General features: G+C 36.5%; 2 protein-coding genes across 4 annotated transcripts in view; one reads left to right on the top strand and one right to left on the bottom strand.

Moving 5' to 3' along the window:
• The first annotated feature begins 4,158 nt into the window (after positions 1 to 4,158).
• LOC106880266 (run domain Beclin-1-interacting and cysteine-rich domain-containing protein) lies at positions 4,159 to 47,552 on the top strand. Of its 3 annotated transcripts, XM_089366498.1 has the most exons (23): positions 4,159 to 4,565; positions 14,108 to 14,252; positions 18,097 to 18,319; positions 24,469 to 24,575; positions 26,168 to 26,339; positions 27,074 to 27,679; positions 27,809 to 27,933; positions 29,321 to 29,494; positions 30,305 to 30,347; positions 31,184 to 31,234; positions 31,664 to 31,738; positions 32,544 to 32,580; positions 33,280 to 33,427; positions 33,865 to 33,930; positions 34,540 to 34,613; positions 36,258 to 36,322; positions 37,013 to 37,316; positions 37,916 to 37,994; positions 38,520 to 38,594; positions 39,260 to 39,353; positions 41,905 to 41,977; positions 43,239 to 43,298; positions 46,988 to 47,552. In XM_089366498.1, exons 1-22 carry the CDS (start codon positions 4,543 to 4,545, stop codon positions 43,261 to 43,263), a joined length of 2,784 nt encoding a protein of 927 aa, XP_089222624.1. In that variant the 5' UTR covers positions 4,159 to 4,542; the 3' UTR covers positions 43,264 to 43,298; positions 46,988 to 47,552. The 3 variants fall into 3 exon arrangements, with proteins under 3 accessions (XP_089222624.1, XP_014785621.1, XP_014785619.1); XM_014930135.3 differs by lacking the exon at positions 43,239 to 43,298; XM_014930133.3 differs by lacking the exons at positions 4,159 to 4,565; positions 43,239 to 43,298 and adding an exon at positions 11,027 to 11,174.
• A 10,644-nt stretch (positions 47,553 to 58,196) lies between these two features.
• LOC106880265 (uncharacterized) overlaps positions 58,197 to 72,089 on the bottom strand; it is a 24,307-nt gene continuing 10,414 nt past the window's right edge. The window contains exons 10-25 of the mRNA XM_089366497.1: positions 71,956 to 72,068; positions 70,873 to 71,049; positions 70,119 to 70,253; positions 69,636 to 69,785; positions 68,629 to 68,831; positions 67,865 to 68,003; positions 67,078 to 67,145; positions 66,633 to 66,714; positions 65,461 to 65,592; positions 64,615 to 64,679; positions 62,847 to 63,009; positions 62,597 to 62,691; positions 61,880 to 61,972; positions 61,017 to 61,082; positions 59,796 to 59,966; positions 58,197 to 59,445 (exon numbers count right to left, since the gene is read on the bottom strand). Coding sequence (XP_089222623.1) covers positions 58,347 to 59,445; positions 59,796 to 59,966; positions 61,017 to 61,082; positions 61,880 to 61,972; positions 62,597 to 62,691; positions 62,847 to 63,009; positions 64,615 to 64,679; positions 65,461 to 65,592; positions 66,633 to 66,714; positions 67,078 to 67,145; positions 67,865 to 68,003; positions 68,629 to 68,831; positions 69,636 to 69,785; positions 70,119 to 70,253; positions 70,873 to 71,049; positions 71,956 to 72,068 — 2,951 coding nt within the window. The 3' untranslated portion in view covers positions 58,197 to 58,346. The remainder of the gene's footprint in view (positions 59,446 to 59,795; positions 59,967 to 61,016; positions 61,083 to 61,879; positions 61,973 to 62,596; positions 62,692 to 62,846; positions 63,010 to 64,614; positions 64,680 to 65,460; positions 65,593 to 66,632; positions 66,715 to 67,077; positions 67,146 to 67,864; positions 68,004 to 68,628; positions 68,832 to 69,635; positions 69,786 to 70,118; positions 70,254 to 70,872; positions 71,050 to 71,955; positions 72,069 to 72,089) is intronic.

A 72,089-nucleotide genomic window follows, 5' to 3' on the forward strand; every position in this document is an offset into this window, starting at 1 on the left:
CCCCCTCTCTCTCTCTCTCTCTCTCTCTCTCTCCCCCCCCCCTCTCTCTCTCTGTCATCATCAGTATTTGGAAACATCTTGATAGATGTTTACCGCAACTGGCAGCAGATCGGAAGAATGCCGTGAGCTGGGGAGTTGTAACGCTGCTAAAAAAAGGAAGACGACAAATGGAACTTGGTAAGTAATTTCCGGTTCGTAGCTGAGCTAAACACAGATTTTGGTCGAGGTGTTAGCGGAAAGGTGGCCTAGTCAGGGAAGCGCAAATAGGCGTAACCTCGAATAGGTCTATCGACATCAACCTCTATCCTATGCGAAGAGTTAGAAACAAAGATGGCTTCGATGGTGCTCTGATTAATTTGGATCAGTCGGAAACTTTGAAGCCATCGTTACTTGGAAGCCGTCAGTCGGGTCTGAATCCTCTTTCCGAGGCTGGATCGCTGCAATGCACAGTGGCACCTGATTGGTGGTGAAAGTAATCAGCTCTCGCTCGGAACCATTTCGCATCGCACGCTTGGTCCGCCAGGGCTGCGCGCTCTCACCTCTTCTATATATGCTGGCTCTTGAGCCACTGTTCTGAAAGTTGGAACAGTTGAGAGGCATCCATTTTGAATTAGAAGCCAGGATAACCGTGTCAGCGTGGAAACGGTAAGCATTATTGGAAAGGAATTCGAGTCGGTGGCAGGGACCAAGACCAACACCAACACATGGTGGGTTGACTGCTGGACACATGAGCACTTGGAGAGGCAGGTCCATGTCGTCGGTCAGTGTAGTGCGACGCTGGATCGATGAACCGGTTAAAATACTTCGGGGTCTACTTCGGTCTTGACCTTCATGTGGACCGGGAGCTGGGAACGAGGTGACGAACAGGGTATCCTGTTGTGTCCAGAAATGGGCTGAGAGGAAGTTGTTGAGAATTGGAGTCGATAGAATTGACTTTCTCACTCCGAAAAATTACTGACCGTGTATCACAATTTTGAAAGAATTACACACGCGGTGAGCGGGGAAGATCGTTGGCACGCCGGACAAAATGCTGCTAAGCATTTCGTCCGTCTTTACGCTCCTAGTTCAAATTCCACCGAGATCGACTTTGACTTTCGTCCTTTCGGGGGTCAATGAAATAAATGAACACCGGGGTCGATGTAATCGACACAGCGCCTCCCCGCAAAATTTCAGGCCTTGTGCCTATAGTAGAAATGATTATAATTCGAGCTGACAGAATCGTTAGCACGCCGGACGAAATGCTTAGCGGTATTTCGTCCGTCAGTACGTTCTGAGTTCAAATTCCGCCGGGTTGACTTTGCCTTTCATCCTTTCGGGTCGATGAAATAAATACCAGTGAAACACTGGAGTCGATGTAATCGACTATCCTCCTCCCCGCAAATTTCAGGCCTTGAGTCTAGAGTAGAAAAGAATTATTATTGTTGTTATTTATACAAACAGTGGAATATATATCAAGGGAGACTACTTTTAATTATCTCTCCTCAATTAATATGAACTTTAGTCAGTTGTATTGCATAGAAACGCGTAATTATTGGGGGTTAATTATTGTTACAATTACATGGACAAGATGTGCTGGTTTATAGAAATAGAGGGGACAATGAGGGATGCGGCATTGATGGTTATCTTGTGACACAAAGGGAGTGAATGATTATGAGTGAAACGGAAAAAGCATTTCATGAGTTCGTCTTTCAGGGAAATCAACTTTTGTACCGTTTCTTTTTATTTCGTGAGTGGGAAAGGAAGTGGTGTAGGGCAGTAAGAATGAGCCCTGTTGGGGTGGGGGTGGGGGTTCTGTGACTAGTGGAAGGGATCGGGGAGGTCAACTTCAAACCGGGGACCTGGTTTAATGGAGACTCGTACTCTTTTGGTACCCGGGTGGTATGTATGTATGTATGCATGTATGTATGTATTAATGTATGTATGTATGTATGTATGTATCCATCCTCATCGTCGTCGTCGTCGTCAGATAAAAGTCAAAGTAAATATAAGATGAATATAAGATGAAATAAATATAAAATAAATATAAGATGAAAGTCAAAGCTGACCTCACTGGGATTTGAGCTCGAAACAGAGAAACGAACCAATGACTTTGCCATTTCACCATTTTGTATAAACAACATGAAATGATTTTTTTTTAATGCTTTTTGATAAAGAAAACCTGCAGCATCATTTTTATGTCCCTTAATCTATTGCTTCTCCCAGAATTGTCTACTGTGGCCCCTGTTTGGTCTCGTCTGTCATCTATAGCCAAATCAACTCTGCTACCCAACTATGTTTCGTCCATCTGGAATCCTTTGTAAATGAGTAAATTATCACCTAGATTATGTCTACTTATTCACGATGACTCAATCACGACATGGGTTCAGTTCACACCAGCCTGTCCTCATCGCATAAGTATTTCAAATGAGTTCTTTGACGTCCATTGTGTTTAAATATAATGAGACTTATTTAACTATTGTATTTGTCAGGCAGTTGACGTCTCTGAGGATTTTCTCTCCAGTAATTCAGTTTCTAAAATATGCTTTATTTTCCACACCAACAAATATACAATATTGTATATCTAACTAGATGTTCTCTCATCACGAGGTTCGGTGAATTGAAATTGGCTGAGGAAGTTTAATATTGTCAAAGCATATTCAAAGTTGTCTCCCCTACTCACTGAAAACAAATAGGCAAACTGATGTCTCTTCCTCACCGCATAACTGTTAATGCTCGTTGCATTAACTAACACCATCACCACACATGACTCTTATTTAGAACTGCTATCCAGAGCCAGCAACGCAATTGATAGAGTCTAAATAGAAGAGTGACTTCATGGTACCTTATCTGTCGCCATAAGTCTTTTAAATGAACACTCGTTACTTATTCTGTGCTACTACTGCTGTCTATTGCGTGGTCAGGGTCTGAGCCAACGAGAGCTACGGGCACTGGTCTCAGACACTGAATTATAATGTCATGCCCGGAATTTGAGCCTCACATCTTTATGTTGGTTAGTAGTCTCCCTTCCTTCACACAAGAAAAACGAAAGGAGAAGGAAGAGGAGAAGAAAAAGATAGATAGATAGATAGATAGATAGATAGATAGATAGATAGATAGATATATAGATATATAGATAGATAGATAGATAATGATGATGTAGAGGAAGTAAAAAGATGATGCGAAAGGACAATGATGATGATGATGAAAAGTGAAAGAAGAAAGAAAGAAAGAGTGACTGAAAGAAAAAAGAATAGTGAATACGAAAGAGGAGAACGAAAAGAAAGAGGAAGAAAATCGTGACATGAAAAAAATTAAAAAAGAGTCGTTTGTTATTTTGTAAAATGAGGAAGTGTTTCAAAAAAGTCCTCGATAAAAAAATGAAAGACTAAAATAATAATAAAAAGAGAGCTAAAGGGAAATAACTCAAATGAACCAATGGCTTGAACTAAGATAAATTAGTGTATTTTATAAAAAGATTAATTATGGTAAATAATGTTGTGGATTGAATGAAATAGGCTTTAATCTCGAGTGGAGATATTTCTTGAAATTCCCTGAAACCCTTTCATGGAAGAACCCTTTCTATTAAAGGCACAAGGCCTGAAATTGGGGGGGGGGGGTCTGGGTAGTCGATTACAGTGATCTCAGTGCGTAACTGGTCCTTATTTCTTCGATCCCGAAAAGATAAACGGCAAAGTCGACCTCTGCGGAATTTGAACTCAGAACGTAAAGAAGGACGAAATGCCGCTAAGCATTTCGTCCGGTGTGCTAACCATTCTGCCACCTGGCCGCCTTGTCCAACTCGCTAGTGCCAAGATAAAATGGTCGTTGGTGTTTGACCGGAGGTTGACCCGTCATCGAGTAGGCCTGTCAAGTCATGATTATCTCGTCTTTATCCACCATAGTCAATCTCGGATTTCATAATCTTATATATATTTATTTCAAGGCGGCGTAATGTGATTCTCCCTCGGTGCGTCATGGCACACTAGGTCACGCGATCTCGTTATTTGCGTCACGAAAATTATAAATTTGTATTTTTAAAATGTGACAAAACCAACTCAAATTCAAAATTTAGTCCTCCTTAATTATTTATTGAATAAAGAAATAGTAATTTTCTGTAATTTAATTAATATTGTATTTTGGGATTAACATATATAAATACTTTTTCAATACATTTTTTAGGCATAAAGTACTCCAGAATACCCTGTATTTATCTCTCGTTTATCATGGAAGAAAAGTTTGTGAAACATTTCTGGAGGATGCGTTTGATAGGATACGCAGCTGCTATTTCTAGCAGGTCGAGTGACCGCGCAAAGGCACCTTGGCTTGGCAAACTCGAGGGGAGGATATGTTAGTTTCAATTTGATTGCTATGGTAACAGTGAATGACATTTACCAAAGTGGAGAAAGATAGAGAGAGAGGAGGAACGAGAGAGAGGTTGGGAAAAAGGCAGAGAAATGGTGGTGGAAGGGGTGCAGTTCCAATAAAGGAGAGAAACACCTCCTCTGTTGTCACGACTCGATTCACAGTTATCTCCCTTCCTACAGGAAGCCTAAACAACCCAAAATGGAGGAAGATGTGTCCCAGTGGTGAGTAATATTTTATATTTCTTCCGTATAACCACTTAGAACCAGAATTCTTGCCATTTCGAGCCTTCTTTCACTACTTCTACTCTACCCTGGTCGCTCACCCTCTATTTAAGCCCCCATATTGCCTATAACGACCACGTCAGCTGTTCCGAACCGTTTCCTCTCTCAAAGACACATCACATGTTTCTCTCGGATTTCTACCGTAATTAAGTCATGTTTAATTCCATAATAGACACCTTGCAGACCATCATTACCCTCAGAATTATCCTTCAGGAGAAGGAAATGTATTTCTTTTCTTAAGATAATATATTAATCTATTTCTTCTCTTTATTTCTTTTATACATTTTAAACTTCTTTGACATTTTCCACCGTTCCCCCCCTCTCAATGTTTCTTTCTCTTTCCTTTTTTTCTCTCGGAGACACTAATATATGTATGTGTATATACATGTATAATGCTGGGAATTACCTATCTTAAGGTGTTTTAACCCCTCTTTTACCAAGCATCTGTATGTCACCATCGACAATAAGTATATAAAAAAAACAACATTCTGACTAATTCTACGATCTAATGTCATTGAACGGGTATAAATATCGATACATGAAATCCAATGATTAGTCACAGACTTGAAATCATTTATGACATAACATTATTGTTGTCCCATGTCATTCGTTGATGTTACTTTTTAATATAAGTATTACGTTGTTATCAGCTCTGAAACTGAGTCAGATCTACTCCAAATAGTTACAACTGGATTTCCCGGGCGGCTTCTTTTCCTTCCTACCACTTAATGAATTGAAAGCTTCAGTCATACGTAAACTGCAAAATTCCCCACACCCAACCCGAAATTTAAATGAACACTCCATAAAGCGTGACGAATGTAGGAACTGTTGTGAGTTAAGCCTGTAGTCGTAGTTTTGTGTAACTCCACACCGGTTATCAACCACTTGCGTGTTGAGTGAATGTAAACTAGGCTTCGTTGGTTGCACACTTTAACAATGAACGTTTCTGAATATAATGTACTTTATTGTAGTATAGTTTTGTCACGATCTTTCGTCGTTTGGTGATAAGACAGCGAAGAAGGCCCCACGATATCTTTCGACTACTAGAAAAAAACAAAACAAAAAAGGAAAAAGCTAAATATTTCTCAAATTCCACCCTATTTAACATTTGACAGTATTGTCGTGTCTGCAATGTTTTCGGTCATAAGTTTTCTCGAACGGGGTAGACGTGTAACCGTTTAACTTCTTATTACAAAAGTGATGTTCCTGAAAGAGAGAGAGCACCATGAATGTTACAGCATCCCTTCTGCCCCCTCCCCCCATCTTATAATTTTGTTGTTTTGTGAATGTCTTAAACGAAAAATAACTCACATTCGCACTAAATTGACGTCTATGTTTAAAAGTTTAAATGTTCACAAGCTGACATTTCATTTTCTCAAACTCCGTCTCCTCCCTTGTATAAACACTTCTTTATTATTTTTGTAATAATTAAGTCTTTAATTAAAGAAAAACCTGCTGGAGATGGATTTTAAAAAACTCATAACTTAATATTTGGCAATTAATCTTGTAAAAAAAACTACTTAAAATGATGACTTTATATTTCTTCATCTTTAAATTGTTTTCATTTAATTTTCTCTCTATTTTTAACTAAATAGAAAATAAATCTCTGTTGGAGTTAGTAGTTGAATCCCTAGTCTTCCCTGGTTGAGTAGACCTTAGATCAAAAGCGTTCCAGCCATGACCACCCTGTATTTTTGTTTATCAGAGACTACATTATTCTATGAGTCCCTTTTTGTAAAGACATTTGAGTGTATTTGAGCTGATTTTGTTGCTATCTATAAACTCTCTTTCACCTGGAGAGTTCATGTATCTGGTGTGTATATAAATTGTTATATTTGACAGTGTTATTCTACACCCTCTGAGGTATATGTTCAGCCTTTATTTACACAGAGAAATATTCCTTTTATTGTAATCCTCTGCATTATTTAATGCTGACCTTTTGGGTTTTTTCTCAAAGAAAACAGAATTCTCTTTTTGGTCCCAGATATTTCCAGAATTATTTTTTCAAAAATTGTTCTGGTTTAGCAAATGTTCACAACTGCAGTCCTGTTTAACCCATTTCAGCTTGTGAAAACTCACTTTAGACTGACTACAATGAAATACAGGGATTGATTCTGTCTGGAAGTGACACTCATTAAAAAAAAAAAAAAAAAAAAAATTCCTGGTATATAAAATGTTAGTGGTGATATTTTAGAAGCGTTTGTTAGATCAGCATTTCTCACAGACGGTGGGGGAAAGCAGGAATAGACAAATTGCCGTACTTAACGAAATTAAGATGGTTTTAAACTTTATAAATATACCGAATATCATGGAGGAGATGAAGCATTAATGAGAAACAAACTCTAATTTGGCATTAATAGAGGGGGTGGGGTAAGATGGGTTTGTGTGTGTGTGTCTGTGTTTGTCCCCCCCCCCCCCGCCATCGCTTGACAACTGATGTTGGTGTGTTTACATCCCTGTCACTTAGCAGTCCGACAAAACAAGGCCGATAGAATAAGTCCTGGGGTTGATTTGTTTGACTAAAGTTAGTGCTCCAGCATGGCCGCAGTCAAATAACAGAAACAAGTGAAAGAATAAAAGAAAATGTGTGTGTGTGTGTGTGTGCACATGCATGTATGTATTACATTATTCATGCACACATGCATGTATATACAATGAAAGTTTAACACAAAGAGAGTGGCCAGCCTTCTGCTATGCAAGTATGTGTGTATGTAGATGCCATTTTGTGCTGCCATCTCAATTGTTCAGCTCCTCAACAAGTGTGTTGTGTATTTGGATATTTCATTTAATTATTTGCCACTCAGTTCTCTCTGTTTGCAACTGTAATAGGACCTGTAGGCATGCTACTTGCTGTGGACTGTTATTTAATACATGGGAATATTTGTCTTTGCCATTATCATCATCATTGTTTAACTTCCGCCTTCCATGCTGGCATGGGTGGGAAAGTTTCACAAGAGCCGGCCAGGCAGAAGCCTGAGCCAGACTTCTGTGACTGTTTTGGCAGGATTTTTACAGCTGGATGCCCTTCCTAACGCCAACCACTCAGCAGAGTGGACTCAGTGCTTTTTATGTGTTACAGGCGAGGTCAGTTTTGGCAAGGTTTTTACAGCTGGATGCTCTTCCAAACACCAACCACTTTACAGTGTGGACTGGGTGCTTTTAATTGGTACCTGTACTGATAGGGTCACCAAGTACTTGCTGGACAAAAGAAAAAAAAAACTTTCAAGAGAGGAGGGGGCATTGGAGGAGGTGATCTTGTGTTGGATGATGAAAAGTTATAGTGAGAGAGAGAGACCGAAACAGGTGTCTTGCTGTAGAGGAAGTACAAGGTTACCTGGCTGGAGAGAGAGAGAGAGAGAAAGAGATCAGGAATGAAGACCGAAACAGGTGCACTACCACAAAGGAAATACATGGTTACGCAACCTGAAGAAAGTGCAGGAGAAGGTGAGAGAGAGAGAGTGGGTATCAGCTAAAATGTGCTTCAGTTCAACGTTCAGCAAAGGTGTTTTGAAAAGCTTCAATAAAAACATAATATTTTGGTCGATTGGTGTGTGGGGTGGAGAGTGTTGCCTAGAGCTTGTTTAGACTTTCATTGACTTTGTTGGTCAGCGAGTATGGTTTTTGTGTTGGTGTTGTGAGGTTGTGGGCAGAACAGTGTTGTGGAGGGAAACAGTTTTGCCAAGAAAGGGTCAGGAAGTTGCAGAGCAAGGCGGTAGTTAAGATGTAGAGGTGGTGCCATTCAGATTCAGATTAGCAGAGGAAAAGTGAAAGATCTCAGTAGGAGCAGAGAGCGAACCCAGTCCTATATTGGTTTCACATTTTGGCACAAGGCCAGCAGTTTGGGGGTAGGGTCAAATTACATTGACCAGAGTGTTCAACTGCTACTTATTTTATTGACCCTAAAAAGATGAAAGCAGTCGACCATGGCGGAATTTGAAGGCGGACAAAAACACACAATCCAATATTGGATCAGTGTGTGAAGGACAACTTTTTCCTGTGTGTTGGGTGGCATTGGCACCCTTAATGGAGAATTAGTTGTGATTTCAAATCATGCAGCAGCTGTTGTTAGCGTTAGTGTGGGTGGCCACATCTGGCTATAAGGAACTAGTCGGTCACCTCGTTTTCATGTCCAGCTGTGCCCCTCTGCCTACCTCCTGCCATACTTTCATATCTCATTAACTAGGCTGAGTGATGGTTGTTATTACATCTTAGTCTCTAAATTTAGTCTTTTCATTCATCATCACCTACAACAGACACATGTGCATAAACATCATCATCATCATAGCAGCAGTACTTGTTTTCTAAATTTAATGTGAGTGTTGTACAGTGTCTCACTTCAGCTTTCTAATCCCTCCATCCTGTCCCACCACACCTCAACCGTTTCTCTCTCAAGTCCAATACTTTGTCATTTCACCTCTCATCTCTGACCTTTCTTGCTGTGTTTCTTGCCATCTAAACACTCAACGATGTCAATGTTTCTTTACGCCAAACACATCCTCTGTCCAGCAATCATTGCTAAAGATGTTTCCTAAAACAACATCTCCAAAAACTGCACCAGTCACTCTCAAATGATTTCCATCGTTGCCCTGACGTGATGTCATTTAAACCCTCATTAATTCAACCACTAAACTGTTATTGTAGTTCACAGCTTTCCTGTCGTTGCCCTATTCTCTTATTTTGGTGTCACTATTATAATTTCTAGTCTTGTTGCTGTGTGCTATTGAACTAAACTGATATTGCTGTCATTGTTAAAATGCCAGCCAAACTTAGCCTTCCCTCCGTGTCACCCACATCCAAATTAGTAACTGTACGCACCACTAATTGTTAGTTTCTATTAACAGCAATAATAAAGAGGAAATTTAGTCTATCGACATTGTAAACCAGTCTGCTTCAGTTACAATTTCTGCCTTGGACTAACTCCACTGTTTTTTGATGAAAAGGAATTTATTTCATTTTGCCCGACACAAGTGTGACTCGCATTTCGTATTAATGGGAGTAACTTATGTTTCGTATTAACTGCCTCAGACGTGGTTCAATTTGACCGGCATCACTATTGTTTATCAGCCTTATTTTAGCTAATCATGTGGCCACTTGACAATTCCTTCTCAGAATTTCAGGAATTTATCTTCTTCTCTGTAAGTATTTCAGTTATCACCAGTTATCATTATGTCTGGTTTTGTTCCTTGTCTGTATCGGAACGGTCAGGAATGATCAGTCCAGCTTAACCTCGCATCTAAATCAACCATTTCCTCCATGTCTTGTCCCCTTTGCTTTGTCCCCCCCCCCCCAGTATCAACTTGTTTCCTAAATTCACACACATGCATCTCTCTCTCTCTCTCTCCTCATATATATATATAAAACAATTTCTTTATTGCTAAACATCGAGGGGACAAACACGGAAAGAATGAAAAGCAAAGTCGACCTTGACAGAATTTGAACTCAGAACGTAACGGCAGACAAAATACCAGAAGGCATTTTGCCCAGCTTGCTAATGATTCTGCTAGCTTGCTGCCCTATATATATGTGTGTGTGTGTATATATATATATATATATATATATATATATATATATATATATATATATATATATATATATATATATATATATATATATATATATATATATATCTCACAGTTACATAGGTGTGGGTGTGTGGTAAGAAGCTTGCTTCCCAACCACATGTTTCTGTGTTCAGTTCCACTGCGTGGCATCTTGGGCAAGTGTCTTCTATTATAGCGTCAGGCCATCAAAAGACTTGTGAGTGGGTTTAATAGATGAAACTGAAAGAAGCCTGTCGTGTGTGTGTGTGTATACAGGTTGGCCCAAAAGTAGGTTTACAGTTATTCAACTATCTCTTTTGCACCTTATGTCCCAGGTGTTAGAAACTTCTCTATTCAGTCAGTCAGATCATATCAAAATGTTTGATTCAGAGCAGAGTGCAATGACTTTAGCCTGGTCCGAGTTAATGCCCACACACCATATCAGTCAGCCAACTCTCATCATCATCACCACCACCATCGCAGTGTTGTTTAGTTCCTGCAGCCATTTCTTTGACACGATTCTGATGCTTTAACCAAGTTCCTTTTAAAGCAAACAAAATGTCTCTCTCTTCCTGCAGGCAGTTTGCTCAACAATTGAATGAAATTTTTTGATAGGAAATCTCGAAAGATAAAGTAAATCTCCGGCAAAGCACAGTTGTAAATTCTGTTTGTGGTTGTGGGTAAAGATATATCATCACCAGAGATAAGGATTACCAGCAAATAACGAATCAAAACTCGTGAGATAGTGAATAGTGGAGGGCAGAATAAATATTGTATTATCACTTTCTTTCGTTGTGAACAGGGCAAGGTTCTTCATTTGATTGTGTAATGTCGGTTGACAAAGTTCTGTCTGTGATATCCACAAATATCCTGCATCTCAGGATTAGAAAAAATCTTGCTTGTAAATGTAAGCGTTGATTATGTCAGGAGATTATGCCAAAATAAGAGTATTTGCTACTCGTAATGCCTACCGCCAAAAACTTAGGAGTCAATCAGACAGTTTTTATTGGTATGTACCCTCTCTGTCTCTCTTTGTAAACTCAATAATTCTTACCTATACCCTCTTATCTTCTTATCAGCATGTACTCTTTGTGAACTTGGTAATTCTTATAAATGTCTTTGTTTTATTTTCTAAATATTCTACCATTTGGCCTCTTGGCAGTTTTATTCCTTCAACATTTACGACAGAAAACCAAACAAAACAAAACAATTGTGGGTGTTGATTCGTTGTGTATCTTTCACAGCTAATAATGTTTTGGTTGTTGTTGTTGTTGTTTAACACCAGGTCAGTTCTAACAGAGCAGATAGACTTTGAGAAAGATTTGCTGCTATTTCCAGCAAGTTGAAAGATCATCTCTAGAGACTTCTTCATGTATTTATTATGTTAATTAAGTAAGCTTTGTTAATTAACTTGTTTTCTTAATTATCCTGTACTAATTTTTTAAAGCTTACCACTAATGGTCTCTCTCAGCAAACTTCCTTACATCAATGAGTTAGGAAGAAAAAACATAAAAATGACCATCCCCAAATAAAACCTTGTTTATTTAGACATTTTGCTATCTTCTAGAATATTCCTTTTGATATTAGTTTTTGTCTCATTAAAACAACTGGGACTCGTTTGCGATCAGCTGTGTACTGTCATAGCCTTGAACCTTCTTTTTCTTTGTACCTGCGATCGACAGCAGCAGCAGTCATTGATAAAGCAATTTAATTAAATGCCAATCTCGGTTGTAAAATGTTTTTTAGAGACTGACTTATTCCATCGTTTATTTACCATTTGTTGATGTTCTTCCATATCAAGGCAGTTGATAACCTCCTATAGGTCGCTACATCATTTTGTACTCCTGTATGTGTGGAGGTGGCGGGGGGGGGGCACGACAGTGGGTAACCGGTACTTATTTTATTGACCTTGAAAGGGTGAAACACAAACTTAACCTCGGTGGAATTTGAACTCAGACCATAAAGACAGACAAAATGGCACAAATCATTTTGTCCCATGCGCCTATAATGGTGGCTGCACGGTTAAGAAGTTTGCCTTGTGGTGATGAGACCCTACACTTGATCCCACTACCTGTCATCTTGGGCAAGTGTCTTTCACTACAGATTGAGGTCAACTCATCCCTTATGAGTGAAACCAGAGTGATGGAAACTGTGTGGAATCTTGCTGGGTAGAATGTCTCTGTAATTCAACTGTCACATATTGTATCATGCTGATTCTGTTTGAGAATTACATTGAAGGTATTCATGCTGATGGAATACTCAACCATCTATATTATATGATAATTCACTGGTTACTCCAGTTGATTTGAACAACAGATCACTCATGTGTCATGACTGACAGATGTTATACCTTCATCATATTGGTGTTACAGTATTTCTCTCTTTAAAAACCAATTTCGGAAGTCTGCCACTTGGAAGTCCTTCCAATATATTTTGGCAAAGTTTCAATGTTTCTTCACTTTTGACATCTACCATTACAGATTAGTAATTACTTACATGTGTGTAGTCTACTGAAGTACATTATTAGTAGGTACCAATATTTGTATCTCTCATACCTTAGTATATATCACTATTCTCTCTTTTCCTCTCTCTCTCTCCCTCTCCTAAATCTCCTTCATAACAAACCCCTGCTTTATCTGGATTTATTTTACTCTCCAAACCTTTCTCATTTTCTTCATTATTGAGACTGACACACCTCTGTACCCCTTCATCTCTGCTTCACCCCTTCTATTAGAATTTATTCTCTATTTTTTTTTTTTTTTGCTCCAATGACCCCTTCCTATTAACCAAAACCCTCCTCACCTTGTTACCCCTGCCCGCCCTCGTCTCTTTACTCCCTGCCAGAACAATAATTCTGAAAAACTTTTTCTTTCACTCTGTATGTTGGTATTTGGGTAGGTTTGTCTCGCATATACACACACACACACACACTTGCATATGTGCACATGCATGCACACAGACTCGCACACACACATACATGCATAGTTTCTTCTCTCTCTCTATATATAAGTATATACATACATACATACACCCACCCACCCACTTCACTCTCCCTCCTACTCACACCCTTTCCATTTGGCTACCTCCTCCCTACTTAATGGCTATATTTCCGGTATGATCTCATATCCTTTAGAAACACACATGCTCTCCAAAGCTCAAAGATCAGTTCTAAAACGTTCATACTCTTCTCCTCTTGACACCACAACAATTGTTGGAAATCGGATGAAATAACAACTGGTCACTCAAACCCTTTCACCCACCACTTCATAGCCTGCCCCCCCCCCCACCCACCTCACCCCATCACTTCCCAATATTCCATGCATCTCAAGGCAGAAATGCTCAGCGGTGTTTCGTCTGTCTTTACATTCTGAGTTTAAATTCCACCAAGGTCAACTTTGTCTTTCATCCTTTTGGGGGTCGATAAATTAAGTACCAGTTGCATACTGAGGTCAATCTAATCGACTGGGCCTGCCCCCTGCCCTCCCTCAAAATTCCGGGCCTTGTGCCCAAAGTAGAAAGGATTATTCCATGCATCTCATTAACCTCAATTATCACACAGTCATATATCTCGGTTACACCATTCTAATGTGTCACCATCACACCTGCTCGCACTTGCAGGTTCTTTCCTATTCAACATCCTGAACCCCACCACTCTCACCCACTTTCTTTCCTATCTTTTTTTTTTCTGCTGCTGACATTGGTCAGTAACCAGATCATTCTCACCAGCCTGGGAGGGTTTGTGAGATGAATTATTTCTTCTCTCCTGATTAGCTTATAAAAGAATACCCTTTGTACATGTAACTATGAAGGCCTTCTCCACCGTTCAGTAGGTCACCTCCAATACTCTACATGTAACTAGAAGGCCCTCCAGTGTTAATCCCTCTCCTATTGTAGAAGGTTCAGTATAACATCAGTTAAATATTTTGCTATTTTGGGTTTCAGGAATCAACACCATGAGTTACTGATGGGTTTAAAGTCTACAGTGGAAGGTTTACTGGCAACCCCAACCAGTAATGTTTGGAGTACATATGGTGGTTTATCCAGAGTCTGTTACCATGTGGAGAAAATACTCAAGTTTCATCTTCTTGTAAGTATTATTTTAATATATTGTCAGTAGCATACCGCTCTTGTTTATCGTTGTGGCTTTCTGGCCTTAGATCCCTTACCTGATCCGAATTAATAATGGAAGGATCAAGGAAATCCATGACTCACAATTCCAGGTGGTCATTAGAACAATAAAGTTGCCTTTTCTTATCTAAAAAAATGATACATTTAATGTCAATCACAATGGTATTAAGAACCTCTTTTTTTTAATGTATGAAACTTTGATATCAACCAATCATGACAGCACCTCCATCGTTTGTAAAGAGAATATTGTGTGAAGGCACATGGCTCAGTGGTTAGAGCGTTGGGCTCACAATCATGAGGTAATGAGTTCAATTCTCAACTGGGTTGTGTGTTGTGTTCTTGGGCAAGGTATTTTATTTCACTTTGTTCCATTTCACACAGCTGTAGAATTGAGTTGCAATGTCACTGGGGCCAAGCTGCATCGGCCCCTTTGCCTTTCCCTTAGATAACAACATTCGAGCGTGGTCGTTGCCAGTGCTGCCGGACTGGCCCTTGAGCCGGTGGCATGTAAAAGCACTCACTACACTCTCAGAGTGGTTGGCATTAGGAAGGGCATCCAGCTGTAGAAACCTTGCTAGATCAGATTGGAGCCTGGTGCAGCCTTCTAGCTTTTTACATCATTTGCCGTTTTATCGATCCTACTTTTGATGGACATTTTTATTCCTCTCAATTAACAAACCCCCACCCACCATGGCTATCACCAATGACCTACTCACAGCATATTATGGTTTCGTATTTTTGGCAACCAATGCTGATGTATTGTATAATAGCATTAGACCATTGAAAGCAGATTGGTTCATGTTGGCAAACATCAACACAAATGGGTTTCTTTTCCCAAACTCTTTTATTTGTGGTTCATGAAATATTCAAATGGCTTTTTTTTTTTTTTCTTTTGGTTACTATTGAAGTTTGGTTAAAGAGTCACACAGTCTAGTATTCATGGTGATATTTTATAATATCCACCAATATCCACTTCAATGATATTCGTCAGAAGATAAGGATCAGTTAAATTGAAGGAATTCTGATGACAAACTTCTTGAAACTTTGTGGGAAATATTTCAGTAGTCACCAATTGTACATTTATACAGATGCCTTGTATCACACTTGTGTATGTTACAACTTAAATTCAAGCAGACACGTCTAAGGAATGAAAAAAAAAAATGTACCATTGTGTACACAGTAGTAAACCACTTGTTTCTCATACCAGTAACATAACCCATTCTCATTAGTTGACCCTGCTGTGACAAGGACGACTACGACCTTCTGCTGTATTGCCCTAACTTGTGATGAATTTTAGTGAATCAGTCTAACATTGGTAACATCTTATTTGTGTCAAATTGTGCAACCACCAATTGCTCCAGCAAAGCTTGATACCCTTTCAGCTCAATGCAAAAACAAGAATGTGTGTGTGTGTGGAGGGGGGGAGACTGGCGAATGTTCATTGCAGCCAATCAAATGCCCACTGGCCATTGCTTGCACTCAGATCAGTGACCACTGGTCTATAGTGGACTGTCTATGCTGTGGCTGATTGCTTCCCAGGCGTAATGAGGCTGTCACTGTCTTTAATGTGCTCTGGAGTCATGTCTTTCGACCAATGTTACTGACGCTTCCATTCATACCACTCGTGGACAAACTGTGGTCTGTGGAACTTTCTAAATGACATTTCTAATGAAAATTACTTCAAGTTTTTTTTTTGTTTTTTTTTGGAAAGGTGACCTTCTTGGTGTTGAGCCATGTTTTATGATCCACTTTTTGTGTGTCGCTTCTCATAAAAGTTATTTGACCAATGCTAGATATAGGAACCAAACCAACCTCAAATCACAACATGCCAGTTTTTAAAAAAAGAACACAATTTAATCAGTGGTAAATTATACCTAAAACTAAACAAGAGAGTCATGGTTGGACTGATCATAAACCTGCTCATCGAGTGATTTACCACACTTGCTTTGCTTCCTAAGTCTATGGTGGATTGTAGTGGATAATATTTTTAGAGACCCAACATGGCCTGCTTATTCTTCCTGAACTGTTGTTTTTCCTCCTCTCTCTCACAACAGAGTGACTTAGCAGTTTTAAAGCCAAGCACCCATCTTTGTTGTTCTGTTGTTATTAGTGTTGTTGTTATTGTCACTGTCGTCATGGCTGTTGCTATCTGTCAATTAGTGTTTTACACAGATAATGCTGTCTAAATTAACCTTTATACTTTAATTAAATCTAATAATAATGTGATTCTTGTTATTTCGCTGAAATATCTTCTCGTTAGTAGACACTAAGTGTAATGTTTTATTACATACCTCATTATCACCACCTGTAATAGACATACTACTACTTCTACAATGACTACTACCGTAACATGACTATAGTATTACCTCTGTTAGTCTACTATACTACTGTATAGTATTACTATTATGATAGAGACTGCATTCATGAAATAAATACAAGAATCAGCAAAGCCAGGCAATCGTTCGATATGTTAAACTCAATATGGAGATTGTCAATACTCAGCAAGAGTACCAAAATACGATTTTACCAAAGCAACATACTTAAGATCTGCCTCTATGGATCCGAATGTCGGAAAAGAACCAAAAGTATTGAAAAGAAATTGGAGGTGTTTCAAAATGTTTAGGAAAAATTTTGAATGTCTCCTGGCTGAGTATTGTCTCGACCAGCCAATAAGAGAAACTATTGAAGCAAGGAAATGGAAATGGCTGGGTTGAGTTTGGTGCTATAAACCAAACTCAGTTGTCAGGATCGCTTTGCAATGGGTTTTCCCAAGGTAACGGAAGACGTGGCCGACGAAAGGAAATGTGGCGGAGAACAATAACAAAAGATCTTAAAAGCAGAGGGTTAACAATGGAAGAAGTTGTCAAGGATGCTTTCAGTGTTTGTAGGTGGGATGGTCTTGCTGTCACCTCAAGTACCACAAGGCACAATGAGAACTGAATGAATGAATTTATAGTAGGATGTAGTATATTTACCATATATAGTACTGCTGCCATACTACCACATTATGTTAACCTTTTAGCATTTGAACTGGCCATATCAGGCCCAAATATTCTCTCCGTTTTATGTGCAAACTGACCAAATCAGGCCTCTCACACCTACCTTACAATGCCATTCTAAAAGAAATGATAACATAACTGAAATCTCAAAGCTATGGGATGATGCCTGATTAGTTTGAGAGATTGTGAATAAACAAGCATCCTATTTGAGACAATAATCTGGATGCTAAGGGGCCAATGCTATAATCTGAATGCTAAAGGGTCACACACCTGTAGTTGGAGAAAAGGAAAAGATGCCCCTGCCCCAAAAGTCAGAGTATCCATGGTTTTTATGGGGGTTTTTCCATGAGTAGCCCTCAACCGTCTCCTCCCTATTGAAGATAACTCTTTGTTGAACTTTTTTTTCATGATGTTAGTCTTGTTTACATTCTCCTCACAACACACACATTCTTTGTTTTTTCCTGTACTCTCCATAATGCTTTTCTTAATGTAAACCCTTGTGGTTGATGAAATAATTATTATTAATCGTTAGCACACCAGACGAAATGCTTAGCGGTATTTTGCCTGTAATTATGTTCTGAGTTCAAATTCCGCCAAGATTGACTTTGGGTTGATAAATTAAGTACCACTCAAGTACTGGGATCGATGTGATTGACTAGCTCCCCTCCCCTCAAAAGCATTCCAGGCTTTGTGCCTATAGTAGAAAGGATTATTATTATTATTATTATTATTATTATTATTATTATTATTTTGACCCTTTTGTCAAAATTTGAAACCCTTATTATTATTGTTATTTCTCCCCAGGATGAATTAGAAGATGCTGACTTCTGGCCATTTATAAAACAGGTGAAATGGCTTGACCCTGTCTTAGGTCCATTCATTGAAGGCATCCAGCGTATGTCCCCTAATCCTGAAGGTCTTTCTAAGGGCCACATATGGTTATGTCAGAGTCTACACCAACACATTACCTCCAGCCAACTGAAGACATTGCTAAGCAACTCGGAAAACCTATCACAGTTTTATTATTGTAAGTATTTCATAACGACTTTTTTTCTATTTTTATTTATTTATTTTTTTTATTTTGCAATAACTGTTTGTGAAATATTTTTTTGTTGTACAACTATGACAATAAGTACTTCACAAACTACTTAAGTACTTAGTGATGTGAAACAATTATGGTATTTATTTACTAGGAAATCCTTTAAAAGAAATTTGATATTTTATTATTATGACATAAAGAGTATTTCACAATAAATATTCTTGTTTTTCATAATAACAGTAAAGGGATTTTCCAAAAGTTATTTTGGTGCTTTACCAAGAAATAATTCTGATGATAATTATTTAATTGTTTTATTTTGTTAACAATCGCTTTTGTCCTCGTCATTATAATTATCTTTGTTTTCACCATTATCATCAAAGTTGTCGTTGTCGTCATCAGTGTCATCATCAAACATTGCTGTCATCATCGACATATTAGTCGTTTCCCATTCGTCTTACTGGGTTTAATTTTCTGTTAAATTCTAAACCTGTTATTACTCTCTATAAATTCCAAAGCCTGCAGATGTCCATGTCTACCTTAGCACTAATTCAGTTTGTCAACAAGGAGTTCCTTTACCACCAAAAGAAAATAAGTCTTAATGATCTTTTTCAGCTCATTGTATATAGGTGATTTAACCACAGGTCATCTTGGATCAGGCAGTCTTATGTTTCAAAGAGATTCCAACCATGACCATCCTGTCTTTGACATCTATCTAGAACTACATTATCCAGTGTGTCCTTCCTATTTTAAGGTGGTAGAATGAGATTTGAGAAACATTTGGTTGTTATTTCTAACATGTTGCATCTTTTATCTGTTGTCTTTTACGTGTTTCAGTCGTTATTGTGACCATGCTGGAGCACTGCCTTCGAGAATTTTTGTCAAATGAATCAATCCCAGTAATTATTTAATTTTTTTAAACCTGGTACTTATTGTATTGGTTTCTTTTGCCAAACTGCTAAGTTATGGGATGTAAATGTACCAACACCAGTTATCAAGTGGTGGCCGAGGACAAACAATGATGCTATAGTAGAAAACACTTGCCCAAAGTGCCACGTAGTGAGACTGAACCCAGGACCATGTGGTTGGGAAGCAAGCTTCTTACCACACAGCCACACCTGTGGGTGACCATATTGAGGCTTCTTTGTTGGATTGTCAAAGCTGTGGATAGGTCCCATGGTCAGGTAAAATCCATCGTTACTCTATAATCCTCAATTAATAGTTTGTAATATCTATTTTTAGCAATAAACCATTACCATAAATGGTTAATAAAATATTTATAGACACAGGAGTGGCTGTGTGGTAAGTAGCTTGCTTACCAACCACATGGTTTCGGGTTCAGTCCCACTGCGTGGCACCTTGGGCAAGTGTCTTCCACTATAGCCTCGGGCTGACCAAAGCCTTGTGAGTGGATTTGGTAGATGGAAACTGAAAGAAGCCCGTCGTATATATGTATGTATGAATATGTTTGTGTCTGTGTTTGTCCCCCCACTGTCGCTTGACAACCGATGCTGGTGTGTTTACGTCCCCGTAACTTAGCGGTTCAGCAAAAACAGACCGATAGAATAAGTACTAGGCTTACAAAGAATAAGTCCTGGGGTCGATTTTCTCGACTAAAGGTGGTGCTCCAGCATGGCCGCAGTCAAATGACTGAAACAAATAAAAGAATAAAAGAGAATGGCTTAATTACACCTAACTGATTCTAAACTTTATATTTTATATCAGCTCATGAGCTGATCCGCAGAGAAGGGATTTCCATTTAGGCAGGAAGAGGGTCTGCGGACTCAGATGGCTGATCATACTCGCTCTCAATGTGTGTGGCTGATTGAAGTGAAATAAACAATAGACTGGACACACTCTTGTTCTGGATTGTTTTTATGTATAGATTAACTAAGCTAAAATACCATAAGTTTGTAGTACATGTGTGTAACTTTTTAATGTGTTGCATGAATATTATTTCACCTGTCCCCCCTCCCCTCAAAGTAGAATGAGTTCAATAACATTATCAATAAATCGTATTCTCGATCATGTCCATCTGTTGTCTTCTCTGACGTCCACAATCACCACATCTGATCTCTTCACTTCTTGTCATGCCTTCAGGTTTTATCTCCCACACTATCCCCCCCCCCCCACCCACTGTGGCCAGTCACTGCCCCCCCCCCCCACCAGTACTCGGTCTGTATTTGCTCAGTTGTGCTCATTCAGCTTAACATTGTTCAGTCATTTTACATATTAAACAATAATTTCCTCTCAGACCAAGGAGACAGATGCCTTCAGTTTTCTGTCTACCAAATCCACTCACAAGTCTTTGGTTTGCCCAAGGTGCCATGCAGTGGGACTGAACCCAGAACCATGTGGTTGGTAAGCAAACTACTTACCACACAGCCACTCCTGTGTCTATTATGAGTATAAAGTATCTCATGTCAAACCAATAAAGACCCCCTTCTTCCTGCAACGAGCTTCTTCAAATTCTTGCATTTAACTCTTCAAAAAATAGTCACGACCAAATAATTTGATTTCTCTAATTTGCGATCAAATTCTAAGAAGAATTTGTCGATTTTTGGGAAGTTTACCTGTTATTAGAGTCGGTTCCTACTTGAGGGTGGGTCTGGGTTAGTTAACAGTGGATTACAATGTCACAAGTTCAAACCTTGTCTTTACCATCAGCCAGACCTGTTCCTAGGCCTGAGCTGACCATAAATATCGTCCTTCATGTTTCCTGGTCAACAGTTAGATGCCAGGCTGGATTGGGTCACTGGAAGCAAACGTATGGCCACAGATGAACTCTGTGTGTGTGGGTGACTTTGTGACGAGTGCATATGTGTGTGTGCGTGTGCAGCTAACATTTGTGCATGAATATAAGTGCGCATATATAGATTTGTGTGTGTATGTGCTGCTGGTATTTATATATATATCAGTGTAGACATGTGCTGCGTACATATTTGTATACATGTATTGATATGTATGTACACGACTGAGAACATGCGTGCACATATCTTAGTATATGTGTGTGCATGAATGTATGGTCTCTATTTCTATATGTATCTGTATGTATCTATGTATGTGTGTGTGTGTATATATCTATACTATATATAAAACAGAGGTGTGTGTGTAATCGCTTTTCACGTGAAAACGGCTTCACTATTTACTTCCATACTTGTATATATATATATATATATAGTGTGTATATTTCTGTGTACCTTTCTATGCTTGTAGGTATGTGTGTATATTTATATCTACCTATGCATGTATGTGTGTGTGTGTGTGTGTGTGTGTGTGTATTAACATTTTAATCAATATCCACAAGGTGGCTGCTGTTTGACTGTATGAACAAATGTTAGAGAAAGACGGTGGAATATTACCTGAATTGAGGTGGTGGCAGTGGTGGTGACGGTGTTGGTGGTGGTGATTGTTGCGTCATATCGGTAGCAGTGGTGGTAATAGTAGCAGTGACTGGTGATACTGTTGGCTGTTATGATCATGATGGTGTTAATGATGGTGGTGGTGGTGGTGGTATTGGTGATAATCTGATCATTAGACAGGCACAGATAAATAAATAAATAAATAGTCTCTACCCCATTCAATGTTGGCAGTTTTTCAGCCGTGTTCCTGGTTTCTCTCTGGTGTTGGTCACCTTTTAGTTGTCGAAATGGTATGGTTTCATGCTAACACACACACACACACACACACACACACACACACACACACACACACACACACACACACACACTCACCAACGCTCATACAAAATATTCTTCCTTTTTCTTCTGCTCTTCCTGCTTACTTTTTTTTTTTTTTTTTCGTCTTTTTCTGCTTTTTCCACACATAAAACTGTTGTTTTATGCCTATTTACAACCTGCTACTTTTCATTGAACTAGCTTCAAGTCTACTCACCAACCACTGTGTTCTGTGTGTGAGTGAGATGATCTATTTATAATCTTCACTGTTTATAAACTTGGGTTATCTGTCATTTAAATGTACAAAGCTTTAGTGTCCAGTTACCTCTTCCTTTTCATTAACCGTTGTCTGCACATGGCCAGACAGTGTAGTTTTAATTGATGTTGATACTTTCTGAGCTGGAGAAGGGGCCAGTTCTTGTGACCTTAGTAGAACTTCTGTGACCTGTGACCTTGATAGTGTTAATATTTTATTTCACCCTTTTAGCATTCAAATTCCTCTGTCAAATGTAATGTTTATTCATTCACAATGTTTTGAATTAATCATGCATTATCTCATAGCTTTGATGATTTCGATGATGTGATTATTTAATTTTAGAATGACATTGTAGGGTAGGTGCGAGAGGCCAGATCTGGCCAATTGTTTAACCCTTTCAATACCAACCTTTCTCTAACTCTGTCCTTAGTCCTGATACAAATGTTATGTTTTCAAGTGATCTAAATTAAAATCTTCCATCAGAATTTCATATTAACCCTTTCATTACTGTATTTATTTTGACATGTTCTGTGTTTCTTTCCATTAATTTTAGATATAACAAAGAATTTAGTAAAATAACTTAAGTTATCATTAAGCTAGTGCTAGGAACATAAATTGTGACTAAGATTTGGTGGAAGATTTTAATTCGAAACCTATGAAAGCAAGACATTTGTACTACAGAGCCAGTTTCAGCCAGGTTGGTAACGAAAGGGTTAGTCTCTGTTCCAGACACCAGCTGAATAATGACCGTTATTTTAATAAAGTCTTCATTATTTTTGAGATTAATTGAAACCAAGTCAATGTATTCCAGCAGAAATATGGTAAAAGAGGAGTTAAATATAGAGTAAATGTCTCATTTAAACACTACAGTGTAGCTCACAGCATGGCCATGATTTGAACTTGCAACCACAGATTTGATTTGTAGCTTGAGAGCTTGAGAGCAGTGGGGTAGGCGGGTAGGAGTTACACAACACCCATGTCCATGGGTTTTTTTAAGGTTCTTATATTGTTAAGGAATCATATATTGTTAGCACGTGTGTGTGTGTGGCTTAGAGGAGTTAGTACATTGTGAAATTAGGAGAGGTGGGCATCTATTTGGCAGCAACTGTACAAGAACGGCAACCATTGTAGTAGCAGTCGGCTCTGTAGAGGAGGGACACAGTTCAAGATGTGATCCTATCATGAGGCTCTCTCTTATGTTATTTAATAATACAGGTTTTAAAATTGGTTTTCTGATACTTAATTTTCTTTTGACTTGGTTTAAAAATTACATTTTTTAATTTTTTAGTGTTTATTTAATTTCCTTTTCTTAGCATTCATAAAGCCACTTATGCAACTGGCACACACACACACATTGACAATGCATTGACATACACACACACTGACCTAAGCAATGTCCATATAATAGCTAAATTATGTGGTTGAGTAACAATGTGGCAGCTGTTTGTGTTGACGTTCTTATACATCCAATAACGTCTACAACAACAACTTATATTGAATATATATCAATCCACTGTTCTGAGACAAAAAAAAAAAAACTGTCAGCTTTTATTGTGACCAGCAATAATGTCAGCTGAGAGACAATACTAGTAATTATAGTGGTACGGAGCATCTATTGAAGTTTGTAGTGCGAGTATTCGAAGAGGTCAGTAAACATGACCATAGATAGATCAGCCTCAATTAAGCTGAGAGAGACTTTAATTAATTAAATTTATACCTGTACTGTAGCTTAATGATAACTAAGTTATTTTACTAAATTCTTTGTTATATTTAAAATTAATTGAAAGAAACACATAACCTCTCAAAATAAATACAGTAACGAAAGGGTTAACCCCAGATCAATTCTGATCAAGCAGACACATGTTCAAAGATATTCCAACAATCATGACCTTGTCTTTAATTTTTTTTTTTTTTTAGACTTTGTATATCTATGACAATATTATCCAATGTGTCCTTCATTTTCTTAAGACAAATAATATAATTGAAAGGAGATTTGGTTCATATTTCTAGCAAATTAGTCATATATTGCATCTTTTGTAGCTCATTATTGGAGCATATTGAATGAGGAGAAAACCTTGTCCACAATTGTATAGTCAACATTACAGTGATGATGATGATGACATTTTGACTATCCATATCATAAATCTTGTCATTAAATCATGGTTCCATTGATTGTTGTTTGATGTAATGTGTTGGTCTCATTTCAGCTGATGCCTTTCTTTGTAACCCAAAATACGTCCAAGCTCTTCTGATCTGTCTGAATGCCATCGAACATAACAAGGTGACACTACTGGCAGACATTGATCCTGCTCTTGTAAGTCATTTTCATTCTTCCTTAGGGGCCTTTTTTTCCTTCCATTCACCCACTTTAAACAACAGATTTGTCAACTGCAAACACTAAAATCTTTAAGGAAAATTTCAGAATTATTTAAAATAATTAAAAATATTTTTAATGTAAATGTTATGAAGAAACAACAAAAATATCAAAGGTTGGTGTGTTTTGGTGACTTTATTCAATGTGTAGGGGCCAGGGGTTGGTGTGTGTTGGGGACTTTATCCAGTGTGTAGGGACCAGAGGTTGAAGTGTTGCTCATTGACTGCTCCCATTCTTATCCCCAATCCTATGTCAATATATAAATTTTATAATCAGTTAGGTGTAATTAAACCATTAAACATTTTATCAACCATCTATGGTAATAGTTTATTGCTAAAAATAGGTATTAAAATCTATTAATATGATTAGTGGGTGAATGAGGAATGTCCCTATATTATTTTAACAAGCGAATACACATCTGAGTAAAATAAATGAATTGATCAGTAATACCAGGAAAGCGGGGTTGTTATTCCCAGTTTCCGTTTACCATTACACTGTTCCATGTCCTATCTCATTTCCTATTCAGTTCCTGTTTTATGCCCATCCCATCGTTTATTGTAATAGTTTATTGCTAAAAATAGGTATTACAAACTATTAATTCGATTAGTGGGTGAATGAGGAATGTCCCTCTATTATTTTAGCGAATGAATATGCATCTGAGTTAAATAGATAGATTTACAAATACATTGACAGATGGTCCACCTATTGTAGCTGGTGTTGTGTTGTAGCTTATTGTAGCATGGCCATATCTCATGTTGTGCGATAAAAATGATTAAGATGTTATGGTAATTTGGATTTCATTCATCAAACTAATCTCCTGGTGATCCAACTTCCAGATCATTGGTCATTACATTGTTCCATGTCCTGTTCATGAATCCTGCGGTTGACCTTGTCTTTAATGTGACCCTAGTGTGAAGTATGGGTGCTACATGCAGAATTGTTTTTCTTTTGGAAAACTGAGTTGTTCTCACAAAGATCACACGCTGTTTACACGAAGGATTGCAGGGTTGAGCCTCACAGAAGCCTTCCTTAATTCATATCAGTAGATGTGTTATTGATTAGTTTAACATGTATGCAAAATTTCATCGAGATTGGTTCACTGGTGTAGGCAGCAAGATCGTAACAGACAGACAGGCAGGCAGAAATTGCCTTTTATGTATAAGATGTATGTGTTTGTGTGTGTTTATGTTTGTCCCCCACCCCACCATCACTTGACAACCAAGGTCAGTGTGTTTATGTCCCCGTGACTTAGCAGTTCAGCAAAAGACATCAATAGAATAAGTGCTAAGCTTACAAAGAATAAATGCTGGGGTCAATTTCTTTGACTGAAAAGCTTTTAATGGCAGTGCTCCAGCATGGCAGTAGCCAAATGACTGAAGCAAGTAAAAAACAAAAAAAATTTTTTTTTTTCATTTTTCTTTTTTGATATCCAACAATTCTTTTGTTTGGATAATTTTTAAAAATATTAAATTTGTGATTCACTTATTAAACTTTCATTTACCATTCCATTGGTTTTGGTTTCAATACTTCAGCTGACACTGAGAAGTAAAGCCCCTGAACACAAGATCTGTGCTAGCTATCCCGTCCTAGGGAACCAGTTTTCAACTATGGAGAGAACGAAAGTCGAAAAGTCCCCACCTTATGCCTCCCCGAAAAGGGCTCGAGCAATGCTGAGTGTTTCACATGAGCAAGCCATACCCATACGTAAGTAATGAATCAAAATGATACATTGAAATACTTGAATTTGTAGCTCCATCAAACCCCAAATGTTAATACAGCACACAGTAGATGTAATAGAAGGAGGGAATTATATTTTTATGCTGATTCCTTCCTTAAAAAATTGAATTTTATTCTAATTTGATAATTCTTGGACCGATTCGGTAATAACGGAATTTTTTAGAAATTTCTGTCAGCTTGCTTCGAGACTTGTGCTTATAGTGATGAATTATCTGTGGTTATTAACGATTAAAAGTCTATTCTCAGCATATTTGGCATAGGAATTTTTTTTTCTTTTGTCCTTATTTATAAAGTTATATTACAATGTAGATCAATAGATAATGTTATTCTATTACTATAATATATTATGATATATATTATTATAAACTGCTGCTTAATTTTGTTGCTGTTGAGAATTAATTAAAACACAAACAGTTAACTCATTAAAAACATAACCATGGTGAGGAAAGTTTAGAATAGAAGATTCATTTAACATGTTGCTGGCTTCTAATTCTACAAAAGCTTTCATTGTAATCCTGGACAAGACACACCTCTGTGATTAGCCTTCACTAAAGGTACATCACTGTAAAAACAACCTCTTTAACTCAACACAAGTTAAAATAGAAAACCTTTTGTTCTTTGTCTTCTGATATGTAAACCTGTTTTAGCCTTCAACCATTGTAAGTTTCTTACCAAATGTTTCACCCGTTTGATTGTTTCAGCAAGCAACGAAGGAATCAAAGACAAAGCCAAAGACACCATGCGGTTCGTCCTGGACAGGTCTGGGACAGTCTCGCCTTCAGAATCGCCGCCACAGAGTTTTAGTTTCTATGACAGTATCAACTCTGATCCTCTGTTAAACTTTGAATTTGCTGGCGCCAACAGAAAAGGAGACAGTAACGTTCAGCTGAATCTGCCAACTAAAGACATCTGTGATGGGACCTCAAAAGACAGTTTTGATCCTGCTGCACTGACTGCTGACAAAAATAAAGGTTTATTCAAGTCTGTGTCACTAGATGAACGCTCTTGTGGCCCAAACCCTGTTGAATCTACAAGAAAGAATGAGATTCCTCACCAAAATGTAAATAATAAACTCGAGACCCAACTGGGAATGTCACAAGTTGTCTCATCAACTAATCCCCAGTCTCAATATCCTGAAAACAGCACCAACAGAAAAAACCCTCCACATAAGATCAGTCATAAACGATGCCAGTCAGATGTACCATTTATTAGGAAAGAACTCAATGAGTTGCAGAAGGAAAATCCTTTTAGCAAGAGACCCAGTGTTCATTCTGTTAATTATGACACTAGATTGCTGAAAAAATCTGGTAAGGAATCCCTAATATCACTGTTTACTTCTCTATAGATTCTTCTATGGTAGACTCCAAGAGATGGTCATTGCCTGTCATTGACAATGTTTGTTGTTGCTGTTTCAAAGACTCTCTCTTCCATTTCAGCCACTTTCAACAGTCAACAGTCCATTTGTTGTCCAGATGGTAACTTGGTCCACCCTGTGCCTGGTCAGTCTCTCATCAGTTTTCTCACTTCTCAAGACTTCAACACCTGTGCCAACTTAGACAGGGTACGTTACTCCATCTCACACACTCTCTCTCTCTCCCCTATATTCATTCCCTCCATTTCACTCTCTCACACTGACACACTCCCTCTTTTCTTCACATACACACATTTGCTTCTCTCTCTTTTTCTCTCATTAACTCTTCTCTCTCTCTCTCTCTCTCTCTCTCCTCACTCAACAACCTCTCTTCTGTTTCTCTCTCTATACCATTGTTTCCATTTAATAGTTTCCAACAGACTTATTCCACTGTCACTTAAAGGACTTCTCCACTCAAGCCTTTGAGTACAACTTAGTCTTTTCACATTCACCCTTTGAGTGCAACTCACCACATCTTCCTTGAGGATTTCTCTGAATCAACTCAACCTGCCAAGTATTCAATCAAACTAATGTCTCTCTCCCTCTCTCTCTCTCACACACACACTCACACTCACACTCATATACATTTATTGACATAATAAATTATCCTTGGGAGTCTCTCTGCACAAAGTGTAGTGAAACCCCGCCTAAGATATATGTTTAATCAGTTATATTAAAAGGCAAAAATGTGTTAATTCATGTCAAGAAGATCCAAACAGCTTAAAATAGAATAGGGATGTGAAATACCGAGTGAGGAGTGAATCCCACTTCTGATGGGTTTGTAAAAAAAGCTGGTAGCAGTTATGTCCCTTTACATTCTTAATATGGAATCTTGTAGAGGTCAAACCTTTTTTTGTTTTTTTGTTTTTAAATCTTTTTTTTGTGGGTATCAATAAATTAAAGAAGCAACCCACTAGTCATCAGTTTAGTCGACTGGTTCTTCATATATGGCTTGTGGGCCTTCATTTGGGTAATATTTACCATTCTTTTAACTTTGGTTTTGTTGGAACTCCTACAGCCTTGCTTGCATAGCAGGCTTGCTGACTGCAGCCTTGGTAGTACCACCATGCTATTTGTTCTCTTTAACTTTCCTCATGATTCTGGCCTTGCCAAAGAAGCAAACTTTTTTGCAACATCTCAATTGGACACTCTATTCCGATTTCTTTTATATTCCTCTTAACACCTGCTGCTGCTGATGATGATGGTGGTGGTGATGGTGATGGTGATGGTTATTATTATTATTATTTAGGCTGAGAGCTGGCAGAATCGTGAACACGCAGGGTGAAATGCTTAGCAATATTTCGTCCATCTTCACATTCTGAGTTCAAATTCTGCCAAGGTCGACTTTGCCTTTGCTCCTTTCAGGGTCAAAAAAATTAGTACCGGTTACTAATGGAATCAACTAGCCCCCTCCCCCTAAAATTTCAGGCCTTGTGCCTATAGTAGAAAGGATTATTATTATTATTATTATTATTATTATTATTATTATTGAATTCCTTACAGTTCTGTTGTGAAAGGTCATCGTCTTGTTTTGCAGGAAAATGCTCATTTTAGCATTTCTGAAATCTTGATTTCTGCCATTGAACAAATGAAATGGAAGCATGTGATATCTCCACGGCGTATCTCGGATAACGAGGAAGGTGATTCCGATGAAGAAATACAACACCTCAAGCAGAGAATTCGAATACGGCGCCATGAAAGAATGAGAGAGGTAAGTGGTGGCGGCAGTGGTCTTCAGTTTTTTATTTGTTTTACTGTGGTAACGTGTGTGGGGATGGTGGTGGTGGTGAGGTGGTGGGGAAGAAGTCTACACACCAGCTTCTTATCTCACATTTGTTTTGTTCTGTGAAGTTTAAAGCCCTACCAACTGCTTCATTCAGCTTTCTCTCTCTCTCTTTCTTTTACTGAGCTATTTGTGTGTGTGTGTGTGTGTGTGTGTGTGTGTGTGTGTGTGTGTGTGTGTGTGTGTGTGTGTGTGTGTGTGTGTGTGCATATATTTTCCAGTTTGAACAGACACTTGTCTTTCATTAAGACATGAGATCTTCTTGTTCTCCTTCTCCAGAGATTCTCTCCATTATTATTGCAAACACCGCACTGAAACAAAAATGTAGATCCAGTTTAAGCTATATTTATTGTATAAAGGAACATGTGAAACTGTTGGCTATATCTGCACTGATTTGAACTTAGTAGTGTGGCACAACATACCGGTAACTTTGTTTTTTTACCTCCTGTCCAGAAATAGTCTGTAGGTCTTGCTATAGCTTAGCACCAGTAATACTGTTTGTGTCTTTAATTATGTGAACTATTTGCCGTGGTCTCTGTTTATTTATACAAGGATCATTTCCATCTCATCTGTAATGGTTTACATTAGCAAAGTAATCCAGCTGTGCCCATCTCTATGTAAATATTTAAATTTGTTGCTCCATTAAACCCATCCAGAGAAACAGCTGCAAGCAGAACATTTAGAAAGTAAATTCTTCTTTGATTTCCTGTCATTATCCAAATATTGATTTATTCACAGAAAGCCCGGGAGAGGCCAGCATTCAGTGATGGACGAACGGACAGTAAGTTTTCTTTTATACATTATTTGTTTTGTTTTTTTTTTAACATTTTGGTCATCGTCGTCGTCGTCGTCGTCATCATTAAGGCAACGAGCTGGCAGAATTATTAACATGTTGGACAAAATGCTTAGCAGCATCTTTTTATCCTCTTTATGTTCTGAGTTCAAATCCTGCTAAGGTTGACTTTGTCTTTCATCCTTTTGGGGATCAATGAAGTAAGTACCAGTTATGTACTGGGGTTAGTGTAATCAACTAGCCCCCTCCCCAAAATTTCAGGCCTTGTGCCTGTTGTAGAAAGGTTTATTATTATTATTATTATTATTATTATTATTATTATTATTATTAAGGCAGTGAGCTGGCAGAATCGTTAGCATGCTGGACAAACTGCTTAGCATTTTACCTGTCACTATGTTCTGAGTTCAATTTCCACCGAGGTCAGCTTTGCCTTTCATCCTTTCAGGGTCGATGAATTAAGTACCAGTGAAACACTGGGTCGATGTAATTGACTCATCCCTTTCTCCTATATTTCAAGCCTTGTGCCTATTGTAGAAAGGATTATTAGCAACATCAATAAAAATGGCAAGGCAGTGAGCAAGCAGAATCATTAGTGCGGCAGACAAAATGCTTCGTGGCATTTCTTCTGACTCTTATGTTCTGGGTTCAAATCTCATCAAGGTTAATTTTGTCTTGGGGGTAGGCGGTGGGGGTCTATAAAATAAAGTACCAGTCAAATACTGGGATCAAAGTAATTGACTTAACTCATCTCTTCAATTGCTGGCCTTGTGTCAAAATTAGAATTATCAATAAAAGTTTGTTGTTTGATTCTTTTTTCTTTTCAGATAGTTCAGATTCCAGTGATGGCATTGATGATCAAGAAATAGAACTTTCGTGTAAGTTATCTTTCTATTTCAATTAAGAGGAAAACCAATTATCATCTTGGAAACTCTCGGGCGAATTTGGTTTAAAATGGTTAAAATAACACCATTCCTGTTGACAACTTTTTTCATGCACTTTCACTATTTTTTTATATTGTTTGTTCAATCACTCCCAAAATTTACCGTTCCATCCTAACTTTTTCATCTCTTCCAATCACTTTTCCATCACTTTCTAAACATTTCCTTTGTTATTCTCCTGTTATTACATAGTTTTGGTAACTTTCAGGTCTTTCCATATTTCCTATTCCGTGTCCAATATTTTACATGTCCTGATGTAGTTTTTTTGTTGATGGTTCTGCTCTTAATAATTTAAACTTGTTTATAGTCCATCTCGAAATGTTGTGATTTACCAACTGTATTTCACTGTTTATTGTTTCTTTTCAGTTACCGACAGATCTGATAACTGTTCTCTGTTAAAAAACAGTGGTTTGTCTTTATCAATGGCCTCGTTGTATTCAGGTAACAACAACTCTACTTCACTTTTAAATCATTGTTCAATCATTACCCACCATCACTTTGTCGCTGTTACTCATTTAGTCACTCATCACCATCTCTCACCACCACTCATCACTACCATCTTTAATAGTTAACCAATATCAAAATAATTCAATTATTTATTTATTTTAGATCCTGTATTTTTTTTATAATGGGATGTAATGTTGAAGGTTTGGGTAGTAGTATGACAGTGTACTTGATAGTGGTGTGGTAATAGTCTAGTGAAGTGCTTCTCAAACTATCTGATGTGGCATACCAGTAGTTTTTTTTTTCTCAATGTGCCAGGGACCAGTAATATTTCTTAGTAATATTAATTTATACCAGAAACAATATCTATAATGAATATAATAAAAGCTGATAATTATTTTTTATCTCATATTTATTTTATAAACAAATAATACAATATTACATAAGCATTTTATAGGCATTTATAACGTTTCTTTCTTTTCTGGAAACTCGCTGCGTACTGGCAGCTGATGGCTCCTGGACCGGCACTGGTCCGTGGACTACCACTTTGAGTAACACTGGTCTAGTGTACTTGGTGATAGTATGATCATGGTAGCCTGCACTACTGTCTGAGTGGTAATATTTAGTAGCAGTAGCAATGTTTGTGTTGTAGTATGTAGTGGTTTTAGAATGTGTTGTCATAAGATTTGTACGTAGTAGTAGTGGATTTGAATTAAATAACCAATTATTCTTTCATTCCTCGTTAGCCTCGATATAATTCCTCACTGATTACTGTAATTAATAAATTATTCCCATGTTTCAGATGCTGATTTGTTCCAAAGACACACAGAAAAATCTAGGTGAGATAATTCACTTTTGATTTTCTCTTTGATTCTATCACACACACACACACAATTTATTTCCATATACATTATATTCATTGGACAATAAACTTTGATTGTGAAGACCTGTTGAGGCAAGTGAAATCAAAATCGCTGACATGGCCGATGACAGTACTGCCTGATCAGCACTCGTGCCAGTAGAACGTTAGAAGCACCATCGGAGCGTGATTGTTGCCGGCGTCACCTTACTGGCACATGTGCTGGTGGCGCGTGAAAAACAACATTCAAGCACGGTCGATGCCAGTGCCGCTGGACTGGCTCCCGTGCAGGTAGCACGTAAAAGCACCCACTACACTCTCGGAGTGGTTGGCGTTGTGTTTTTTTTTTTTTGGAAAAGGTGTCTTATCCGATATAGTATATTAGTGCTACTCTTTCATACTGGACTGGTCAGCAGCAGCAATAGTAAGAAGAAAACTGTTAAACTTGCACCTGCAATTCATTTGTTGATGTGTAAATTTACATAACTATTCTACCCATTCTTCCATGTGAAAATAGATATAAAATCTGCAACAAAGAAATAATCCAACTTTAGCATCAGAATTTCTTGATAACTTTTTTTTTTTCTATACATATATTATAAATTTCCAAGAAATTACCTTTCTTTTTATCCATTTCAATTTTTTACTTGAATATTATTGTTGTTCTTCTTTTTTCTAGCTTTAGTTCAACAATGGACAGTAGTAATAGTCCACAAGTATCTGCAGAGTCTGTGGCCATCTCTCTACTTAAGAAGTTCTCTGAGAAGCAACTTCCTAAAGCATCTGATTTGCAGTGGATGGTCTCAGAAAAAGACGCTCCACAAGCTGTAAGTTGTTTAAAATATTTTCTACAAATTTCAGACCCAGAAGATAATGGTTTAAAGATGTGCATTTGCAACACTGCACCAGGTTCTTAACACTCTGTAGACCAATCTGTTTGATTGTTAATAGGTACAATGGTAAGGTACAGCTTATGATTGTAAACAGCAGGAGCATTCTTGGGTAGTCAAATGCTTCATTATTTAATGTGTTTAACTGAAATCCTCCCATGCGTATGCAAAAGCTACTACAGCATGTCTATATTGAGGGTCTCCCTCTCTAAAATCCATTAGGCTAAGCCATTGCTGGATATCTGAAAATAGGCAAACTTTGAAAGATTTATGCATTTAATGAATATTTAAATTTAAATTTCAACTTTCTTCTTCCAATACATTTTATGTCCTTTCTTGTTCTTTGGAATCAACCTTATTCTCTTCTCTTGCAGTTACTTCCATTACCAAATTCCTATCCTGTCTCTCCAGATGATGAATACACAGATCTACGCAACAGGGTAAGTTCAGTGTTTAACCCTGACCCTAATCCTACTCAAAACCCAGAGCAATTCACTGGAACTCGCTACAGGATATTGGTCTCACTGACCAGCACAAACACACTAGATCAGCAAATAAAAAATACTGGAATAGATTTACCATTTTTAAAACTCCTGCAAACTGGCAGAATTGTCAACACACTGGGCTTAATGCTTAGCGGCATTTTGTCTGTTTTTATGTTGTGAGTTCAAATTCCACCAAGGTCATCTTTGCCTTTCATCCCTTTGGGGTTGTTGAAATAAGTACCAGTTAAGCACTGGGGTCGATGTAATGGACTTACCCCCTCCCCCAAAATTGCTGGCCCTGTGCCAAAATTTGAAACCACTGTTGCAGCAAAATCAAAGAGTCAGATACAACATGATGGCCTTGTGGTTCAGAATATTCACAGTGAATTTAGATTTATTCTTGGGAAGAAGAAATTTAGTTAAATCTATGGAAGTTGGCCTTGAAAGACGGTCCATATCAAAGCTGTCAAACCTCTGATTATGATTAAAATAAGTCATTAATGCTGTTTACGTGTAGGAAATAACTGTATATTAATCACTCTTCTAATTTGGTTTCTATTTCAGACAAGGTTACGAGGCAATTTAGAATGGGCGCCACCACGTTTCCAGATTATTTTTAGCATCCACACTGTAACAAAGTAAGTAATTCTTTTGTCACTTATTCCACAACATATTTTCTTTGTAATCTTTGCTTTTATCTTCTGATGGATTACACAAAGCAACAAACTGTGAGGAGAAGCAGTGATTTCTCAGCTTCTAATAAATGAACTCTACTTCTTCTGTTGAGTACACTTTCTGCTGTTTGTACTTCCAAAGACATACAGAGTAGCATAGGGTAGTTTTTCCACCTGACCAGCTCCTGTGAACTGCCCTACCCATGCATGCATGGGAGATGGACACATGATGATGGCGGTGGGTGTATGTATGTATATACATGCACATACATGAAGGGCCTTAGAGTCAACCTAGCTAAAACCAAAATCCTAATAAGTAGGAAGGTAGATAAAACACAAACCCCTTCAGGTAGATGGCCCTGCTCAGTATGTAGAAAAGGAGTAGGTAGTAACTCTATAAGATGTACCCGGTGCAAGCTATGGACACATAAGAGGTGCAGCAACATCAAAGGCAGGTTAACTAGTAAGTTAGTTTTTGTTTGTGGCAGATGTTCAGGTGCAATAAAGACTGCAAACAAACAGGAAACAACTTCTATCTCATTCCAGGGTGAAAACTAGAGGTAGTCGATAGCTTCCGCTATCTGGGCGACCAAGTTAGTAGTGGGGGTGGGTGCGCTGAAAGTGTAGCTGCTAGAATAAGAATAGCCTGGGCAAAGTTTAGAGAGCTCTTACCCCTGCTGGCGACAAAGGGACTCTCACTCAGAGTAAAAGGCAGACTGTATGACGCATGCGTACGAACAACCATGCTACATGGCAGTGAAACATGGGCTGTAACTGCTGAGGACATACGTAAGCTCGCAAGGAATGAAGCCAGTATGCTCCGTTGGATGTGTAATGTCAATGTGAATACCCGTCAGAGTGTAAGTATCTTGAGAGAAAAGCTGAACATTAGAAGCATCAGTTGTGGCGTGCAAGAGAGACGATTGCGCTGGTATGGACATGTGGTGAGAATGGAGGAGGATAGCTGCGTGAAAAAGTGCCACACCCTAACAGTTGAGGGAACCCGTGGAAGAGGTAGGCCCAGGAAGACCTGGGCTGAGGTGGTGAGGCAAGACCTTCGTACATTGGGCCTCACCGAGGCGATGACTACGGACCGAGACCTTTGGAAATGGGCTGTGCGTGAGAAGACCCGGCAAGCCAAGTAAGATCGTTGCCAGTGCCCCTGGACTGGTTCTTGTGCGGGTGGCACATGAGATGCACCATTTTGAGCGTGGCCGTTGCCAGTACCGCCTGACTGGCTCCTGTAGGATTTTCGAGCGAGATCGTTGCCAGTGCCCCTGGACTGGCTTGTGCGGGTGGCACATAAAAGACACCATTTCGAGCGTGGCCGTTTTCGTGCGGGTGACACGTAAAAGCACCCACTACACTCTCTGAGTGGTTGGCGTTAGGAAGGGCATCCAGCTGTAGAAACTCTGCCAAATCAGACTGGAGCCTGGTGTTGCCATCCGGTTTCACCAGTCCTCAGTCAAATCGTCCAACCCATGCTAGCATGGAAAGCGGACGTTAAACGATGATGATGATACATACATACATGCTCACATATTCTTTTATTTAACCTGCCAAAAGTCTTTGTCTTTCTAATGCCAATGTATACTTGTCATATTACAGAAGAAATGTGGTCATTCCCAAACAGAACTATCGATGTGCAGGCTGTGGAACTCGTGTGGAACCTGGTAAGACTTTCACTAAAATTCTTCTCTCTTCTACTGTGCTGCCACCTGACGGCTGGTAACATTATTCAGTCCATGGTCAACTTAAAGGGTAATGGGTAAAGACTCCCTTTGGTCATGAATGACCTTGGGATTGCACCTAGAAAGTTACCCTCCCAGACACAAGTCTGGGCAAGGTTGTTTATGGAAGACCATCGGTCACCCATGCAGACCAGCCTCTCCTCTCCACGCTACTGATGTTATCCAAGGGTAGGGCAAAGGGGCCGATACAACTTGGCAATAAAGAAATAAATATATTACAGGTATTGCCAATATAATGTAACAATAGCAAATGAAGAAAACAGACAAGTTGAAGATTTTATGAATAAAAGATATTTTCAAAATTTGTGAACAAAGAAATGGCCAGAAAATATTCTCCAAAATGTCTTTTATAGACTTCTTATTTTTGCTACATCCATCCAATATTTACAAACGCATCTTTAGGAAAGAACAACTCTTGATCTGATTCATTGGTACACCAGGATGTATTTAGCAACACAAATATTTACACATCAAATATTTGGACTAAATTCTCCTAATTAGAATATCTAATCTTGCTTCATTGTCAATGCATTCCTATCTTCACTGATACAATCTCAGATATTCCATTATATTAACATCAGTCACTCATTAATGTCACTTGTGTCATTCCAGCCTACATGAAGCGGTTTCGTTATTGTGAATATCTGGGCAAGTATTTCTGCCAATGTTGTCATACCAATGCCACTGCTTATATTCCAGCCAGGATTCTACAGAAATGGGATTTCACTAAGTACTATGTCTCCAAATATTCTTCTGATCTTTTAACCAAAATTTTCCATGAACCCTTTTTCAATATTGAAGACATAAACCCAGCCTTATATCGCAGAGTGAAGGTTCTAGATAATATTAAACAATATCGCCAACAATTGATACATCTAGCGACACTCATGAAAATCTGCCGACATGCAAGTATAAGGTGAGTGTTATCTCTTTAGTCTCTGAATTCATCTGGAATTTAGTCAGAAAGGAAATATCGGTAAGCACCATACAATCATGGCAATAAAAGGTCAGGGAGTTAAATATATTGCTTGGTTTTATTTCCCTATTGTGGATATTTCACTGAAATTATATAGTTAATTGATCTGGAACAGCATGAACATCACAACTCATCTACCTCTTGCTTAAAATCAATAGTACAAATGACCCATTGATGGATACTGCTGAGTTTGAACAATTTAAAGATTTACAAACCTTTTGATTTTTGACTGTTCCACCTCTAAATCTGATTTAATTAACAGAACATGACATCATTGCTTCCTGAAGCTAAAGTTAATTATATTGTCTTAAGGTTTAATTAGGGTTGTGTTTGTAAGTCATTAACATATTTACATGACAATAAAATTATGAAAAAATAAAAAAAAGAAACAATAAAGACATGAAATAAAACAAACAAAACTTCATTTATCTTTCTCCTTTCCATCATCAACACAGCAAAGGGTTTAATTAGGGTGATAATTAATAAAACTCGTTAGCTACATCTGCATGACATAATAAAATTATATTTCTATTTTTCAGTATTTACCCAGCAATAGAGAATTTGTCTGGTCATTTATTTCGAGAAGTTCATACATATTCCATTGCTGACTTGCTTTTGGTAAGAATACCATTCCTTCTACTTTAACCAATTCTTTATGCGAGCGAAAACACTAAACATATTAAATTGACCATTTTAGAAACTGAACCCAAAACCATGTGTTTGGGAAGCAAGCTTCTTACCACACAGCCACGCTTGTGCCTAAACATCATTGATGTTAAATTCAAATTACAATGAAAGTGAACAAAGTTTGAATGTCATGGCTGGCCGCCAACACATTTCTCTGCAAAATGTGGCTAGTTTCTCCTGTTCGTGCTGCATTATGAGCATTGTCCTGTGTTTGAGAATGAAATTATTTCCTTGTTATTGATATTGATTTGGTATGTGAGTGTTGTTGTCTTAAACACATCTTTGTCATTGGATCAAACACAAATGCGTAAAGTGCTGCAAGGGGTTCGTCGAGGGTTTATAGTGCCATCGATTAGACAACTGTCCCTTGATAACCATGAAGGTTTCTGTAAATCTGCTGCTATCACTGTTTGAACTCTAAGCCCTCATACCACTGGTTACTCTGTTTGGTTTCAGGTGAAAAATGGTGAGTTATTAGCAATGCTGAAGAAATTTGTGACAAATGGCATCAACCATGTTAAAGAGTGTGAGGTAAGTTATTTCCTGAAAGCCTATCATTGATGTTGAATTGAGTCTGATTAATCTTAATAGAGAACAATCTTATACACACACACACACACACACACACACATGAAAAGTCATTTTCTGTTTACCAAATCCCCTCACAAGGCTTTGGTCAGCCTGAGGCTATAGTAGAGGACATGTGCCCAAGGTACCACGCAATGGGACTGAACCCCAGAACCATGTGGTTGAGAAGCAAACTTCTTACGCTGTGTTTTAATGATGTTGACTGCTCCAGTTTATAGTAAGGTTGGGGTCTCAATGCAGTGTTGTTTAACCCTTTAGCATTTAAACTGGCCTAAATATTCTGCTTTGCATTCAAACCAGCCAGATCCTGTCTCTCGCACCTACCCTATAATGTCGTGCCAAAAATATGTAATCACACAATCGAAGTCTTGAAACTACAAGATAATGCATGGTTGATTGAAAACAAAGTGACTGAATAAGTATTACATTTGACATAGCAATCCGAATGGCAAAAGGTTCCGGGAAACTGATTACTAATGATGTGTTAGTGACGAGTTTGGGGTCATATAATGCTTGATTGAGCACATCCTCTGTGACTTTTGTCTCTCAGTGGTACAGTCGTTTTTTTATTTCTAATTAGAATGTAATTTTCAATTTCTAATTAACAGCATTGCCATTGCTTTGGGTTCATCTGTGAACTGTGCAACAATGATCATGACATTATCTTCCCGTTCCAGTTAAATAAAGTCATCAATTGTCCTCGTAAGTACCCGCTTTTCATGAATGGATTCTGCATCAGGTTGGGAATTGTGTTCTGTTGCTATGGTTACTGATATCATGTGATTGCAACGCTTCTGTTTCTCGAAGTCATGTGACTGTAATAGTGGACTGCTAAAGTACACCAGTGACACCATTGAATAACTGGATGTGATCTGCTGGAGTTTCTCAGTTGTCGTCCGACCCACTTTAAAACCTGTTCGGTTGATGGAGATTCTTTTTGCTTGTTTGTTTCACCAACCGAAGACATCTTTAAAATTGAACCAATGAGAAACTCTTCATTGGGGCTTGACCTGCTAGAAATAGCAGCCAGATCTCTCTTTAATCGTAACGTATTGCTATAGAGAAGATATTGGATAATATAGGTTGTGATTGACTGACTGAAAAGGTGAGATGGTCAAAGTCAGAATGGTTTTGATTCATAGGTTTGTTGGAATTGTCTCAATGAAGTTGTTCACATTTAATTAAACTCCATACAAGGATCTTTACTGTCCCCTCATCAAACCTCATTCTGTTACCATATAAAGATGCTGCCCTTTTTTGAACCAGTTTTAGTAAAACTCATCAGCTGTTGCCCTAAATAAATCCCTCTCCATTAATTAAGCAATTTCTCTCCTTGTTTGAATTAAATGATTCTTTACATTAATTATAATTTCTTTATTTTTAAACGAAAGCCTCATCAATCAGGTTGGTTCAACTCTCTTCTTTTTCCTGTCCTCTGCCTCTCTAACATCTTATCTGCATACAGACATATAGAAACACACACACGGGTTCCCATTTTCTGCCTTTCAACATTTGGGGCTTTTGATTTGTGGGTTAAATAATCATATTTTTGGGTTATCCCTAAATTAGTTGACAAATTTTGACTTTGTTCTTCTTTTTTTTTGGTAACCTACAGGAAACTATGTCCCTTTGCCAGTTGAGTCCCCAAATTTAAGTCAATCTTTGAGAGTCATAACAGATTACTCAGTGACACCATCTGTATGAAAGACAACAGTTTAGTTAGTGGTAACATATTTAATAAAGTTGATATCAAAAATCTAATTGGACATAACGACTAATATTATTTTAACTGGCAAGTATGGGAGACAACCCAAGCATGTTTCAGTGTTATGTTATTAGACCTCCTCAGCAAAGAATTACTGTTCTTATCAAAAAGCAATTTTAAGGTATTTTCGGAGAATTAAAACAATGATAAGTTAATTACCAATTAAATTAAGTTAATTTTTAATTAACATAATTCAACTCTAAATTAAATTATTTATGATTGTAAAGTTGCACCTTACAATGCTAACAAACCGAATTCTCCCGCCCCCTTCTCCTTATTGACCTGGGAATAATATAATGGAGTATCTGCTATTGATCAATTAATATTTGGTTTATTAACTTCGTTTCGTTTAGTAGTTAATTATGAATAAATTTAATGGGAAAATAGATTGCAACAGTGACAGGGTTGTTAAAGGAACGTTGATTCCGTCTACCAGCAGAAAAAGAGGACAAGGTTCCCCCTATGTTACCAGGATCAGATTTTTTGAGGGAAATATTACTGTTGTGATTATTATTATTATTACTACTACTACTAATATTGTTGCTGTTAAGGCAGTCAGCTGGCAGAATCATTAGCATGCTGGGCGAAATGCTTAGCGGTATTTCGTCTGCCGTTATGTTCCGAGTTCAAATTCTGCCGAGGCTGACTTTGCCCTCATCTTTTCGGGGGTTGATAAATTAAGTACCAGTGAAACACTGAGGTCAATGTAATTGACTAGTCCCCCCCCCCAACTCCAAATTTGAGGCCTTGTGCCTCCAGTAGAAAGGATTATTGTTATTATATTTATTATTATTATTATTACTACTACTATTATTGTTGTTGTTAAAGTGGAGAGCTGGTGGAATCATTAAAATGCGGGGCAAAATGTTTAGCAACATTTTGTCTGTCTTTATGTTCTGAGTTCAAATTCCGCTGAGATCAATTTTGCCTTTTATCCTTGCAGGGTTGATAAAATAAGCACCAGTAGAAATTGCTGGCCTTGATCCAAAATTTAAAACCATTTATTATTATTATTATTATTATTGGTGGTGGTGGTGGTCAAATACTTCTATACTTCATAGCTGACAGTTTTTGTTGTTTTAATGTCAATTGTTTTTGGAAATATGCTTTTGTCTGACACTGGGTCAATTTGCCACTGACACATACATTTTCTGTGTATCAATTCCACTGACAACACATTGGTTAACCCTGGGTTATAAAGTTTAAGGAGTCACGGAGTAGAACTGAGCCTGAAACCATTGTAGAATTGGTAATATTAGCATGATTCTATTTATACAGTTCTGACCCCTTTTAAGTGAGAAGTACCCCTAATTATGTGTTGGTTTTGACCACAGTAATCCACCTGACTCATGCCAACATGGAAAGTTGATGTAAAACAATGATGATGATAATGTAGAATTGCATTAATAATTTTGTTTTTCTTGCTTTATTGTTTGTTTGTTTTTTATGTACATATTTTTATTTGTGTTTTGTATTCCTTCTCTTTAGATTGTAAAGCTTGTTACCACATTAGTTGTTTCATACCCAATAAATGTCCGAAATGTGCTCGTATTGCTGTCAGGTGAGTTCTTTTTCACTGAATTTTGGGAAAATGATAAATTTTGGATGGAAGAAGGTGACAATAATGATGAGTTTAAAGTTTTAGAAGTGTTTGGAATATTTACGCCTTTATGCTCTGTGTTTAAATTAAAACAGGGTCAATTTATCTTTTGTCCTTTTGGTGTTGGCAAAATAAGTATTATTCAAGTTCTGGGGATCAGTTAACCCAACCCTTAAAGACGTGACATCAGTACCTTAAATATGATTACACTCAGATATACATATATATTGTTGCTATTATACAAAAATGTCATAAGTCCAAAACGGTGCTTTTTCAGAAAACGAGAAAACAGCTTCACCATTCCATAGCCAAACCTTTGACAAATTTTGATATCTTGGCATCTGAAGCAGCTGGAGATACGATAGTTTGACCAAAAGACCCGGCTATTGCAAGCAAAAATAAATATTGAAAAAAATGCATTTAGCCAAATTTACAACAGTTTAACATAATAGCAACAATTTGTAAATATATATAATATATGTATATATATTATCATCATTTAACGTCCGCTTTCCATGCTGGCATGGGTTGGACGGTTTGACTGAGGACTGGCAAGCCAGGAGGCTGCACCAGGCTCCAGTCTGATCTGGCAAGGTTTCTACTGCTGGATGCCCTTCCTAACACCAACCACTCTGAAAGTATAGTGGGTGCTTTTTATGTGCCACCGACCCGAGACCCAGTCAGGTGGCACTATATATATATATATATATATATATATATATATATCAGGAGAACAGATTTAACACATCCAAGTTTTATTTTTCAGTTAATTACATCTTTATATATATATGTGTGTGTGTACTTCTAGTTAAACTGTTCATGTATAGCCAGTGAATGTATATATAAAATGAATGTAGCAATGGCTTTTAATATGTTGTCAGTTAATGGCCTTTAGTAAGTAATCAGTAAATGTATGTATAATATAAATGCCACAACAACCTTTAGTATGCAATCTGAACGCCTGTAAATGATAAACGCAGCAACAAGCTTTAATGTATAGTCAGTGAATGTGTGTATATAATGAACAGTGACAGCCTATGAACAGAACTTACATGATGTTGGAGTATATATTTATTTTGGATAAGCTTAAAAATTTTTTAAAAATCAATTTTAAAAGCTGTTAAGGCAGAGATTGTTAGAAAGTTCTCTGTAAACATTTGTGTGTTAAATGAAACCATTTTCTGAAATCATTGGTATGAAATAATTTTCAACTTGTCTTCAGAGAAGTTAAAAACGAAGGTGACTGATGCCTATTTGTGGAAGTGACATTATCTCGCTACTGGTAAAGTATTCCTTGTAGTGAAACTTCATCAATTTTAATCCCTTTCAATCAAACCTGTCTACCATTTCTGGTGTGATCAACAACTACAAAAGATCAATAGTTTAAATTAGGCATTGCTGTCCCTTCTTTCTGCCTCGATACACCTGTATTGTTGTTGTTGTTCTAATTATATTTTTAAAATATCGTCTAGAACAATCTACTAAATACTTTGTCTGGAAATATAAAAAAAAACCCTTTCAGGTTGAGTTTTTTTTTTTTTTATGTTTTGTATTGACAACTTGCATTGGGCATGATGAGGGCTGCAGCACATTCTTTCATCATCCATCATCTAAATTTTATCTGCAGATGTGGAATCATTCTCCTTCATCAAAGTCCTTACTTTCAATCATCTACCGTGGGTTGGTTTCCAGAGGATAACTCAGCCGCAAGGCATGCACACATCTATAAAGGATTCGGATGGTACCTTGCAGCAAACTGCAGCCCTTTTTCTGTTTTGTTGGTCCACTGGGAAGAAATGGCTGATTGGTCCTTCTTTGAAAGCCATCGGGAGCATCTGAGTGTGGCAGCCATCAAGGAACATGGCTATAGATCCAAGGAGGGTTGTCCTGATATGTTGCTATGAAAATGTTCATCTTAGGTTGTCTGTTGAGACTGGGTGCCCAAATTCTCATCTTATCATTGAGCATGTTGCGTTATTGGCCCTGGCTTGTATATCAATATAGATTGGACCTTGGTTGATCTCTGTTCAAGCTATGAACCCCCAGCCCTCATTAAAGGGTGTCCTGCCATAAATTTTATGTCTTTCAACATGTGGTCACCATATCAGAGAAATTTGTGGTGTTGAAAAAAAGATCTGGTAGCTTTTTTTGATCAGAATGTGGCATCACTCCATTCCTGGAACATTTGGGTCTTCTTTCATCAAGCGAGCTGAGTTGTATGATGCACCTACACAACTCCATCTTTTGCACCAACCAGATTTAATCAAAAGACATCAACCTACTGCAGATATGACTGCATTGTCCTTCACCTATTGCAGCTGTGCACCAGACTGTCAACCTTACCCTGCTAAAAGACATTACGAGCTGCATCCCATCACACTAAATAATCTATATAATAAAATATTGATTAGGAAAATTTCCTAAAGATGAGACTCAATATCTAAAACCTAAACTATTGATCAGTGTTCAATATATTTGAAGATATAACTCTCTTTGTAGATTGGAAGCATGATATTTTGTCACTGTCCAGAAACTGTTTGTTCTTTAATTGGCTGTCAAATATCCACCTTCTACAGCTGCCTTCATAATCTTACATTTAACAATTCCTTTGACAATCTTAGCATCATTATCTTCTTCGTAATTTCCAAACTGACAATAGTTCATGCATGTTTCTTTTTTTCTCTTCAATTTCAACTTAAAATTAAACAAAATTCTGCAAGAAGAACCTTTACTGGCTTGAGTTTGTTTTCCATTTTAATAAACTGCTTCAGCATGAATTCAAGACTTGTTAACCCATAACTAAACATTATATAAATATTAACTAAACGGTCATGCCATCTTCTAGTCTTTTAGATTCTTCTAAACTTCATTTTTCTCACTAACCCTTACCTGATTTCCTAACTGCCTGTCTTTGCTGGTTTAAATAAGCTTTATAAAAACCTAATTAATTTCATGAAAACTTAAATTTCGTAGAAACCTAATTAATTTTAAAGTTTTTACATATATATATTGTTAGTCAATCACTGGAACTATTAATTTCTTGCATATACACCAAGTTACTTATTTTAGGACAGTGTGTCTCCATCATCTGTTATATATTACTGATACTTGTTGAAGGGAATAAATGTAGAACCGATCTGGGTAAGAATTGAACTCAGAATTATTACAAGTGAAATTAAATCCTATCGAGTGTTTGGGACAGTTTTTCTATTACTTCATTCATGTCCATATTTGGAAGAACTATTGAAGCATTGTGTGTGTATCTGTTCATGCCTGTGTTTCTCTTGAATTATGGCCTGTTTTTTAATTTTACCTCGGAGTCAGTTTCTGTTTCTGTTTTTCTTGCTTCATATTCTACATCTCTCTCCAAGATTTTACAGAACAGAAGTTTCCCCGTGTGAGGTATTTCTTTTTGATTGATGTTTGCTAAGTCCTATGTTTTCTTGCTCTGGAAAAGAATTGGGGTGGTGAGTGCTTTTGTCGAAATAAATATGTTTGATTCAAACTGGATTCTATTTTTATCCTGAGTTGAGAAAGGCCTAGCTCTTTGACTTTTTTAAAATTCCATTATCTATTAATTTCAGGCAATGTTTTTATAGTTATAGAAAGCCTTTCAGTTTTTTCAGTTGTATATGCCATAGTTCTGGATTTACTACATGCATCTTGCTATGCTGTATGGCATATTTCATTTGCTGTGAGATAGGTGTGATGTCTCTGTTATATTAGTGTGTATCTGTTTATAGAATGTCTGTTTTGATCCTGGTAACTCATAATTTTACAATGATGTCCAAGAATGGTAGTTCTTTTTCACTAGTTACCATTGTAAATTTACTGGACGGACGAAGGGTGTTTAAGACATTATGAAACACATGTAATTTATTTTTGGTTTATTCCAAAAAATAAGTCATTGAAAAATGCTCTCATTTCTCAATGACATATTCTTTAAATGTTTGGTTGAATGGTATTTCTGTTTTCCAAAATAGCTTCTCTTCTAGGTATCCCATTACTAGATTTGCATATGACGGTGCCTCTCTTGAATCCATTGCTGTTCCTTTAATCTGTCTCTGTCCTTCCATTAAAGTTAAAGGTGTTTTATTCCAATATAATTGTAGAGTTTTGATGATGAACTATGTTTTAAAGCATTTATTTACTTATACCTCTGTTTTTCCATCCTGGATCTAATCACTGTAAGGCCTAATGTATGTTGTATGTTGGTATGCAGGTTAGTTACATAATAGCTTGCTAAAATGGGAGTTGTGCTCCCTCCACTATGACTATAACATCATGCTTGAATGATGCTTTTAACGTTCCACTGGCACAGGTGCCAATCATCTCTGTAGAATACTGCCTCAACGGGTTTTGTCCAATCCAGGCCAGAATGGTCAAAATGTGTGTATGTGTGTGTGTGCCTCCCTGCTTCCACAACTGGCTGAAAAAAGTATCAATAGAGATTGATGTTCAAAATTTTTAAAGTCAGTGATTTAGGGAAGTTTGATAAAACATTTGGGATGAGTTTTGGGATAGAAGTTGACTGGAAAGTTCTTCCATAAAACTGATGGAAAGTCTAATCACTGAAGTTTAGTCTTTATTATTGATGTTAATGAGAGTTTGGTTGAGGTAATAGCAATGGGTGTTAAAGCGGAGTGGGATTGTAGTAACATGTGACCAGGAGTGGGTTGGTATGAAGAATCATAGAATCTGGGAATTGTAAGGAAGGAAACATGACTTTGTATGAACTTAATTTTAGCAATATTAAATAACATGCTAATTTTTCGGCCTAATTACACCTAAAGCAATAGTTAACATTCTAATTTTAAAGACTATCTTTGTCAGTGTTTCTTGGAGAAATAAATGTCAAATTTTCTGTTAAAATGAGACAAAAATATTTGAAATAAGAATTGCAGAGATAAGTTGAAGAAATTGTTTGTTTGATTCAGTTTGGTAACATGGTGAATGTGTTTTTTATTTCAGAAGGAAAGTGCAACAACAGCGATCAACCGATATAGAAGAAGAAGAAAACGGCTGACTGAAGTAGCCATCTTCAAGTTTGGTTGTCAGTTATTATTGGAATGACCGTGTCTTGTTTGTGTCACCTGCATCAATCCTGCTGCAGTTAAAACAAGCAGAAGCTGCTGCATTAACTGCACAATATCTCGTCGTTCTGTAATGCAAGAGATGCCCTGTGTTCTGAGGCCAGCAATGTATTCCTCCAGCTTCCACATTTGGTACCAGCTTAACAACATTATCACCAAATAGAAACAGCTTTTCTGGTCAAAGCTTTGTACATGCTAAAGGATTATATTTATACTGGAAACTATTTTTATTATTATTATTATTACTATTATAATTATTATTGTTTGTCTTTGTTGTTGCATTGACAAGTTTACTTCCATGTGATTCTGTGTGTACAATCCCCACCACCACCATCATCATCATCATCATCATTGTCATCATAAATACAATCAGTAAAATATGTTTTAAGAATTATGCTTTATAAGCATGTGCAGCTAAATATATTTAATGTGTTGTTGATGTATATAATGTCTTCGTTTGATATATATATATGTGTGTGTGTATATAGAAAGGAAGAAGTGTGTGTGTGCATGTGATCAATAACTGCAAGAAGGATGGTATCGCATGTTACCCTGGAATGTATATTTTGATGAGATCTTGCAGTGAAAGGTTGTTGAAGCTTTCTTATAAAATTCCAAACAAGGAACCAACTAAGAATCTGGAGTAAAACTCTTAGAATTTCCAATTTATTTCTCTAAAGAAAAATGATACCTTTTTTTTTGCCTTTGTGAAAATGGTATCACTTTGAAATGTTTTATCTTTTGTTGTTTTAATCAGAAATTAAATTTCAGTTGAGAATTATTCTTGAATTATAGAAGTTTGGTCCTCCAAACAAAATGGCAGAGTGACCTCTAGATTTATATAGCAAGGTGACCTCTAAATAATATGGCAGGGTGACCACTAAATTATTGTCTTATTCTTTGGTATTTAAAACTAAAACTTTTTTTTTATATATAATTGTGAAATTGGATCAATCTGGAAACTTGATTGTAGTATGGAATATTGATTTCAATGTAACTCTGGTATGAGCAATAAAGAAATGTATGTAACCCTGGAGGAGATTGGACGATGTATGGATTTGTGCGAAGAATTAACCCAAGCCTCATTTAAAGAATTATCTAAATATTGCTTTCATAGAAATAATTAGGTTTAGGGTCAATCTGTGTAGTTCAACAGTTTTCTAACTGAATTATTAATAATAATAATAATGATAAATCCATGCACTATTAACATTAGAGAAATCATTCCATGACCTTTGACCTTTGAAAATTTCATGGTCCAATTACTCAGTGCCTTACACAAGAGTATTCTTCACTCAAACTTTGTTGCTAAATAAAAAAAAAAATTCTCTTCAATAAAATGAAGGACTGATGGTAGTCTTTTGGATCAACTGTGACTCAGAAGTTACTTTAGGCCTGAATAGATTATCTCTAAATGGATTAAGGAATATCTTTTAGTCTCTCTAAGTTAACTGTGTGTCCCTCCCCACTCTTTCTTTCTTTTTTTTTTTTTTTTTTGACATTGTAAACCTGCCTGAAAAACCAAGAGCTGCCTTTATATGTTACTGACCCCGAACTATAAGATCCTTGTCTTCAGCTACTTCAAAACCGTTTTTAAACTCACAATCTCTCTCAGCCACTGAGTATAAACTCCTGATTGGCTAGGGGTTAGGTTTGGTATGTGGAGTCACTTACGGAACTACTTTCGTCAGAGACTTAAAACTGAATCCTTGTTTCATTTGATTCCTGATTTTCTAATTAATTAGAGGAAAATTGTCAGAATTATGTTGCTCTGTCTGTGGGACCCAGTACAAAACTTTAATCTGGGAACCAACATTAAACTCTCTCATTTAACCATTCCAAATATTTCCATAAATCCTTTCAAAGTGTCTTGTGCTATCCTACTTTAGCACTGTCCATCTTCCAAGTGAAGACTATAATCAGTAGTAATACTGTTAAATTGCTGAAGACTAGGTGTTTGGATTTAATTATGTCACATATTTGGTGGTAATAACATTTCATTCCATCCAAACATTCCTTTAAATAGCTACACTTTGTAGAATACTTCTTTAGTTTTGTTAGAATCTTCAGAGCTGCGAAACGATATGGTTTATGCCAAGATTAACCAGACTAAATAGTGCAATGACCCTTCCAGTCCATCTGAAATACAGAAATTCCTATCTCAGAGGTGCCATCCTTTTTCACAGCCATCAGTTTGGACTCTGATGATTCGAATCTTCCTCTTCTTCAGAAGTCTGCCTGATACTTTTTACCAATTTTTATGAGGCTCATTTAGATATGGTTGGGTTGTGTGTGTAAAGAAGCTGTCAGTTCTTACTGACCTGGCTGGAAGTCTGTGATAGAAACATTGATTCTATCTCTTACCATTTCACTGTTACATCATAAGACGAGGGTGAGTCAAAAAAATAATGCCATTTTGTTTGGGACAGGTATAATTACCAACACAGGAACATGTATCAGACATCAAAATGAAGCTGGTCCTCTGTGGATCACATCCCTACTTCTCAACATAGTCACCGTTTCTCTCAATAGCAATGTTGAGAAACAGGGATGTGATCCATAGAGGACCAGCTTCATTTTGATGTATGATACATGTTCCTGTGTTGGTAATTATACCTGTCCTAAACAAAATGGCATTACTTTTTGACTCACCCTCGTACGTCTGTAGACATTTAAGGTACTTTCTGTCAGAAATCATTTTATATTTCTGTCATTATCAGAATTTTGCTATTGACTTCAGATAATATTTTACTTTAAGTCAATTTTCTTGGTTAGAATATCTATATTAATGTCTTGTGTTATTTTCTGAAATAAGAAAAATGGTTTAGATTTCTATGGAATCCATTTGTCTTGAAATTCCTTTGCATAATGTCTGTGTGTCCACAGAGCAATGAATGATCTTCCATATTGGAAAGATGTGAGATTTATTTCTATAGATTCTAAAATTTGGTTCTTGTATTGTATAATGAGTCTATGGTAAATAGTATTTGCTACAAGTTCTCACATCTGCTGCCTACCAACTTCGTAATCCTTTTCCCCTATGAACGCTACTGTAGAACAGGGCCTCAGCACACATTTTCCACTCCTCATGGTCCCTCTCAGCCAGTGTATCCCAGTTGAAGTTGCTGCAATAACTTCTGCATTTGGCTGTCTAGTTAAGGGCAGATTCTACTGATGGATAACCATTTTGGATGACTTACACCAGTTCTCTTTGGCTGAGTGCCAAACCCTTTGGAATCCAGAATCCGAGTAAGTCGTATCCAAAAGTCTGGAGGGGTGGGGGAATGCCATTAAGTTCTGTACCAGTCATGTCCTGAAGTAGAGTCAATTCGCTATAAGCTTCCATTACAAATCTGTGGTCTCATACCAATGTGACAATAATTTTTACCCTTCTTTCATTTGTCATCGTTAAAAACGTTGGTTCTGTGGATATTTCAAACTGTGGAATTGGTTTCTAGAACGTTGTCACCATCATCATCACCATCATCATCACCACAAAGGTATCGCATTAATTCCTACTTAAATGTGCAATCATTTTATGCTTTACATTGTTGATGTGTTATGTGGTATCGTGGTGGCTGTACCATGTCCTACACTGTACCATATAGTGTATTGAACTGTGTCCTGTACTGTACCATGCTGTACCAAATATATTGTTATTTATTCTTAGCTATTTGTCCTTGTATTTATTTATTTCTATAATTTATGGGTTAAGTGAACAATAGAATCAGTAGAGCATCTGTAAAATACTTTGTGGCATTGGTTGCATGCCTCGAAGTGCTGAGTTCAATTCCCATCCAGTTCCATTTTGCCTTCCATCCTTCCAAAATCAGAAAAATAAAAAAAAACTGGGGTTGATATAATTCCTTGTGCTCTAGAAGGTGGTGCCCCAGTATGGCCAGACCTGTGACTAAAATCAGTAAAAAAACAATAAAAGAATGTCTGTGTGTCTTTTACCATTGTGTGTGTGAGAGAGAAATGAAGAAATATTTTCTAGATGATAATAATGGTGGGAAAATATATTATTTTTCTGTTATAATCACCAGTTTTCATCAATTTTACTTCAAACAACATTTTAAATACTCTCTTTCCTGTTGTTGGTGCCAAGCTTAGTATTTACCATTCCTCCATTCCAATGGAAGTTGTGAATGTCTTGAATATTCTTAAATTTCAAACTATTAACTGTCAACAGCCTTCTTTACCAAAATGACTTTCAAACAAACACCTATTTTCTTTTTCTTTTCTTTTTTTCCCCTGTTTTGTCATGGATGGAATTTGTGTGCATTTCTTTAATTTATTATGAATCTTTGAATCTTTTAAGGCAGGGAATGTTTTCCTTTGGTCAACCTCCTCTCTTTGCGTTCCTCTCATCCATGGACGTTTTCTTTCTTTGTCTGGTAATTTTCAACCAGATGTTCAGTATCGTTAATGATTTAACGATGATTTGAATTCCTCCAAGTCTGTTGGGGTCAGGTGTTTGAAATAAAGGCTTTGACTAAATCATAATAAACAACCCCATCCTATCCCTATGAGACACTGTGATTCAAGTGATGTCTCCAAGCCAGATGAATTTATGACTCCTCTACCCCCCACTTCTCTTCTAAAGAATCTGGTTTTCTTTGCGACTACTTTGGCTGTAAAACTATTTTGACGGGTCTTCCAGCCTGACCGTCAACAGATGATTGATGTGATTTAAATGCTGGTTTATATCTGACTTGATTTATGATTGATATCCCTGTCACATGTAAATGTGATTGACACATCAAAGCTTATGCTCAAAAGACATCAGCTGTTTTTGATATCCTTCAAAATTGTCCAAAAGAAATTAGCCATTAAATTAAGTCTGGAAGATCAGCTTGCTTTGCCTTGGCACAAAATTTGGGTGAGAAGAAATGTTGGTTTGAGTCGTGTCTGTGATAAATGGAACATTCTTTGTGTGCCATTTTTAATGGAAGTTACTTCCTCTATGTACTTCCTGTCTGCATCACTTTGTCTTTAGTGAGCGGTTGCTGTGTGTTTGAAAGAGTAGAACCAGTGTGTGTGTGTGTGTGGTCCTGCTGTCTGTGTCAGAGGGGTTATACTGAGATACTGAGATCAAATACATGTTGAACAGAGTTATTTATGTTTCAACATCAGAAAACAGTGGTTTTAAGTTCAGTTCTTCTCGGATCTGTTTTATTTATTAAAATTTTTTTTTTGTTTTGTTTGGTTTTCAAATTCTATTCTTCACCATTATTACTTTTATTATTATTATTATTATTATTATTATTATTATTATTATTATTATTGTTTGTTGCTCCTGTTTCCTGAGTTTATTTCACAACTAAACCACTTTATGTAAATATCTGATAATAAATTAAACCAGACATTTTCTAATTCTTATTAACGAATTTCTTGCCTCACTCACTGTTAATCAATCAATTATTTCTTTATCGGGATTTTTATATTTTATAAATCCCAATTGCTGACTAAATCTCATTGGTTGCAGGTTTACTATGGACCATTCACTGGTTCACTACATTTCTCATGATGGGAATGTCCATAACTCAATACAGAACAAATATCTCAAGAGACTGTTTACAAGACACTTTTTTAATATTATTTTGTATTATTATTTCTAGGTGTTTATATCCTTCAGTGAAAGATATATAAATAGAAATGTCAAATACAGCTCTAAATATACTGATAAATTAATCCCTGATCACATGCATATAGTTATTTTGGATTAACCAAAAGAGTGCCATAACCATTGTCTGGTGTCACAGTTAACTTGTCAACTACTACAAGATCATTCCCACTATTTGATATTAGTGTGTGTGTGTATATATATTGGGTCATCCCATAAATAATTTTTCTTTTCAGTTGCATGAACTAAAAGCCGGAGGGGCATGGAATAAGCACCTGTTTGATTTTAACAGGTATTTCTTTTTCAAAGGTATAATGGAAGTGACAAAGGAGCATATTTGGCATATTTTGGTTTTTGAGTTCAATAAAGGTAACACTACAACGGAAAGTGCGAGGAATATTAATGCAGTATATGAGGATCAGACAATAAGCGTAAGCCAGTGGCAATGGTAGTTCCAGAAATTCCAAGCTGGAAACTGAGCCTTATCCTGGAAGATCTGTAGAGCTTGACGAGGACGTCCTGCAAACCCTGGTGGAACAAAATGCCATTGTAACTGTTGAGAAACTAGCAGAGAAGCTTGGATTTGGTCATTGAAGCCAGCGCAAGAAGTAAAACGACCATCTTTGGTTTCAAGATGAAAGGTGTTCTTCCATCAGGATAATGCTTGGCCACATACTGCGAGGCTGGAGCAGTTTGACTGGCAAATGATGCCCCACCCAACATATTCGCCGGACATTGTCCCATCGGATTATCATTTATTCTGCAGTTGTCAAAATCATTTGGACGGAAAAAATATGAATTCTGTAGACGAGGTCAGAACAGTACTGGAGGAGTGTTTTTGTATTTTGGAAGAGGGGCTTTGCAATATCTACCAGATAGATGGAAGAGCATTGTAGAAAATGAAGGAGAGTATATTTCAAATTAAAAAAGAACTTTATCTTAATTTTGTAAAATAAAAGAAGTATAAAAAAAAAACCACATTATTTATGAGATGACCCAATATATAATTGAAAACGAACACACACACACACACACACACACACACACACACACACACACACACACACACACACACACACACACAAGACACATAACACATCTTGACAATCTCTTCACACCTGGGCCAGGGTGTTAATGAAATAGCATCAATGGGCAACAATCAAGACATTTTTACTGATAAATACACCAAATCAGAAAAAATATACAATCCATATTTACTTGAGTCCTGTCGTAATAATGACATACACAATGACCAATAACTTGTTATACTGACCAACACTTGCTTCTGTCGTAACGATATACAGATGACTGATTGATACCTACTTCTGAAGATAACACAGTACACTTCTATAATATACATCTGAGACATATCTTAACACAGTACACTTCTATAATATACATCTGTGACATGTCTTAACACAGTACACTTCTATAATATACATCTGTGACATGTCTTAAACACTGTACAATTTAAAAAGTATAATACAAAACAATTCTTTTTCAACTTTTCAGCAGGTACAGAGCCATATTTTATAGGGAGTCAGCTTACATAGTCAAAGGAATTGACCCTGTTACATGACTGGTACTTTAAAAGACGGAGTCAAGTTTGGCAGGATTTAAACTCAAAGCAGAGAAACAGAACTAAATTCTGAAAGACATTCTCTCCATGTCTTCTGATATTTCTGCCAACTCTTTTCCAAAACAAATATTGGTTTCACATTTTGCTGCAAGATCAGTGATTTTGAGGGCGGGGGGAGTTCATTATATCGACCCGGTGCTCAACCGGTATTTATTTCATCAACTCTGAAAGGATGAAAGACAAAGTCAACCTCAGTGGAATTTGAACTCAGAATGTGAAAGCAGATGAAATACTATTAAGCATTTTGGCCAGCATGTTGATGATTCTACCAGCTTGCTGCCAGTTTCTTTCAAAACAGGTATTGAGAATCATTTATTATTAAAGTTATCATCATCATCATTATTATAATTAGCTGACCATGTTCCGTCAATAATGACAGCTAATTGTTGTATTTTATATACAAATAAGGTACAAAATAATCACACGCACAAACATTCACATACTTCCCTTGTATACGCATACACACATATACTCACAAAGAGTTGAAATGCTGATTTTCTTCCCCCTCCCTTCCTTTCTCTCATTGCTATTACTTTCACTCCTCAATCAGGGCTATTACTCTCACTACTTCTCCTTTACTGAATTACTATTTTCTCTCCTCCTCCACATCCAGCTTGATTTTGGACAAATATATAAAAACGCTACACTCATTATTATATTAAGAGATGGTGGAATTATTGTTACTGCACCAAGCTAAGTGCTTAGTGGCATTTTGTCGATCTTCATGTCCTGAGAGGTTGACTTTCTCTTTCATCCTTTTGGTGTCAATAAAATAAATACCAGCATAGCACTGAAGTCAATGTAATTGACTTACCCCCTCCTCCAAAATGTCCTGCAGTGTTTGGTTCAATTCTTTATGTTTTAGGTTCAAATCCCTCAGGGGTTAGCTTTACTTTTCATTCCTCTGGGGTTGATGAAATAAAATACCAGTGATGTACTGGGGTTAATTCAATTGCTCAATCCCTCTCCACAAATTTATGGCTTTGTCCCTTTGCTTGAAGTTATTACAGTCACAATTTTAGAAAATATAACAAATGATAAAGTCTCTTCTGTTTTGCAAATGTCTCTTTCAAATACAAAAATATACAGGAAATATATGTTTGTTTCACCAGTATTAACAACACACATGCATTTTATATACATACATGTATACATACATGCCAATGTACACAGAAGTACGCACACACACAAACACACAGACATATATGTATGCATATATGTTTTATGTACATGTGTGTGTGTATATATACCGTATTTTAATGTGTACAATGAACCCTCATGTATAAAGAAGCCCCTAATTTGTGGGGCTTAAAATTTGGAAAAAAGGGTTTTGTAAGGGATTATAATACTATCCATGTATAAGAAACACCCATATTTTTTAAACCTAGTTTTGGACAAAAAAGGGTTTCTTATGCACATTAAAATACAGTGTGTGTGTGTGTTACAAAATATAAGATTTAATGAAATCCTTTTGCAACTGGTGACAAAGATTTAAATTATACAAAGAAACACCAAAACCTTAAAAGAAATGGAAAAAAGATAGAGTTATACCTTAAGACTATCTACATACTTGGTCATTAAACTATACACACCATGATACTATATATATATATATATATATATATATACCTGATTGTTAAACTGTACTGATTCTAATCGTATACATCCTGTTATTAAACCATATAAACCTTATTATAAACCCTGTCATTAAAGACCTTACATCCTGTTGTGAAATTGTATGTAATCTGTGTATGTAGATATATATATGTGTGTGTGTGTGAGCATGTATGTATGTGTGAATGTATGTTTGTGTTTGTGTGTATGCTAGTAAAGTTTATATACATTCGTAAACTGCAATTATCATTATTATTATTATTATTATCATTATTATTATTATTATTATTATTATTATTTTGGTCTGGCTCAGGTTCAGTCTTATTTCTGGTGGGATTTAAGTGAGTAGCGGGTTACTACCTGTAACCTTAGGGATCTGCAAGTTTTCAGCTTTGTTTCAAGTGCTTAATAATAATAATAATAATAATAATAATAATAATAACAATGACAATAATAATAAATATTATTATTATTATTATCATTGTTATTATTAAAGCGGTGAGCTGGCAGAATCATTAGCATGCCGGGCGAAATGCTTAGTGGTATTTCGTCTGTTGCTACATTCTGGGTTCAAATTCTGCCAAAGTCATCTTTGCCTTTCATCCTTTCAGGCTTAATAAATTAAGTACCAGTTGCATTCTGGGGATTGATGTAATTGACTGGTCCCCTCCCCAGAAATCTCAGGCCTTGTGCCTTCAGAAGAAAGGATTATTGTTATTATTATTATTACAGAGGGTGGGCACTAAGCAGTGATAAGTAAAATTGCAATGTTATTACTAGTCTGAATTATTATTATTATTGTTATTATCTTCTTCTTTCAATTATTATTATTATTATTATTAAATGCTTTGAAATGCTAATGGTAGGCAGGAAGATCATTAATCTTTCTAGTGTATTAACTACTTGCACACGTGTGTGTATATACTTGACCACTAAATCCACAAGGTTTTTTTTTTATTCTCTCTCTTTATTTTCTCTTATTCCTTTCTGCTGAAGAGCAAAGGCTCGAAACATGAAAGACTTCCTCACTTTCCCGAGCATCAAACTAATACACCTGCTTGTTGTTCATACACCCGTCTTTGTCTTTTGTTTTTTCTGTAAATTTCAATTATGTACATATGTGTGTGTGTGTGTGTGTCTATATACATGTGTGTGTATGGTGTGTGTGTGTGTGTGTGTACACATACATACAACAGTAATGTTGTTTCTTGTACAGAAATGAACAGACCCTACTCCATACACAATTTGTTTTTCCCAGTGTATAAGTTCACCGCATCTATTCTAGAATACAATTGCATAACTAGTGTTAAAGTATCTAAAACTCACCCACCAACCACCACCACACCCATTATCTCCCTGCCTGTCCGTTTTTCCAGCCATAAAACATAACCCTACCTTGATTTATTGGACAATCATGTTTAATAATAATAACCTGTAAAACTAACCAAAACATCACAAAAAATTCATTTTTGGATGTTTGCAAACTTAATATTTTACCAAAATTCTTTCATGGTCCAATCAGACTAAAATTAAGATTATAAAAGATTGTTCTGTTGTTTTAGGGAAATAAATTAGAATCTTATTTAAGGTTGAAAATGGATAAAACCAGCAGTGTTTAAATGTAAAAAAAAAACTTTCTGGATTACTGTTTGAAGAAATCTTAACTTTGTCAAATATAAACATTCTTTCATTTAAGTTTAATTTTTTTTGCAAAGTAATTTTAATAAAACTTCTTAGAATATTTTAACAGTAATCATTGTTTCAGTTATGATTTTGATAACATTTCTTTAATATTTTAATGGTATCTCATTAAAAATAGCATCCCATTAATATTATAATATTTCTATAATATTTTAATATAATCTCATTAATATTTTAATGGCACCTCTTTAATATTTTAACAGCACCTCATTAATATTTTAATGACACCACTTTAATATTTTGATAGCACCTCATTAATATTTTAAACATTGAATAATGATAATGCTTCATAGTGATGCTACTGTGAACAGACCCCACTCGCCCAAATAAGTGCATTTCTTTTTTATAAACTTCAAGGGGTTTATAAAACTGGTGCTTAAATGTGGGGTTCATAGCAATAACAGTGGATGCAAGACAAATTTCTCCTTGGATAGGATGCAGGTCTATTGCAGGTAACTTTCCCAAAGACCTGGTACCTATTCCCCAACAAGATATGTGGAACCATGTAGAAATAAGTGTCTTGCTCAGTGACACAACACAATGCCTGCAATCAGACATGAACTCACAACCTATGAGTTTGTAGTCTGATACCTCATCCACTTGACTATTTCATATCAACTGTACAGCAGTCTAGAATTTCAAAACATTAAGTTAATATCATAATTGAGTCATGGAGGCTTTAAAATGTGACATCTGGTTACTTGGGGTGTTGTAATCTCGTGGAGGAAGAGGGCAAGCTTGATGGCCCCTTGATGAAAGAGCTGGAGAATGGCTGAGTTCCAAGAGCCCTATAATTTTGTGAAGAGTTTTGTCCCTGTTCTTAGAAAATTTGTTTGTGGAGTGTAAATCTGATTGTGAGTTGTAATGTGATGTCGATGTGGAAGCGTAGGATAGTGTGCTCAGCGAACCGTGCACTGAATATGACGGTTCATCTGTTAAGTCTGAAAACTCTGAGCCCGTTGTGATATAGTCTGGGTGTGGCTCACTGGGAATATCACTGTCTGAGCTGATGTGTTCATAATGATGTGTCACAACATTGCTGTAGATATGAGAACAATCAGAATCAGATTCATCAATGTTTTCTCTGAACAAATCCTTCAGGGAAGGATCATCAACAATGTCGTAAAAGTTATTTGTCTGAGGTGAATCTGGTTTATCATACATCTCATATAAACTGTCCTTCGATGATGACACCATATTGGGAATCTCATACATATTCTCATCTGATGCATCGTATAAACCACTGATACTTTTCGGATAGTTCCCTTTTAATATGCTTTTATCCGGTTTATCATAAATATTTCTACTCCATAATTTCTCTGATTCACTATCAGACGAGTCTTCGACATCTTCATATGTATGCTTTTCTTTGTTGCAGTTCAGTGTTGTCTGTGAGTCACTGTCGTCAGAGTGATACAACATTCTCGCAGACTTCACAGGATGACGACTTTGGGTCTCCGTTTCTAAAGATTCTTTACTGTGTCGGCGAGTTCGTCTCTTGCTGACTGATAGCGTTGAAGTCTGGAATCCAGTGTCCGTTTCATCCGTTTGATTAGTTTTGCTCTCGTTACTATGACGACCTGAGTCAGAGTCAAACTCAAAAGTATGGTTAATTATTGAGGCTCTGTTGCTTCTGGTAGAGTTTGAAGAATTTTCATGCTGACCATTAATATCTGTTGTGACTGTCAAGTCAGTAGAATCATACAACGAGCGATTTTTCTTGCACTTATGGACAATATGATGGTTTTTCATTTCTCTGTCAAAATAAAATGAAGAAATAATTTTATTGAAATTAATTAGAAATTATTAATTTCAGATTTTCATATATTACAGTACCCACTACCTTCATTATGGTACCTTCTCTCTTCAAGATGGTACCACAGGTACCTTCAGTGTGCCAAATGGATGGTCATAATGGCAACAGGGAAGATAAACACCATCACCATTTAATTCATGTGGGGAGAAGACTGGAATGTTAGCCTTTGCACACACACACACAAACACATACGCACACATTCACTCACACACACAAATAGAAAGATAGATGGATGGATGGATGGATAGTGAAAGAGGTAGAAAGTGAGAGAGAGAGGATGCTGAACTTACTCTTTCTGTTTCATGTAGATGATGGAAACACAAATTATGCAGCAGATAAATAAGAGACAAGCCAAGATGAGAAGAGATAATTCCGGAGCATGAAAATTCCAAGATTTCAGCTTCTTGGAACTTTTCTCTTTAAAAATCTTCTGTAAAACAGCTTTATGTTCCAGGACCAAACTACGGAAAAGGGGGAAACAAGAGGAAAGAAATAGATTTATTCAAATATAGTTTGTATGGAAGCGATGAGTTTGGTAATTCTCTAACATATCAGAGACAATCTATGAGAGAATATTGTTTACTTTGTAGAATTAAACCAACATTGACATACTTTTAGATTCTATGTTCCAAAGAAATGGCAAAATGGATGAAATATCAATCTTAAGACATTGTCAGTTGAAACCACACTGTTGGTGTTCCATTATGTATTTTTGTAGATATTTAATGATACTGACTGGCCTAGGTTACCTAGAGGTACAGGGAGTTCTCTATATACAGTGATCTGTTCTCTACGTAACCTATCATATGCTAACATTCTACCAAAGGAGAGACCTTTCTATCAACATTTTAACTCCTGGAAACTATAATTATATAGCCAGGGACAATAACTATACACCCTGAACCTACAGCTATACACCCTGAAGCTGCAGCTATACATCCAGACAGAATAACTATATACCCTGGAGCAATAGTTATACATCCTGAAACAACAGCTATGTACACTGAAAAAAATTGCTATGCACCCTGATAGTATCGTTATTCACCCTGAAATTACAGCTATACATTTCTTAGAATATAATTATGTGAACTGAAAATACAGATATACACACTGAACCAATATCTATATGTCCTGAAATGAAAGCTTTAGACCCCAAAATTACAGCTACACACCTTGAAATATAGCTGTATATGCTGTAACAATAGCTGAACAACATTAAACTGGTTATACACCTTGGAGTTACTACTATGCAGCCTGAAACAATAGCTAAACATCCTGAATCTGATCTAAAGTTGTTGTGTGATGTCGACGTTGAAGGAAAGTCAGTAAAAGAGTCAGAGGTGAACCTTTGACCATTGTTATACTTTCTGTCAGTGGAATAGACAGGGAAATGGTTTTATTGCTGTTGTCGTAGCTGTTAAAGTATGTCACACAATAGGTCATGTGACATGTCACATGATATATCACATGATGTGTCTCCATGCCAAAGTCACCCCAGTTGTTTTACGTACCTCTTTAAGTGTTGTCTGGACAATCTGGTTCCATTAGGAAATGTTGCTGTGATTTGAACTGTTGATCTGCAAATACCATAACAGATGTTAGATGAAATAACAAATGATAATAATATATAATATATTAATACAGTAATTCCTCGACTATTGCAGGTGTTATGTTCCAAAACCCCCTGCAATAGGTGAAAATCCACAAAGCAGAAACAGCACTGTGCTGTATATTTTTTATTTTTTATTTTTATAATTTGTATATATTTATTTTATTATAAATGCAAAACAACACCATGAAGGAATTGGCGTAAGCTTAAATAATAAACCACGATAGGTGAACCACGATAGGAGAACCACAGTAGGTGAAATGTGATAGGTGAACCGTGATATGGCAAGGGATTACTGAATCCCTTTTATTAATACCTGTGCTGGCACCATGTAGAAAACGCCCATGCTGGTGCCATACAAAAAAATACTCAGTAACACTCTGTAAAGCAGCTGGCCTTTAGAAGGGCATCAATTCATAGAACCATACCAAAACGGACAATGATGTTATACATAGAAAGAAACATTAATATTGTACTAAAAAATAGATGTTCTTCCTTTAATGAAAGATACAAATAACATATTTGCTATTAATAACAGCCCATTTTGCAGAAAACTCGCTTTAATTCTAGGCAAAAAAAATGTTATTTTCACAGAAAATAGCCCATTTACTAGCAAAAGCATACCATTTAGTGACGGCCCATTTTACGAAACACTGGAGTCATTTTTGTTATCTATGGTTATAACTGTTCTAGAAAATGATGTTCTCTTCCCTGTAGCAAAATCATTGTTGTACAGTGTTATGAGGCTGTTAATGCCAAACTTACCCTCCAAAGAAGAAGCTTTGTCCCTGACTGTCTGTCGGTCCATCAATGACATTTTCAATATTTACACGAACACCAGTTACCTTAGTTAAGGCCCTGAAAAATAATCAATCATATCATTTAACATCATTTCTTCAAAGATTAATCATATTAGTCCATATTAGTCATACAATGACTAGAATTACTTATGACTGATCTTCATATGACAATCAATCATAGGCTGACATAATTAAGATGCATCATAATTAAGATGCATCATACCATTGATGTTATACAGCAGTAGTTCCCAACCTGCAGACCCCTGGTGGTACACAATGGTAGTACTGGGGGTCTGTGAACTAAATTCAAAATTTCATATTTATATATATATAATTTCAACCAGTAACATACAAATAAATTAAGAATAATAAATTTGAGTTAAAGGTATAACATAATATACATATATATCATTTGATAAAAGTTCCAAATCAAGTTAAAGTTAAAATTAACACAATTAAAAATTTAAATATATAATATAGATCGATATAAAATAAAATAAAGAAATGAGGTAAAACAAAATAGTCTATCAGTTAAAAATTTTAAATGATTTAACATTATTAGAGTTAAAATATAAAGTTCTATACTTCCCTCGGGTATAATTTATAATTTAAAACATTATGAAAAGGTTGGGAACCACTGTGATACAGGAGACAATTTCATCCAATGTTAAATAGAACTTACCATTCCAAAGATCTTTTATTATTCAGGACTTGCTTTTTCAAGAGCATTGTTGACACAAAGTAGCTGGCACCAATAATCTTGTCTTCCAATACAAGCTGGAACATGGAGAGATTGGTCAGATGTATGTATGGTCAGGTGTACAACATGTACGTGTGTGTGTGTGTGTGTGTGTGTGTATGCGTGCATACGTGTGCGTGCATGTGTGTGTATCCATGTGTATGTACATATATGTTGAAGCTAGAGCGTTTACCTTGACTTTTACTAACGATGATAGAGGTGGGTTCCCTTTATCGATTACTCTCACCAGAAATTCCACACCATTTCCATCACCATTTTCTTCTGCCTCCAGCTGAAGACTTCTCTTCACAATCAATTCTCCTGTTTTATTTTCTATCACAATATGGCGCCCAACACTATAAATAAACAAAACAAAACAAAAAACAAACAACAATTAATGATTATTTATATATTTATTTTATTGTTATTGTCATCGTTTAACCCCAGGTCAGCCCTGATCCATGATCCATCTGAGCCATGATTAATGAACTGTTGTTGTTTAACCCCAGGTCAGCTGACTCATGATTAAAAGACTGTCAAGGCATGAATATAGTGTCTGAATTTAAGGCTAAGTGTATCTCGGACTACATCATCCAACAATGTTATTACTTTTTTAAGATAGTAAGGTGTAATTTGAGGGAGATTTCACTGTTATTTCTTGTAAATCAAGCAAATTTGTTGGGACATGAGCAGCAAGGAAATGGAGACGTCTTTCATTGGCTGCATGAATAATGACTGAAGTAAACTCACAAACATTTACATGAAATATCGATTGCTGAACATAAAGACATTTGGTCCTGCGCTGTTTACAAGAAACAACAGAGATGTTTGCTGACAGAGAGAGAGAGAGAGAGAGAGAGAGAGAGAGAAACTGTGCTGCATCTGTTGAAGTTTCTTATGAGATGTGTGAATGTTCAGAATTGGTCTGTCCAAGAACATGCAGTTGTCTGCAGCAATGTCCAGAACTGTCTGCTTGGCATCAGTGAAGGCACAACTCAGCTGGCTGCTTTCAACACTTTGTGGGCCTTGTGACTTTGTGGTTAGCATGTTGGACTCCTGATCGTAAGATTATGGTTTCAATTCCTGCACTGGGTGATACATTGTGTTCTTGAGCAAGACACTTCATTTTACATTGTTCCAATCTGCTCAGCTGGCAAAAACGAGTAATCCTGTGATGGATTGGCATCCTGTCCAGGTGGGGAATATACACACCATGGAAACTGGGAAACTACCCCATATGAGAAGATATCTTTACCTTTACCTTCAACACTCTGCGATTAACTGACCACCAAGAATGGCTTTAATAGGGGACAAGAAGTATTTGTCTCTAGAACTATCAAAGAAAACTAGATCATGTCTCAGCTTCATGCTGTTTGATTGATTTACAGGCCAATCACATGAATCTATGATGGTTCAATAATGGTGTCTGATCAAGTATCCAGTGGTTAGTTTTCCAGTCACTGCAACACAAGATTAATGGGAATCCACCCCCAGTGTATGGCAGGTATTTAATTGTTTCGATTTTCACTGGAAGAATAATAATGTTGATTTCCAGCAGGATTTGAACTCAGAATGTCCAGATGAAATAAAATATTGTAACATATTCTAGTCTGAGTTATATCATCCCCTCCCCCCTCACCCCTCAGATTTCAAACTGATCTGTGGAAAATATTGGTTTCATATTTTGGCACAAGGCCAGCAATTTCAGGGGAGGGGTTAAGTCGATTACAACAACCCCAGTGTTCAACTGGTACTTATTTTATCAACCCCAAACCCCAAAAGAATGAAAGGCAAAGTCAACCCCAGCAGAATTTGAACTCAGAACACAAAGATAGTTGAAACGCTGTTCAGCATTTTTGCCTGGTGTGCTGACGACTCTGCCAGTTCCCCACCTTGATCTGTGAGAAATATTTAAAAAAGTCTAAGTTTGACTATTAAACAAGAAAATTGATGGCACCAACCTGAATTCTGCAGGAATTCTATAAAAGAACTGATTATTCGGAGGTTCCCTGTCATTATCAGATGCCTGGAATGTAATTAAACATATAACAATCGTTAATCACTCATTTAGAATTGATTTCTAATAATTAGAGATAATTTCAGTTTTTGAAATGTATTACAATTTAGAAATTATTTCACAGTTTTATAATTATTTCTTTAATTTGAGAATCTTCAAATATTTTAATTGCATCAGAGAAATTCTTACTGAAGAAAACTATTTGATATGTGCATGTGTGTGTGTGTGTGTGTGTATGTGTGTGTTTGTGTGTGTGTGTAATGTAATATAATACAATATAACATAATATATATTTAAAAGAATCTCAAATCATACAGAAATAATTACTAAAATATATAATAATTGCAAAATTGTAATATATTTTAAATGCTCTCAGATACACACAGACACACACACAAACAAACCAATACATAGATATATACACACTTTTATAGGTATGAAGGAACAAACTTGAGAAATAAAATTCAATATATTTTTAATCGTTTTTTTTTTGCTGATTTTTGTGTGTGTGTGTGTGTGTGTGTGTACATGCTTGCATATCTCTTTCAGATGATTGCATTATATATATGTAAGTCCACTGTTAATTATATCATTTTATATATATATATCCACCTAAACTCAAAATTACGACATTTAACACAGTAAGAAAGAAATGACAGACTAACACACAGACATACAGGCAGGCAGGCAGGCAGGCAGGCAGGCAGGCAGGCAGGTAGACAGACAGACAGGCACGCAGACAGGCAGGCAGGCAGGCAGGCAGGCAAAAAGTGGAAAGTATTGTACTTACGCTAATGTATCCAATAGTTGTGTTTATTTCAAGTTTTGGGAGAACTTCAAAAATATAAACTGGTTTGTTGAATGTTGGAATATGGTCATTGATGTCTTTGATGTGAAGAAACACAGTCATATTGATGGTTGTCTACAAGGGAAAGGTGACGGAATAGCATTGACATCTGCATCCATACATATACATATATATATATGCACGAATATCTTCGTGATGATGACAATCATCATATATATATAGTAATAATAACAATAATCCTTGGATGGTGTTTATAAACATTTAATGCATCACTACGCACGTTTCCACAAATCACATGTTTCATAAGATCATAGTCCATATTACTGGGATGATTACAGTGTAGACCGTAGTATCCAAGGGCATCGGAGAGATCATGTTCATGCATTCATTTCTTCAGGCAATACATGCATGTATATATGTATGTATGTATGTAGGTATGTATGTATATATGTATATATGTGCACATACATAAAAATATATATGCATATACAAACATAATACATACATATACATATATGTATATACACATACACACGTATACACATATATATGTATTTATATGTATGTATGTGTATGCTTAACTCTCTTAACTATTCCATTTATGGGAAAATTAATTAACCCTTTAGTGTTATATATCCGGCTGAAATGCTTTAGCCATTTTATGTTCAAACTAGCCCGATCCAACCTCTCACACCTACTCTGCAATGTCATTCTAAAAATAAACATTTACATCTTTAAAATTTTGAAGCTACAAGATAATACCAGATTAATTTTTAGAAATGTGAATAAATAAGGATTACTTTTGACAGTAATCGTAACACTAAAGGGTTAAGGAAGATAATCAAAATATTAATACCAATTTAAACTTTAAAATCAAACTGAAATTCTCTCACATATCCTGCAGTTTTACAATAGCATGAAATAAATTTCCCCTGGATAGGATGCTAGTCCATTAAAGGTGATCTCCCACATGTCTCACAACATGGTGAACAAATGTGATGTATCATGCAGTATCCTGCTTATGAAAAATATTGTACACACCTGAAGTAGATTAAAATTAGGTTTGAGCCCCAGCACATGCTTTTAGCCTTAAAGTATTTCATCCCTTCTACTTCTCTCCCAGACTGTTAAAGAATTAAATTTCAAAGACTTACTGTTTCTGTACAAGCCAAAACTGTTAATTTATATTGTTGAACTGTTTCGTAATCCAGAAGACCATTCACAACAACTTTACCACTGAAATGATAATAATAATAATAATAATAATAATAATAATAATTTTTTCTACTATTGGCACAAGGCTTAAAATTTGTGGAGGGGGGACTGATCGAATGCACCAACTCCAGTATTACACCGGTACTTAATTCATTGACCCCAAAAGAATGTAAAGCAAAATTGACTTTGGCGGAATTTGAACTCAGAATGTAGTGATGGGCGAAATACTGCTAAGCATTCCATCCAGCGAGCTAACGATTCTGCCAGCTCACCATTTCGTTTTATCAACTTAATTAAAGTAATTTAAATTACATTTGATTAAATTTAAAACTATTAGAATATAATTATGTTGGGAATGTTACAGTCATTAACAGAATTTCTTACAATTTCATTATTTTGACTGGAACCGGAGAAATCTTCAGGTGGATGAAGATCATACCAGTACTGGAACCCTAAAATAAAAGAAGAAAACCGTTTAGATTCAAGGAACAAAACTCATTTTTGCCTTTGCTTGTTTGTTTTTTTTATTAATATTGGGTTGGTGCATAATTATTGCGGCTTTTTTTCAACAAATTTTATTCAACAAAAACAGTAACAACATATAACAAAAACATCTTTAAATGATTATTCCGGAGCATAGTCACCATCTACTTCAATTACTGTTTCCCATTTGCTTGGCAAACGGTCAGACCATCATTTAAAGATGTTTTTGTTGAATAAAATTTGTTGAAAAAAATCCGCAATAATTATGCACCAACGCAATAGTTTCTATGAAACAATGTAATATATTGCAACATGATATACACGCACACATGCACACATGTATGTGCGCACACATACACAAAAGCATGGTTCTTTGGGATGACTAATGGTAGATGGAGACTCTTTGGAAACCTATCAGATATATATGAATATAATATGTATGTATGTGTGTATGTATGTGTATGTTTGTTAGTGTGTGTGTGTGTGTGTGTGTTTAGAGTTTCTACAAATATGATGGAAAATAGACTAAAAGAGACAGATAGATAGTTAAAAACAGGGAGAGAGAGATAGGCATATATATATATATATATATATATATATAGAGAGAGAGAGAGAGAGAGAGAGAGAGAGGGAGGGAGAGAGAGAGAGAGAGGGAGGGAGAGAGAAAGAGAGAGAGAGAAAGACTTACCTTGAAGTCATCCTTAAGGTTGGCCACAGTGGTGTCCCTTGGAGTGTTCTCCTTGATATAGATGTATTTGACTCTGGAATTGTCCTCTGGTTTTGTTGTATTTTTGGTGACGATCATCACTGGAACTTTACTACACAGTCTGGAGGTGGGGGTGGGGAAGAGACCACAAAGTCAGAGTTTAAAAACAACAGATTCTACAACATTTACCAATCAATATACTGTCTCAATAAACTCAAATGTTCTGTGCCAAACATATACATCGCTACAACAGGAAATAACTGTCCCTTAACCCCTAATGTCTGAAATCCTTCAATTTATACTGAATTCTTTCTTCCAGTCAGCGTCAAAGTTTATATACCTGTCAATCATTAGTCAATCAACGGTCAGTCATCATCATCAGATATCATCCAAGAAATCATTGATCTCATGCCTTTAATGATAATAATGTTCATTTTTGGTGAATATATATATATTTTTGTGAATATGTATATATGTATTCACACACATACACACATGTACACAAACACAAATACACACTCACACATACACACACATGCACACAAACACATATATACTGAGAGGGACAAAGAGAAAGAGAAAGATAAATAGATATATAGACAAACAGACTGACATAGATAGATAGATAAATAGATAGATAGATAGATAGATAGATAGATAGATAGATAGATAGATAGATAGATAGATAGGTAGGTAGATAGATTGGTAGATAGATAGACATAGATTGATGGAACCAGTTTACTAACCTTCTTGAAAGTTCTCTTGGTGAATCACAGGCTTGAAGGAAGAACCTGTATGAAGTGGCAGGTTTTAGAAAACTATTTGCTGTAATAACTCCAGTGTTTTCATCAATGTCGATGGGGGCTGGTTGTTTGCCCCACTCAACGATGTTTGTTAAGCCATATTTAAGGACTGCATTGAGTCCTACATCACGATCAGAAGCGTTTACCTTTGAAAGAAAATGCAAACCATTATACACATTAGTTTAATTGAGTTACTTAAGAACTAATGTAATTAAAATTTTCTGAAGTAGCCCTTTATCCTCTTGAAGTCAGTAAAATAAACACCAGTTATATACTAGGGACAATATAACTAACTTATGCAGTATATATTATGTATATACACAGAGGCAATGATGAATGACCGAGGCCTTTGGTATTATGCCATGCTTAAGAAGAAGACCCATCAAGCCAAGTAAAATCTCAGTCACAGCAGATATTGGCGTCAAGCAAGGTGGTGAGCTGGCAGAAACATTTGTTTGTCCCCTCTATGTTTAGCCCCTTGTGGGCAATAAAGAAATAAGAAACATTAGTATGCCAGGCGAAATACTTAGTGGTATTTTGTCGACCTCAAATTCCGCTGAGGTCGACTTTGCCTTTTACCCTTTCGGGGTCGATAAATTAAGTACAAGTTGCATACTGGGCTCAATCTAATTGACTGGCACCCCACTCCCACCAAATTTCAGGCCTTGTGCCTAGAGTAGAAAAGATATTGGTGTCATGCAAATGGCACCCGTGCCAGTGGCATGTAATAGCACCCATTACACTCTCTGGGTGGTTGGTGTTTGGAAGGGCATCCAGCCGTAGAAACCCTGCAAAATCAGACAGGAATCTGGTGCAGCCTTCCAGCTTACCAGCCCTGGTCAAACCGTCCAACCCATGCCAGCATGGACAATGGACGTTAAATGAAAAAAACTGATGACACACACATGTGTGTGTGTGTGTGTGTGTGTGTGTGTGTGTAATTTTCTTACCGTTCCAATGGAAGTTCCATTCTTCAGTTCAGTAGCAAACAGGAGGAATGCTTGCTGACCAAACATTGGCCAGTTATCATTGTCGTCCAAAAGTGTGATTGTGAGATAACAAGATTTGCTTTTTTGTCCACTTCTTTCAACAGCAAACACCTGAAAGAGAATGGTAGTTTAAATATATAAGCAGTAGACAATGGAGCACAATGCATTTCCGTCTGATTCATGCCAGCATGAAGCATTAACCCATTAGTGCCCAGGGTCCCCTTTTTTTAGGAGCAGCAGGATAATCCATCATATTTCTGCAACACCTGTATTTTGCTGAGATACCTTTAGTTACTCATCAAGACTGAAGTGTATTTCAAATATCGCAATAAAATTTTTTTTTATATATTTAATATCAGATAAAGTAGAAAAAAAGAGTTTTGGTAATAAATTAAATAAAATAATTTGGGCACTAATGATGATGGTGATGGTTTTTGAACTTACACTAATCACCAGTGTTGAGTGGGTTTCTCGGTCCAAAATACGTGAATTCTTCACTGTTAGCTCCCCTGTGGAACTGTTCACTTGAAATGCATCATATTTGTCTTTTAGTCGATACTGGAAGATGTTGAATGGATCCTGAGAAGAAACAGAAAAGCAACAATATTGATTTCTTAACTGTGGACGATAAATATTAAGCTTAAAACTCCTAAAATGGTCCGGTGGTTCATGAAAGCGCACAAATGGTTTTAGTGAAGATAATCCCAGGTGATGTTCTGATACTGATTCTATAAGATTTTGAGTCTCTGCAATGAATCAAATTCTTAGGAATGACATATTAATTAGTGAGTCATAAACAATTAATTGGACCAGAATGACTGACTATAACAGGGTCTCACTGGCATTATAAGCATTTACATCAATAAAGTGTATTTTGGACATTAACAATATCAGACTGAACAGCATTCTTTAGTTTAATAACCACCAAACTTTTACTGAACCAAACCAGAAATCTTAATATCCATTCCTTTCTTTCATTAAACTCTGACATTAATTATAACACACCTGATTCTTTATTGAATCTCTCTGAGTACCTTCTACTCTGATAGAATCATTTCAAAGGTCAATAATCTTTAGCTCACCCCAGTACATCTGATTTCCCAGCAATCAGCCAGAAGATTCCCATTCAGTTTAAATCTCAAATATCTGAAACCATTCAACTAAAAACCAACATGAAATAAGAAATGTAGTTTATTACCTTATCAGCATCAGTTGCATGGAATCGGTAGATGAAGAAGCCTTTTGGAAGATTTTCTAAAACCTCTACAGACTGAAAGTAAGAACCAAACTTTGGTAGGTTGTCGTTAATATCAAGAACTGTAATGTGGGCCACTGCTATGGCTGTCTTCGTGTAAGGGGCATCAGTTTGATAGGCCTGGTAAAAAACAGAATTATTTCATATTTCCATCAAAATTGTTTAATGTCTTGTTTGTGGGTTTAAATTCTCCTACGAACTGCTGCCATTAACCATTTCACCTTCTATGTCAAATTGACTTAAGCTAATTGTGTGATTTGCTCATGCGATGGTCATGTGGTGGTCATATGATGGTCATGTGATGGTAGTACATTGTGATAGAGTAAAGGCAGGTGATTGTGGTATGATTTTGGTAGCAAGACTAGAAGTGTTATATTGGTAAGATTATTTAACAGTTATTTTCTAAATGGAAGAAGACTAAAGTAAACCCTAGAGATATTTAACTGCACCATGGTTCCTAAACCTAGGATGTAATTCCATTTGAGAATGTTTACCATTTACTTGACTTCTGGAAAACTACCATATTTAATTAACAGTAAATTTTTGCATTAATATAATTCAACAGAAGACATATTGGAATACAACATTGACAGTACTTGACTTATACTTATTTCATTGACCTTAGAAGCAAAGTTGACCAAGACAGCATTAAAAATCAGAATGTGACTAAATATCACAAGTCATTTTGTCTGGTACCTTAATGAATCTGGCAATTAATGGCCCTGGTAAATATTCCTAACCTTAATATCAAGCCATTGTTTAATAGATACAGGAGGTGCCAATTCAAGATAAGACACTTGAGTTCCAACATGGCTATTCTTGATTCTAATACTATGTTAGTAAACAGCAATAAATAAGAAATATTTTTTGTTACTTTATTCAATTATTTATTGCAAGATTTCAATAAAAAGTAAGAATTACTTCTGAGGAACTGAAAGAAGCAATCATGTACAAAATCATACGAATTCTTATTTGAAATAATGCATCTGAGTTCTGTTGAAGTGTGATAAGAAAATGGTAGAGTACCTCAATATAAATAGTATAAGAATCTTTAGTTTCTCTGTTTAATATTTGGCGAAGAATGATGGAGCCAGTTCTGTTATCAACATCAAAGGCATTTGATGCCACAGCTTTAGTACCTGTAAAGGTAAAAACATAAT

Source organism: Octopus bimaculoides, chromosome 19 (genome assembly GCF_046866305.1).
Source record: "Octopus bimaculoides isolate indiv1 chromosome 19, ASM4686630v1, whole genome shotgun sequence".
Taxonomy (NCBI): Eukaryota; Metazoa; Mollusca; class Cephalopoda; order Octopoda; family Octopodidae; genus Octopus; species Octopus bimaculoides.

Bases quoted from the DNA above. Each gene is read 5' to 3' on its own strand.
- LOC106880266 (XM_014930133.3), top strand. From the start codon at position 11,086: ATGTCAGGAGATTATGCCAAAATAAGAGTATTTGCTACTCGTAATGCC. The intron at 27,680-27,808 runs GTAAGGAATCCC...CTTCCATTTCAG, and splicing joins TAGATTGCTGAAAAAATCTG to CCACTTTCAACAGTCAACAG. The intron at 39,354-41,904 runs GTAAGTACCCGC...CCTTCTCTTTAG, and splicing joins TAAAGTCATCAATTGTCCTC to ATTGTAAAGCTTGTTACCAC.